Raw genomic sequence first — 72,089 nt, 5'->3', positions numbered from 1 at the left:
AAAGGCAGAAGTGGTCATTTCCTACTTTGGCTCAGTCTTCTCCCAAAAGAGGGTCTGTGACCCTCCTGGGAAATGTGAAGTTGAAGGGGCAGGATTGGAGCTTGAGATTGATAGACAAATGGTCAAGGAATTCCTAATCACTTTGAACGAGTTCAAATCTGCAGGGTCTGACAAACTGCATCCTAGAGTATTGTAGGAACTGGCTGAAGAACTCTTGAAACCACTGTCTATTATCTTTGCAAAATCTTGAAGGATGGGTGAAGTGCCGGATGACTGGAGGAAGGCTAATGTTGCCCAATCTTCAAAATGGGCAAACAAGAGGAACCAGGGAACTACAGACCAGTCAGCCTGCATCAAACCCTGGGAAAATTCTGGACCAGATTATAAAGCGGTCAATCTGTAAGCACCTTGAAAACAATGCAGTGATTACTAGGAGCCAGCATGGATTTATCAAGAACAAATCCTGCCAGACTAATCTTATCTCATTTTTTGATTGGGTAACCTCCCTCATACACTGTGGGAATGCTGTGCGCATAATATATCTCGACTTCAGTAAAGGTTTGACAAAGTGTCCCATAATATTCTGATTAGCAAGCTACCTGAATGTGGGCTGGATGAAACAACTATCAGGTGGATCCACAGTTGGCTCCAGAATCATACTCAAAGAATGCTTTATGAATGGTTCCTGTAATATTTACAAGATTTGAAATGAACTAAAAATACTGGTTAGAAGGAACAAACTTTACTTAACAGTGTGTTGCTGCAGAATCAAGAGCTGTAATGCTCTAACCCAGACAGAGAGCTCTTCTTTCATTTTCCTGCTGGTCCCACCCCAAACTGATTCCCCTATACAACTATTTCTAATTCACTTGAGTTCCTACTCACATTACATCTCCCTTTTTTAAAAAAAGAAAAAGTTAGAAACTACTGTCTGTATCGAATTGGTTTTCTGATCACTCTGCCTCTTGATGTAGTAACAGGTAACTCAGAGTCCAAATTCTTCTCTGGTATATCACTGGCACTTTGTGCTACAGCTGTTCCACTTTTGTTGTCTTGAAACTCTGATAGGTCTACTTCTGATGGAGGTACAGTTGCAGTCTCAGTAGTCTCATCCATTTTTGGTTCACAACTTGGAGTGCTTTGAAGATCTCTTCTGTTCCTTCGGCAGACAGCTAAATCATCAGTCTGAACCAAATATGATCTTGGAGTCATGTTTTGTCCAGTCACTCTCGCTGGTTTCCACACTCCATTTTGCCAAACATTAACAGAATCACCAACCTGCAAAAGTGGTAAAGGCTTTGAACCTTTGTCAAAGTAAAGCTTCTGTTTTTCTTGTCTTCTCTTCAGATGTGTCTGTATGTCACCTTTTACCTGCTGAGGTAGTAACAATGGTGCTGAGGTAGGCAACCTGGTTCTTAAATGTCTCCCCATTAAAAGTTGTGCAGGTGAGGCTGTATCTACTGTAGGCGTATTTCTGTAATCCAATAAACTAAGATAAAGATCTGTGTTATTCAGACTACATTTCTTAAGAATCCTCTTTACTGTCTGGATCGCTTTTTCTGCCATTCCATTTGATTTAGGAAATAGTGGACTGGATGTTGTGTGAACAAAGTCCCAATCTTTGGCAAACATTTTAAAGTGTAGAGCAAAACTGAGGGCCATTATCACTGACAACCTCTTCAGGTATACCATGTCTTGCAAATATAGATTTGCAGTGTAAAATTACTGATCTACTTGTAGTGTCCTCAAGCAAACATATTTCCACATATTTTGAATAATAATCAACCAAAAGTAGATAGTCCTTTCTTTGAAATGTAAACAAGTCTATTCCTAGCTTCTGCCAGGGTCTTCTTGGAATTTCATGAGATAACATTGGTTCTTTTTGGTTTTTATTTCTGAAGGTGTGACATGTGGTACATGACAGTACCAATTCTTCAATTTGGGCACACATACTTGGCCAATATACAGCTTCTCGTCCCTGCTTTTTACATAATTCAACACCCAGATGACTCTCATGTATAATATTCAATATCTCTTTCCTCAGATCTTGTGGTACTATGATTCTGTCACTTTTAAAAATGAGTCCATCATGAACACTTAATTCCTCTCTGTAATTCCAATAAACACGTATACACTCTGGAACTTCTACTCTTCTATCTGGCCACCCCTGCAAAATGGCATTTTTCAGGATTTGCAAAATGCTATCCTTTTCATTAGCCACCTGAAATTCTTTCAGTTTTGATTTGGAGATTGGTAAATGAGATAACATGAGGTTAACAGCAACCTCAGCTTCTTCAGAACTTATTCCTTCACTCTGCTCAAGATATGCCCTGGACAGGGTATCAGCAATTATTAATTCTTTGCCTGGTCTATAGTGCACTTGTAATTGATATTTCTGTAGTGTTAACTGCCATCTTTGGATTCTTGGAGGTGCATTATACAAAGGTTTTCTGAAAATTGCCTCCAATGGCTTGTGGTCTGTTTCCACAGTCACTTTTTTGCCATAGAGAAATTGATGGAATCTTGCGCTTCCAAACACTATTGCCAACATTTCCTTTTCTATTTGAGCATAGTTTTGTTGGGCCGCAGTCATTGCTTTAGAAGCATATGCAACAAGTGCACCTCTTTGCAACAGTACAGCACCTAAGCCTGTAGAACTAGTGTCCACTGACAGAGTTACAGGTTCTTTCACATTATAATATTTCAAAACAGGAGCTTTTGTTAATAGTTCTTTCAACTGTGTGAATGCTGTTTCATGAACTGTCATCCAGCAAAATTCAACATCTTGGGCCAACAGCTGTCTTAAAGGAGTTGTTACTGTTGCCAAATTTGGGAAAAACTTTGCTAGGTAAGTCACCATTCCTAGAAATCTTTGAAGATCAGCTTTGTTACTTGGGCTGGGCATTTCAGTGATGGCCTCTATTTTAGATGAATCAGGTTTTAGTCCTTCTTTGGTTAAGATGTGTCCTAGATATTTTATTTCAGTCATAGCAAATTTGCATTTCACTTTGTTCAAATTCAGATTCCTCTCTCAGCACCTGTCCAGAACTCTCTTCAGTCTCTCATTATGTTTCTGTTTGGTCTTCCCCCACATCAAGATATCATCTATGTAGCATGTGACCCCATCAATACCCTCAAATGTCTGTTGGATCATCCTCTGATAGACCTCAGGAGCTGAAGAGATACCAAATGGCATTCTTGTAAATCGGTACCTGCCAAAAGGTGTATTAAATGTACATAGCCTGGAACTGTTGTCATCTAGCTGAATTTGCCAGAATCCACTAATGGCATCAAGAACAGTAAACAATTCTGCTTCTGCTAGCTTACTGGTAATTTCTTCTACAGTAGGCAATTAAAAATGTTCTCTTAAAATTGCTCTGTTCATATCTCTTGGATCTAAACATATTCTTATCTGGTCCCAGCCTGGCTTGTCTACAACCACAATTGAATTCACCCACTCTGTAGGTTCTTCTACCTTAACTATGACTTTTAATTGCTCCATACGAGTCAGTTCCTTTTGGACTTTATCCCTTAGTGCTACTGGAACCTTCTAAGGTGCATAAATTACAGGTGGAATCTGTGGATTGATTTTGATGGTGTATTTCTCTGGTAAGCAACCTAAGCCTTCAAACACATCTCTGTATTCAACTGCAACATCCCATTGATCTACTGGAGCTCTTTTCATTAAATTAACTCTTTGCACCAAATTTAAATTAGTCACAGCCCGGAAACCGAGTACAGCTTGTGCATCAAAGTCTACTATGTGAAATTCCAACTCAGCTCTTTGATCTTTATATTTGCAATCCAGGTTACATTTACCAGACATGTGTAGTCTTTCTCCAGAGTAGGTTATTAATCTGGTATTTGAATACTGAAGTGGTTCAGCTTGCAAGGCTTTGTATGTTTTTAAAGACATTGCATTAGCCTGTGCTCCTGTGTCAATCTTAAAGGTCACATACTTGTGATCATTTATGAGAAGATCCACACACCATTCATCTTCCAGAGCTGTAGAATTCAATGTGCCAATGAAGAAATCATGAGCATTTTTAGTTGTATCTGCTACTGAGAACATTTGTCTGCCTTGATGTTTTCTATCTCTAGTTTTACACATTTTAGCAAAATGATTAAGTTTGCCACATCTTCTGCATTCCTTCCCATATGCAGCACAAACATTTATGTCATGATGACTGATACCACACTTGTAGCAGGCCTTTGCTGCTTCTACAGGCCTCTGTGGCATTTCCTTTTCTTGGGGGCTGGTAGTAGTGCCAGGGCTCCATTTGCTCTGAGGCTGGCTTACTTTTGGCTTTTCAAAGGTACTTTTGCCCTGTAAGGCATTCATTTGTTTTTCTGTTGCCCCAAAATCTTTCATCTGTTTTGCAGCCACTTCTTCTGCCCTGCATATATTCACTGCACACTCAAGGGTTAAATCACTCTCTCTCAGTAACTTGGCTCTCAATCTGTCTTTCTGAATGCCACACACTATGCGATCCTTAATAAGAGAATCACACAGCTCCCAAATTCACAGGTCTGAGCCAAAAGCTTCAAATCTGTCACATATTGGTCTATACTTTCTCCTTCACTCTGTATTCTAATGAAGAACCTGAGCCTTTCATAAGTAACATTTCTTCTGGGCACACAATATGCTTCAAATTTATTCATCAAAACTTGAGTTTTATATTTATCTGCATCATCATCAAACTGGAAAGTATTAAATACCTCTCTTGCTTCTTCACCTGCCACATGCAGAAATAATGCTGACTGGAGTCTCTCATCTTTCTTATCTGCTCCACTTGCAATGCAGTACAATTCAAACCCTTGCTTCCATCTTCTCCAATTCTCTGCTGCATTTCCTTCAAACACCAACTTTCCTGGAGGCTTCAGCTGGTCCATTTTTCACTGCCTTATGTTTTTAGGTAGTCTTCTGACACCATGTAATATTTACAAGATTTCAAATGAACTACAAATACTGGTTAGAAGGAACAAACTTTACTTAACAGTGTGTTGCTGCAGAATCAAGAGCTGTAATGCTCTAACTCAGACAGAGAGTTCTTCTTTCATTTTCCTGCTGGTCCCACCCCAAACTGATTCCCGCATACAACTATTTCTAATTCACTTGAGTTCCTACTCACATTACAGTTCCTTCTCAAACTGGGGGGAGGTAACAAGTGGGGTCCTGCAGGGCTCAGCCCTGCGTCCATGCTTTTATTAGTAACTTGGATGAGGAGATGCAGGGAATGCTTACCAAATTTGCACATGATACAAAATTGGGAGGGATAGCTAATACCTTGGAGGACAGAAACAAAATTCAAAGTGATCTTGATAGGCTGGGGCATTGGGCTGAAAATAACGGAATTAAATATAACAAGGATAAGTGCAAAATTCTGTACCTAGGAAAAAGAAACCAAATGCACAGTTATAAGATACTTTGCTCAGCAATACTACATGCAAGAAGGATTTGGGAATTGTTGTTGATCACAAGTTGAATATGAATGGCCAGTGTGATGTGGCTGCAAAAAAAGCAAATGCTACTTTAGGTTGCATTAATAGAAGTATAGTTTCCAAATTGTGTGAAGTGTTGATTCCTCTCTATTCTGCCCTGGTTAGGACTCATCTTGAGTTCTGGACACTGCACTTTAAGAAGGATGCAGATAAACTGATTCAGAAAAGGGCAACAAGGACGATCAGGGGACTAGAAACAAAGCCCTATGAGGAGAGACTGAAAGAACTGGGCATGTTGAGCCTTGAGAAGAGAAGACTGAGGGGAGATATCATAGCACTATTCAAGTACTTGACAAGTTGCAACACAGAGGACAGCCAGGATCTCTTCTGGATCGTCCCAGAGAGAAGGACACGGAATAATGGACTCAAGTTGCAGGAAGCCAGATTTTGAATGAACATCAGGAAAAACGTCCTACTTATTAGAGCAGTATAACAATGGAACCAATTACCTAGGGAGGTGGTGGGCTCTCCATCACTGGAGGTATTCAAGAAGCAGCTGGACAGCCACCCGTTGGATATGCTTTAATTTGGATTCCTGCATTGATCAGGGGGTTGGACTTGATGGTCTTATAGGCCCCTTCCAGCTCTACAATTCTCTGATTCTATGTATCCAGTATTGGGCACATGTGGAGTGGTGCACAACCCCTGGAGTGATTCCTCCTCCTACCTGTGCTTGCTCTCATGGGATCACTAGTGATCTCGAGCAGTCCCATGAGACCCTGAGCAGGGCAGAGTCAAGGCCAGGCCTTCGGCCTAGGCCTGCCTAACACCAGCCTCTTCTTTCACCTGCCACCGTTGAAGGGAGGACATTGTTGGAGCGGACTGTCAAAGAGCCACATAAGAGGTCAGTATTTAGTTATTTATTAAATTTATATCCCCCCTTCCTCCTAGAAGAAGTCCAGGGCGGCAAACAAAAACACAGTATCCATTAGGGTCTCTCTGGCAGCCATTCCATGACCTCCTCTGTCCAGAGGCCAGTGCCTGGCATTGAATGTTGTCACTCACCCATCACACCACACTCCTTGATAGCCTCGGATCACTGTGGGCCACCATAGCCAACCCATAGTCATCTGGGGCTATCTGCACCTTACTTGGCTGAGGCCCAAAAGCCTCTGAAGCAGTCCAATTCAGCTTGGGGCTCAGCCAAATGCAGAGCACAGCCCTATTTTAAACCGTGTATTATTTTGATTAGTTGATCATTTTATTAATGGTTGTATAAACTGCTTTGTGACCATCTATGGTGAAAAGTGGCCTACAAATATTGGAAATAAATAAATAAAATAGACACACATTCTTCCCTATTTTCCCAACCTTCATTTCCCTCTCGTTCCTCAGCTGCATCGTTTATGTTGAATTATAGATTGTAAGCCCATTGGGACAAAGAGCTGTCCTCTTGTTCTTTATCAAGTCTGTGCACAAAGATGGTACAGGCGGACCCCGCTTATACAGCAGGTTCCATTCCGGACTGCCGCCGTAAAGCGGAAATCGCCATAAAACAAAACCCATTGAGTATAACGGGGTGCATCATGCGAAAATGACGCAAAAATGACACAAAATGCCGCAAAAGCGCAAAAACGGCTTTGAAACAGGGAATTTCCCCTAATTGAAAGCCGCCGCATTAGCGGAACACCGGAATGCGAAGCACCAATAAGCGGGGCCCTACCGTACTATATAAGTGAATGAGACTGCAATATATGAATGAAGCTGTATTTATTACTACTGTATTTTTTTCAAAAGTGATTTTAAATTGCTGTAAGCTCTCCTGAGAAGCACATACATAAATAAATATAAATATAAGTACACTTTGCTTGGAGCAAGCACCCTTGAATGCAACCAGACATACTTCTGAGTGCACTGGGAATTCATAAATTAATGAACAATAAAAAGGCAAAGGCCCCAATTCTTTATGTAACGTGGATGAAATTTGTTTCTATACCAACAGGTACAAGTGAAGCAATAGTTTTGTGCTTGCCTCCTGCAGTGATAAATGAAAACACCCCATATCTAGCCTGTTTCAGTGTGCTCAAGAAGCTGAATTTCAAGTTGCTTTGGCAGAGCAACCATATTAAGGTAAATAGCTCTTGTGCCTGAAAATGTGCAAATGCTTCCCAATCAGAGGCCAACAAGCCAGGGCATTTTGCAACATATGATCTAATTTAAGCAACTCAAGAGTAAATTAAGTGCACTGCAACCCCCTTATATTTGGATTTTCAGTTTTGAATATTAGCATTAATGATAGTAAAGATAGTCTAATCAAAATATGTCCAAAATATATATGATAGTAGATTTAAAAAAAAAAAAAGTCATTCTGGATGGCACAAATATTTGTTTTGCTTTACATATTTTTTTAAAAATATAATGGATTATTTGCCCATTACATATTTATGGTTCCTCAATATTTATGGTTTGGTTGAATCCATGGCTAAGATCCCCTTTAAAAGCAAGTGCTGACACTCTGACATGTAACCTTTGTCTGATGGCTGCTTCAGGTATTTTCATCTAGCTATAAGGGTATGCAATCGGGCTGTGCTCTGTATTCAGCTGAGGCCCAAGACCTGAGCTGAACTGGGCCTCTTCAGAGGCTTTTGAGCCTTGGCCAATTTGGGTTCTGATAGCCCCGGATCACTACGGGTCGGGTACAGTGGCCCAGCGTGATCTGGGGCTATCAGGGAGCAGGGTGTAGGGGCTGAGCAACAATTTCCATCACCAGGCACCAGCCTCTGGAGGGAAGAGGACATGGAGCAGCTGCTGCAGAGCCCCTATCCAATACAAACCTCTTGTGTGGCTCCTTGACAGGCCCCTCCAACAATGTCCTCCCTTCAAAGCAGGCGCTTTGTTGGGCAGGCCTAGGCCTAAGGCCTATCCTTGATTCCACCCTGCTCAGGCTCTCGCGGGATTTCCTATGATCATTAGTGATCCCGCAAGAGCAAGCATGGGAGGGAGGAGGAATCTCCTTCCCATTGCTCCAGGGGTTGTGTGCCACCTCACAAATGTGCCCCACTCCAGGCACGAAGCAATTCTCATGTGGTGCTGCTTGCACCCACCTGTTCCCGGGGGGGGGGAGAGAAGGAGACCTAGTGTCTCCTTCTTCCCCCTCCCAACCATTTTTTTCTCATTTAAATAAACCCTTAACCCCATTCCCAAATAACATCAGGGATGGGTGGGTGGCCCCATCTTCAGGACAGGGCAGATTGGCCCTCCTTGGGGCTCACAGATTGAGGCCATGGGGTGGTCTACTATGCAGCACAACCAAAGGCAAGTTAATGCCACTTTAGTCAGGTGTGAAGAACCTCCAGCCCTTTCATCATCCCTGACCACTGGTTATGTTGGCCAGGGATGTTGGGAGTTCCAACATCATCAGGAGGGCCACAGATTCCCCACCTTTGTTGTACATGTTGTGGCCACTGCATGAAAAGGCTACCATGTGGCGGCTGTTTTTCACATGGCTGACATAAAGTGTTGATCAGATTTATGAATTATATATGTGCCAGATTCCTTGTTTTCAAACTTGATTTAGCTGCAAAGACATGTTGAAGGTCCATCCTTAATATCCGCATGCAGGTCTTTGCCATGCATATAAGTTGACAACAGCAAACAACGGCCATATATTTAACAAGACAATGAAGACAATGTTTCCGTATTATAAATTACAAGCTTTAGACCCCTGGAAGGAGGAGGAGGAGAGCATATAAAGAAAAAAATGCTTGCTGTCAACTTTACTGCAGTCAAGATAGTACAAATACATTGCTGTAATATGGATGGTTGCAAATCCATTTGATTTACAGCCTGATGCAGTAATAAAACAGTTGTAAATTTGGATGGTAACAATGAAGGATAACTATCAATATCACACACTAACACCATAATTAGCATGAACAGTGATTCTGGCCTTTGCTTTCATGTGTTCAAAAAATAAAATAACAAGCCAAACAGAAAATCCATGAAAGTATACATATTAAATGAACAGTCTATCCCCGCTAGTTGAAAAACACCGTTTTGTCTGTACAAATAAAATCTGTTGAAAATTGTGTGCCTCCATTCTCTGCGGTAGACTGGGTTCCATTCTATTTCTAGCGCACATGAAATAGTGTATAATATGCACATATGTGTATGCAGAATACACTCACCATCAGTAAGTATTGTGCTTAAGGCTGCAATCTTTATATAGGAGCAAACCCCACTCATCCAGACCTATTTCTAAGTCCCCGTGTGTATAGCGTTATGCTGCAAATGTAAAGTGAGACTGGTCATGAAAGAATCCAATCTACTCTTAATCTTCTGAAAGAACAAAACCTATGAGAGAGAAATGTAAGAATTTGTACAAGGTTTGGGTAAGGCGCTCATATATTCTTTTGAGTCCTTCAAATCATATCTTATCCCCACACACACACACCATGAATAAAGGGACCAATGATTCAATGTGCTTCACTGAATTGAACTTGCACACTGCTTCCTCTTGGGTGTTGGTTAGCATTTATGGAACACCACCTGGAGACGAGCTGCTCTTTTTTATTCCATGCTGGCCTATCATTACAGTTCAGCAGCTACATGACACGCTGGAGGAAATCTGGGCTTGAGAGGCACCCCTGCTCAGTGTTCTGAAGAGGCAAAGAAAGGAGGCCTGTCCACTCACAGAGGAGCAGCACTGGATGTCCTGTCCCTTTCTCGCCTCACCCCTTCCCAGCAGACAATGACAGCAATAAAACGGAAACATCCTTTGTGCAATAAATAAATAAATAAATACATTCTTGAGCTTGGGGCCATTTGTGAATATTAGGCTATTCAAAGCTTGCTTCTCTGTTATCAGGCTTCTCACATCAAGACAGTCTGAGAATCCCAGTTTCAGAGGCCAGCAGTGACAGCTCCTTGGACTTCAGAAGAGCTTGTGAATGGGATTGCACGCAGCTGTCCTTTGTGCAGTCCTGAACAGTTAATGCCTACATTGTAGCCCTGCCTGTTTACTATCCTTGTTTGCCGAATGTCTACGTTTAAAAGAGGGGCAATCATCCTTAATCTTACCGCTTACACTTAGATGACACTGGAGCCTTTTGAGTGCCCTAGGAACCTATTTTTCTTCCCAGCTGTTTACCTATGTCTATTGCTGGTGGATTAACTCTTAAGAGAACATGACTCTCAGAAGTGACTTTCCAAATGAAGGCATGGTAGCTTCATGAAGCCATTGGTCACAAAAGGTGAAGGAGTCAGAAAAGAGAAGGAAAAAATGTGAGGGGGCAGGAGTTAAGGTGGATAGCTCTATGGGCAGCAGTGGCCCCTCCAGACTGGTGGATTTTGAAGATGTATTCTGCAACATGTCATTGTCACAATAATAGTGAATGAGCAATGGATTTATACTGGACCATCCCTCCACCATTCTGCTTTATCAGTCATTCTGTAATGCTCCACCAACATTGTCTCATGATTGCCACCTGGAAGGGCTCTCTTGCACGGACAATACACTGCTGCGGTGCTTAAAGGGTGGCACATCATGAAAGCCACTGCATACATCATGCTCAGATCCCTGGGACTGTGGGGTGCTTTCCTCTCCGTCTGACTCACTGCTTGTTTTTACTGGCCTTACATCCTTGCTGATTCACAGGATGAAGGATAGAATTTCCTGAAGCTGCTTCAAAGTGGCAGCTATACTTTCTCCGTGTATTTTATTATTTTATTTGCAGCAGGAGAGCTATGGGCATATCTGGACCAGACGTGACTGGTTTAATTATAATTATTTTTCTACAGGCGACCTCTGGAACTGTAATTCAATGAGGGAAAGCAGGGGTTAGCGATGTCTGGCAGAGCATCTTTACAAAACGCTAGTTCCCAGGATTCTTTGTAGGAAGCCATAAGAGTCTGTTGTATAGATATGCAATACACTGCTCACCACCCTAATTGTAACCTGGCAAGCATTTTACTGTTCAGCATGTGACTGTAGAATCCAGTTCAATGAGTGGGCAATGCAGACACAACTAGCTTTATAGCATCCTGCACACCTGCACATGGAACTCCAGGCAGGGCAGCAGGCACAAAGGCACCATCTCATCAAAGCAGCCAGGGCTGCACACGCCGTTCTTCTCATAAGCACTGACCATTAGCACAAAGTTTCCATGCAAAGTCATGCGTTGCCCACCGCCAGGCTGACATGTGCCTTGCTGGGGGGAAGAGCTGGAGCTGCATATCATCTAACTTAAGTACAGCAGGTTCAGCCTGCAATGCAACATAGAGCTCTGGTTGCTAGCAGGATGGGATGGGGAAACAAGATATGGCACCTTTCCTTTGAGACCCAATCACATGTTCCTGATTTAGATTGGTCCCTTTTTCATACAGCTACTCTGGATCAATGACTTTGTGGCTTGAACCCTCACACAGCCCCAATCATAACTCACTTAAGCCCATGTGCTGTGCCATACTAGATTTGAACTGATCTAGCCCCAGTGATGGCATTGCAAACTGGACACTTGCTTAAATGATCCTTTTGATACATGGAATGATAGCTTAGAAAATGCTTGAGCATGCTGGCTCCCAGTTTATAGCTAGCTGGTCATAGACATTTGCCAGTATATGCAGGATTTGGCTTTAGAGGTGCTATTCAAAATGCTTGAAAAGTGACATTTGTGGTGACCTGCCAAAAACTGACTCCTGTAAATGCACACAGGTAAGTGGGGAACAGTTACCCCAGAGATACTCAAGAGTTTTCTCCACACCTGCGATGCTCTCAACTTTCATATGTACAGGTTTTTAAATGGCTTCATCCCAAGTGATTGGCTTCACTAGGTTGGGATTTGATGGATTACTGAAAACTTTCTGGCTTAACCTGTCCCATAAAAGCAAAGTATTAACATTTGGTTTGTAGAAAGATTTATGGAGGGAAGCCCAATGATACATCTTGCCCTGGCCCAATGCCAGGGCTCAGTTGCCCTGGGTGTTTCCCAAGCACAAAGCATAGGACTTTCTGTAGGAATTCACTGCATGATCAAGTTCCCCATGGGGAACTAGGTCACACAGCACATCTAGCAGGACTAAACTCAGGTCTGAAGCATTTGCAAGAAGACAGTTCCCTGTTTGAAGATGCCATCTGTTTGAAGGATTGCATAGTCTATGTCTTTATTGTTAAAGAACCATAAGAAGAGAAAGCAGGGCCCTTGAAGTTGCCCATCAACAGCACCTGAACAGCAGACCAAGCAAGCACACAAGACTGCTATCGTTAAATGCACTCTATATCTATTTTAGAGTAATCATTTCTAAATTTGCATCAATATGCATAACTTATCATTTGCAAATCTGTTGACATCTTTTTTGGGGTGCTACATTTTCTCTCTTTTGGTGATACGTAAGTAGCCATCCTAGTTTTGGAAGGTTGGGGGACCATCTGTAGCAGCATGAGGGCCGGCAGCAAAGGGTCTATAAGGGAATTGGCAAAACTTACCTCCCTGCTTCTGCCAGCAGGTTTTAGGGTAACATAAAAAGGGAGAAAATTATTATTTATTTTATTTTCTATGATTGCATTTTTATTGCGAGGGGGACACTTTTGAATTATTTATTTATTTATTTATTTGGCTCAGGTGCAAAAATAACGTGGACTAGCCTTGGGCATGATGCAACTGATTGGGAGTAGGCTGTACCGTTTGTTGATCTACCTCAGGCAGCAACATATTTTGGACCAGCCCTGAACCCCTCCAAAGTGTTAGACAACAGTTCAGGCTACCTGTGTCCTGCAAACGCCAGTTGCTGGGTACAAACAGGCATTAGACTGTTTTATTATTATTATTATTAATAATAATAATCTTTACATTTATATCTCACCTTTCCTCCAAGAAGCTCAAGGTGACATACATGATTCTCCCTCGCGTCATTTTATCCTCACAACAACGCTGTCAGGTAGGTCAAGCGGAGAGCCTATGACTGGCCCAAGGTCACCAAGTGACCTTCAAGGCTAAGGTGACAATACTAACCCTACTTATCTGGAAGTAAGTGACACTGAATTAATAGGACATTTCTGAGTAAACATGGTTTTAGGATTGCAGCCTTAGTGGGGATCTGAACCCTGGCCTCCAAGGTGACTCCAGCACTAACTACTACACCACACTGGTTGTCATGAGCTAATGACTAAGCATTTTACAGTTTTTAAAGTACATAAACTTTTAAAGTACATAAACAATTTTCAATCCTGGGGAAAAAGAATTAACAGATATCAGCATTTGTGGAAGTCCCTGATATGCAATTTCGCATGAGCAAAATACAAATAGTAACACAGGGTATCAAACAAACGATTCTCATGGGCCCCTCTGTTTTCCAAATTCAGTATAGACTGAGCTTTAGTAGTAATATAAATGGTTAATAGTGTGGCTTATCTATATATTTCATCTGACACAGCCAGGGGATTTGTCCATCTTTTGGGGAGTCCTACCAATCCGGCTGAAAATGAAAACCTGTCCATGCTGATCAGCAACTAATGGATTTTCAAACTAGAAATGAATGAAAAAGGGGATATTCTTGGACAAGAACAGTCTCTAGATAAATGTAAATTCTACCTTCCCATGCAGTGAACCCAACTCAATCAAGATGTATACAGTCACTAAAATATATTAACAAAATGGCACATGAATGTAAAATATTGAGGCCAATATTGCTATTCTGGTCCTCCTAGGTAACATTCAATGATTATCTTTCTTCAGAAAAATAATTTCTAAATCCAGCCCTTTTGTGGTATGGCAGAGCTTGGAAAAGTTACTTTTTTGAACTACAACTCCCATCAGCCCCAGCCAGCATGGCAACTGGATTGGGCTGATGGGAGTTGTAGTTCAAAAAAGTAACTTTTCCAAGCTCTGGGTATGTGTGTATAGGTGGGGCTACGAAACATACATGTTTCTGTATATCATGGCATGTGACATTACCACCTTGCGGTTGCTATAGAAATGTAAAATGCCACTAAAGATGTGAGTGACATGCTGTGCAATTATCTGCATGTTTAATCCTGCCTATCCTCAATGGGACTTATTCCCAGGTATGTATAAGACTGCAGCCTTAGATTTACATTGGTTTACAGCCAGTTTTTTTGGTCCTGGTTTAGTGTGTATATAGAGAAGGGGTGGAGAGCATCTTCATCCCATAGACTGGATGTAGCCTTTGATTGATCCCCATCCACCTGGCAGGTCCCCCCCTCCCCCAGCTTTTCTGCTGGCTGCAGGTGAAGGGGCTTCTCTTCTTCCCCAGCTAAGAGATTGCTGGGAGATGAAACTGATTGCAGATGCAGAGGGACCCAATCTGGGCCAGGGAATCTAACAGTTTGTTGCATGCAAGATGACCATTTTTGCTCAGAACGGCCATTTCACATGGCTGGTTTGCCACAGACACATCCCATCCATAAGGAAACAAATGTCTGTACAGTGTGAAAATGAAATCCTAAATGTGAATCACTCCCTGCACACTGCTACTGCAAAGCAGCAATTAATTGTCGAAATGCTTTTTCTTTATCCAGTTGGTTTTCTCAGATATAGTGTGGTGTTGCATTTACTCAGAAGCAAATTCTGCTGAGTTCAGTTGGAGTTACTCTCCGGTAAGCATATCTAGAATTGCAGCCATAGCCATATTTGGTACTTCTCTGTCCAGCAGCCAATCCTCAAATATATATGTTTACTGGGTCTACCAATTTCCTGGATCTGGTGGAGACAGTGGGATGGAATTTTAAGTAAGGCAATGGCAGCAGCAACTGAACTGATCCGTTGTTTTTTTTCTACGAATGTACTCATTTGAGGGCCAAATGTGAGGCAAGGACTGAAGCCTACAGACTGTTGTAATGTATTTCAAACAAGGCAATTTGATAATCAGGAACCTATTACCAAATGCCTGGTAGTGATAACCCTCTCTTTGAGCTGAGTTTTTCATCATATAGAGAGCAATCTGAATACAAACTCCCATCTAGCAAAAAAAATATATATTTACCAGCTACCTAAGGCTGCAATCCTATATCCACTTACCTAAGACTAAGCCCCCTTGAGCTCAATGTGTGGTATTCAATGATAGTCCTACTCAGAGTAGACCCACTGAAGTTAATAGACATGACTAACTTAGGTTCATTAATTTCAGTGGGTCTACTCTGAATAGGACCTAGTTGCATACAACCCAATGGGAGTTACTTCTGAGTAGACATGTACAGCATTGCACTGTAAGCAAAGCGTTTAAACTAAAACTGAAAGACATTTGTACAGAATCGTGGATCACGAATAGAGACGGAGCACTGTTAATGCTGATCGTTTCTGATCAGGGTTGCCAAACTTCAGCAGCCTGATTCGCCTCGCCGAATATAGCCCAGCTTTAACAAGCACATTCCATTTGCTTCTGCTTTAACTGACTTACAGCTTTGTGTGCAGTGAAAATGAAAAATTGAATTGGATCTATGCTGACTTATAAAAATCATTAGTAACCAGGTCTTGTAAGTAAGAGCTGAGCTTGGGCCATGCTGACACAACACAATCAGTTTTCTATGCATAAAGTTGCTGTAGCACGACAGAGTAAAATGAGATTCCGGGCCTTATGAGGTTTGTCATGTTGTCCATGTTGTCATCACTGCTTGATAGAGCGTTAGGGAAAATCTCAAGTCTAACGAGTCCCAGAATAGCCTATTGGCCCCAGCTTTTTTCAGGTTTAATGGCACGAGGAAGCAAAAGAAGAGCAGCTTTATCAGTTTTTTCCAGCTAAACAATATTATTGTGTTTACGTGCATGGGTTTAGTACAGCCATTTAATACTTTGCATAGTTTGGATTTTTCACACATCTACAGTTTTGTGCCCAAAATGTCTAGGAGAATGACATTAGGAATGAAGAAACTCCCTTCTTCCAAAGAAAAGGCTAGATAAAGTTGCTTTGCTTTCCTTTGACTTTGCCTGTCTGTCATGTGTGAATTTATTTTTCTTGGATATTCTTCTAAAATATGAGAGACCCACTTGAATCGTTTTGTGTAAGTTTTCATCAAGCTTTAAAGCAAGTGTCTTCTAACAAAGCATCTGGACAAAGCGTTCCCGACCAGTTTAATCACAATTGCTTGTTCCACTTCTCATGATCCCACGTGGCTCAGACCCCACACAGTTAATGAGTAAGAAAAACAAGCTATAAATATAGTGAGATATCCTATAAGGGAAGGGCAGTGGACAGAATGCAGTATTCATGCCAGGAAAGAGGAAGAAATTTGATTAAGTTTGCATATAACGCTGAATCTATCAAAATTGCATTTTCTGAACCACTATGAGAAATGAAACACAGCCATCTAAAATTTGCACTTATCCAAATTTTCCAGTGCAGTTCTCCAACCAACGTTTACAAAAATGCATGTATTAGAAGAATATGTGCATAAAAATAAATGTATTAGTAAAAATAACATACAACAGTGCTTTATATTAGGAGAAATTACTATCAAAAATTATATGTATTAGTCAAAACTGCATGCAAAAATGTGTTAGGACACGCTATTCCTCACACAGAGCTACAGTCCTCATAGTGGTTCAATAGTCAATCCCTCTTCACAGGGAACTGTGGGAATTGTAGCTCTGTGAGGGGAAAAGGGGTCTCCTAACAGCTCTCAGGCTCATTGGAGGTTATGTATAACGCCCAAGGAATGTGCAAAATTCAAGCATTATATTCGCATTCCCCAGTGCCTATTGGGGATTATGCATAATGGCCAAAGAATATACAAAATTCAAGTGATATATGGACATTCTCCAATGTCTGCTGGAGATTATGTACAGTGGCTGGGACATGTGCACAATTCCCTCTCTCTTCACAGAAGCTTAATGCGCATATTCTCCATGAGGCCTGGTGAATGTGCACAATGGCGGGTTATTATACACATTATTCTCTCAGTTTATATTCCCTTTAACATATATATCAGTCAAAAAAGTGTCCATGTGTTCACTGATAATCTTCCAACCATAAGGACAGCAGAAATAGCCTAGTTTGTGGGAAACAGTGCTGTCTTCACTGTGCAAATATTGTTCTGCTTTTGCTTATTGGGAGACAGCTCTTGGTAGCTGAAAGTGAACTGGAAGTGACTCAATAGGAGGTGAGGGTAACAGCAAACCTGTTCTGAAGTGGACAGTCATTAACTCAGAAAATACTTTGGTTAGGCTTTCTAGGAAATGTGCTCTCAGAGTCATTCTCTCTCATCACTGTCGCCAATAATAACTGTAGTTTTCAGTCACCCAGTGCTGATGTGCAGCTGTGAATGCAATGGGCAGAGGAAGATCTGAGCATGCAACAGGGTATGATGGATCCACCCAGATCAGCTCATGCCACAATGAGGATTCTTAATGGAATCTGGAGTGCAGTGTTTTAGATCAGTTAGGCACTCAGTGGGGGTGGGGGAAAGCAATGTCCTCAGTGTTAAATGACAGTGATATCAGCATGAGGTCAGCATGCACAAAACTACCTTAGCTCACGCCGACATGACTGGAAATCAAGATGGGATGGCTGAAAACCATGATGGCTACAGCCTGTAGTGTGATTGAAATCCTCACCATGCCATCAGAGCTTCAGCAAGCCATTATCGAGACTTGGGTAGAGCAATCTTATAGAAGTTGGAGGGCAGGGGGGGGGAGAGGTTGGAGAGTCCATGGTGGAGGAAATGAAACTTCCTAAGTACCTCTGGGCTAATGCCAGCCAGAGGAGAAAGTAGAGATGGCTTTCTCTATCTCTCGGTTTCCTGTGCTTGGTCTTCTTTTTTTAATTTCCCATCCCATTGATTTTGATGGGAAAGAAAATAACTCCATCAGCTTCAGCACTGACATACTTCCCCCACCCCCCTTCCTGGCAGTATTTTGAAGGAACAGAAGGACCTTGGATCCTGTCTTTCCAAACCCTCCTCAAATCCACCCTGAAATACCTGCTCCCAGCTTGCTCTTTTCCATTTCCTACTACAAGGGAACCTCTGGAGGTGGACCTCCTTCTCTGCCTTCTGAGCTCCTGTCGCACCAGTGGAGAGGAAGGGCTGCAACATCCAATGGCCCCTCAGCTGTCCTTTCCAGGAACTTAGGCAGTGGAGGCTGGTGGCTCCGATATCAGTGGGGCAGTGAATCCACTCTACGTTTTACTCTGAACTTTCAAGGAACCGTCCAAGCTAAACGCGCTTTGGACAGCTCCTTGAAAGTTCAGACTAAAACCCAGAGCAAATTCACTGTCCCACTGACATAGGAGCCACCAGCCTTCACTGAGCTTAGGATTGTTCCCTTGTTTACATCATGATGTATTGGTTAAACAACACAACTGCACAGGTTTATTACTGTATCTATCGCTACCTGGTGCTTTCCATGGCACAGATCAATTGCCTACCCCTTGGTAACTGGCATCATGCATGTACAAGGAATGACATTTCCCAGTTGTGGTCTTTCAAGTTTTTTGGCTTTTGAATGGATAGGCTTGCCACAATGCCACACCTTTTTCTGGGGTCTTCCCTATATTCCTGACAGATCTTTGAATGCCTTCTCTGATATTAAGGGAATTAGAGAAATTGCCCAAGTGGTTATTTACCATGACAGCACTGTGTGATTAAATTCTGTATAGTTTTACTGTTCCGTTGACCTTACAAATCTCTTTGTCATTTTAATTTTTGAAAGCTACCCTGAGTATTGTGACTGCAATAGAAGGCCAGAGTATATAAATCATCTTAATGCATATATAAAAAACAAATAGTTCAGAAGTCTTTCCATCCTACATAGAAATTCCAGTATGGGAAAATACTGAAGTCTACAAAAAAGAAACAAACCACACTTGTGGTCTGTAATTAGGAATGGGCGAATCTATCAGTTTTGGTTTCTCATAGTTTCTCATTTTTTCCAGTCTTAAGTTCATTTCTCTACATTTCTACATCAGTTTTTTCTACATCAGCATTTTTTTTTTAAAAAAAGCTCTAATGAAAATTCATAAGATTTTGGTGCAAATTTCTCCTAAAATGCACATTTTGGTATCCAATCTTGCATAATAAATAAATTTTTGCAAAGCAATTTTTGCTAATATAATGCATTTATGTTATTTTCACTAATATATCTATTTTAGGCACACTATACACTAGTATATGCATTTTTATACACATTACTTGCCTGGAGAACTCATTTCAAAATCCAAAGTGTGAATTTTGAGAGATAGCTGCTTTTTGGTTCACAGATTGTTTCGGAATGTACAAATTAGGTTGGTTCTCCTTTAAATGTGAATTGAATTTAATTTCTTCCCCATTCCTATCCATGATATAACTTTAAAAATTGCAGATGTAACCATTCCCCAGTTAGAAGGGTTAGTATGTTGGTTTGGTTGTGGACAAAATTATTAAAGGTTCCTTCCTGGTAATCCAAATGATATGCAAGCTTCTGAGATGCCTGAACATCTTAATAATTCTGAATGATGTTAAGAATGCTGTTCATGTACATGGACTGAAACAATCAAATAAATGATGATGTCTGAACGTGATCCACTTTGGTCATGCAGCATCAAGTTGCAAGCTATTTAATCAATACATGTATGATCATAATATTGGACAGGAGCAATCTGGAGGATGACGATTATTCTCATATGCAGAACAGCCTGCACAGGACTAACACTGTGGCACAGTGACTTTCCTAAGGCCACTGTGTGAGGTCATCAATTAGGAAAAAATTAAACTAGGGACTTCCTGGTTCATAGCTCTCTTAGCTCATTAGTCACCCATTATCAACTCACATAATCCAGTCACACTGTGCTGCAAACAGAGTTCAGATTGCAGTCAGAATCCATAGAACAAACAGTTCTGACTGATTCAAGCAACATGCAAAAGAGAAAGACAATGCCAGTGCCAAGTTTGTGGGGGCCTGGGTAAGGTTGGGCACGGTATCCTGGTGTCTGTTTCCCCAGGTCAGGAAGGCTAAGGCATGGAGCTAATCAGGGAAGTTGCTTCAGCAATGAAGTAACTCAGACTGTGAAGTGGAGGCATCACCTGTTCTTGTCTCCTAGTTAGGCCTGGATCTACACAGGTATTTCCATGGGCTTTCCCCTTCTCCTGAGTAGCCCCATAGGTAACTAGAAGAGTTCAGGTGCATTGCAGTCAGTGCCCACAAAGCAAACAGCTCTGAGTGATTCAAGCAACGTGCCATATGGAAAGAGAACGTTGGGGCCAAGTTCGTGGGAACATGGGCAAGGTTGGCCAAAGTACCCTGGTGTCATTTCCTCAGGTCAGGAAGGCTGGGGAATGAGAGATGTTGCTTCAGCAATGAAACAAATCATATTAGGATCAGGTGTTTCCATGTTTTTCACCTCCTTCTGAGTAGCCTCACAAGCAGTTAGCTGGGCACTTTGGTGGCAGCTCTGAAGTTCCTCCTTGGTTCACCGTCTCCTCTGCACATGTGTCTGAGAGCCAGCTAAGAACTCAGACAGCTGGTGTGAGGATGTCCAGGCCTGGGACATGGATGTCCAAGTCCAATGGCTCCTTGGGATCATTGGCAGGGTGGAGATCTGTTAGAGGGTCCAGCTCCCCTTGATCATCATCAGATGAGTTTTCAGCAGGGCTGTGGAGTCAGAGTCGGGAGCAATTTTGGGTGGAGTCGGAGTCGGTAGAAATGTACCGACTCCGACTCTGACTCCAATTCCGACTCCAACTCCTTCATAAGTGGCAAATGTATATTAACTAGTAATAACAAATTTACTGTAGTAAAATGGTAGCACAGGGCATTTCATCACCACCACGTGAATCCAGAGCTTGGAAAAGTTACTTTTTTAAACTACAACTCCCATCAGCCCCAGGGATTGGGCTCAGTAAATTTTACTACAGTAAATTTGTTATTACTAGTTAATATACATTTGCCATTTATGAAGGAGTCGGAGTCAGACAGTAGAAAAATAGAGGAGTCGGAGTTGAAGGTCTGGTGTACCGACTCCACAGCCCTGGTTTTCAGGCTCACGGTCTGAGTAGGGCTGAACCCTGACACCTGGCAGTCCTACAGTGTTACATCAGTGGGCCAGCACAGTATCATCTTAACAACTGGGGGTGGGGATGGCTACAAGCTTACCAAGCAGTAGTGGTGGTCTACAGCAGCAAACAACACTTGAAAATTTTTTTCACTTTGTTGTTGTTTTTCTGATAGGAAAAGTGCCAAGTTGGCCAGCTGCCCCACCAGTCTTATCCTACAGTGTCTCTGGACCATGTGGTAGCATTGCTACATACAAGGCATGCCAGCATCAGCCTCAGCGGGCCCTGCTGCAGTGTATAAACCCCAGCATTTACCCCACCATGCCAGATGCTACTGCTGGGCCTGGAGGAAGACAAATCTGCCATAAAATGTTGGGGACAGACAGCTGACCTTACCTATCTTTGCCTAATAACCTATAGGGGATCTGTCAAAATATCAGGTAGCTCCAGCAGCCAGTGATTTACTACAATGATTTTTCTGATTTACTAAAGCCTGATCTTTAAAAAAATACAAGCTGTATAAAAAATACGTTGTTACCAGCTAAGCATGCTATAACTTTTTACACAGTTTCTTTTGGCTTTGCAATTCAAATGATCAGCCACCGTAAATCAAGGATCCAGCCCTTTCAAAGTGTGTCTCTGCCTTTGCAAAAATGGCATGGCAAGGGTCCAGATTTATTATCTCATTTATTTCCATATACAATGAGCTCAGTTTGCAAGTAAATTTCTAAACTTCCAGCTGCATAAACTCTGTCTGAGCTTTCGTAGTCACACTGGATTCCTTCCATCTCATGCATCACTCCCTGTAAGAAATATTGTGCAGACCAAATATTGTGCAGTAATGCAATCCAGAGCAATCTGTAGCCATCAATGGATTTCTACTAGTGCGCTCAGTGGGATAGCACAGGTGTAATGAGGGAATTAGTTGGCCTGTGGAGCATTTGTTACTACCCGGTGTGATGTGTAGGATGGAAAGAAATCAGCTTGACTTTAAGAATTCAGACTGAGTATATAAGGTATGCTGAAAGAAAACAGATTATTTAAGAGTGAGAAGTGAAACAAAGATTGTAGTGAATTCACATCTGTATAGTTGTCTTGGCATGATTTGAGCTTTAAGGAAAAGTGAGAGAGGGAGAATAGAAATCAGAACCATCCTGTGTTAAAAACAGATATATTTTATTTAAATATGATCATGACCACAAACGAACAGACAACTAAAAAAAATAGCATTCCAGAATCCTTTGATTGTGATATTTTGAACTGATGCTTACAAATCACCAGTACAGATTACCAAACATGATAAATGCACATTCCTGAAGAGGAGATAACTACACTATACACTATTCTTCTTTGGTAACTCCTTGGCATTGTAAGGTGCAAAGAAATCCCCTTCAGTGATCAGGATAGCACCCCAAAGGGGCTTTTACAATATTTTCAGGCTTCTGACTAAGTCATTAAGTAACACGGGCTTCTGATTAAGTAATTCTGATGGAAAGCTCCATTGGTCCAAATTTTAAAAAGAAAAAAGAAAAGAAACATTTGTGCTGTCATTAGGGTAACTTCCACCAATATACCTGAAAAATCATCTTGCCCCATGTATACCCAGTCAATCACTGTGCTCTGCAGGTATGGCAAATTCAGAAGTGCAGGCTCCCTTCATGATAGTCATGCCACACCCCTTCACAGCCATGCCCCCCTTTCCATTTTCCCACCTCTTCCTGTTATCTCACAAGTTCACACCCCACTACAACAGACGTCCCTAGGAGCCAATCAGCATAAAAGGAGAATCTGTGTGTTGGCTACTGAGAAGAGTCTTCTCAGTGGCAGAGTCACCTCCTTTCACTATGATGGCTCCAATCAGAATTATTTATTTATTATTTATTTATATCCCGCTGTTCCTCCCAGCAGGAGCCCAAGGTGGCAAACAAAAGCACTAAAAACACTTTAAACATCATAGAAACAGACTTTAAAATATATTAAAACAAAAGCTTCTTTAAAAGCTTTCAAGACTTTTTTTTTTAAAAAAAAGGTTAAAAGCTTGTTGAAAGAGTAAGGACTTCAATAGGCGTCGAAAAGATAATAGAGATGGCACCTGCCTAATATTTAAGGAGAGGGAATTCCAAACGGTAGGTGCCACCACACTAAAGGTCTGTTTCCTATGTTGTGCAGAACGAACCTCCTGATAAGATGGTATCTGCAGGAGGCCCTCACCTGCCCAAAGCAGTGATCGACTGGGTATATAAGGGATAAGACGGTCTTTCAGGTATCCTGGTCCCAAGCTGTATAGGGCTTTGTACACCAAAACTAGAACCTTGAACTTGGCCCGGTAGCAAATCGCAACCAGTGCAATTCTTTCAGCAACTGGATGACATGTTGGCGATATGCTGCCCCAATGAGCAGTCTCGCCACCGCATTTTGCACCAGCTGCAACTTCCAGACCAACCTCAAGGGCAGCCCCACATAGAGTGCATTACAGTAATCCAACCTGGAAGTTTCCAGGGCGTAGACAATAGTGGTCAGGCTATCCCAGTCCAGAAACTGCTGCAGCTGTCTTACTAGCCAAAGCTGGTAAAAGGCCTCCTAGTCATGGAGGTCACCTGGGCCTCTAGCTACAAAGATGAATCCAGGAGCACCCCAGACTACGGACCTGCTCTTTCAGAGGGAGTACGACCCCATCCAAAGCAGGCAACTGACCAATTATCCAAACTCGGGAACCACCAACCCACAGTGCCTCCATCTTGCTAGAATTCAGACTCAGTTTATTGGCCCTCATCCAGCCCACCACCAAGTCCAGGCAGCTGTCAAGGGCTTGCACGGCCTCTCCCGATTCAGATGTTACAGAGAAACAGGGCTGGGTATCTTCAGCATATTACTGACACCTCACCTCAAATCTCCCGATGACCACTCCCATGCGCTTCATATAGATGTTAAACAGCATGGGGGACAATATGGCACCCTGCGGCACCCCACAGCACAACTGCAGGGGGCCAAAAGACAGTCACCCAATGATATTCTCTGAGAATGACCTCAGAGATAGGATCAGAACTATTATAAAACAGTGCCTCCAATACCCATCTCACCAAGTTGGTCCAGAAGGATACCATGGTCAATGGTATCAAAAGCCACTGGAAGATTAAGTAAGAGTAACAGGGTCACACTCCCCCTGGCCTTCTCCCGATAAAAGTCATCCATCAGGGCGACCAAGGCCGATTCAGGCCCATAACCAGGTCTCAGCCCAGACTGGGATGGGTCAAGATAATCTGTTTCATCCAAGAGTACTTGCAATTGCTGCACCACAACCCTCTCAATTACCTTCCCTAAAAAAAGGAGTATTTGCGCAGTAGTTGTCACAAACCAATGGGTCCAGGGTGGGCTTTTTCAGAAGTGGTAAGATCACCACCTCTTTCAAGGTGACTGGAACCACTCCCTCCTGCAATGTTTCATTGACCACACCCTGGATCCACTTGGTCAACCTCCCTCGTCAAGCTTTAATAAGCCAAGAAGGGGAAGGGTTGAGACAACACGTTGCTGGCCGCATCAGCGCAAGCACTTTGTCTATGTTATCAGGCCCCATCAGCTGAAACTGTTCCCAAGAAGTTGCACCAGACATTGCACTGGACACATCATTGGGGATTGCAGTAGATGTGGATGGGCCATCAAGACTGCTACAGAGGCAAGCAACTTTACCCTCAAAGTGCCTTGCAAACAATTCACAGTGGGTCTGCTGAAAGTATGAAAGGAAAAGGAAAAAGTTCTCTTTCATGTTGATTGGCTTATACATAGGAACTTGGCTGGGACTCTGCTCCCTAAAATGTAATGGATTTATGACCCCCCACAACCCTGGACAACTACATCCCTGGGTGAGGGTCTTCTGCAGATATTATCTTATCAGGAGGTCCATTCTGCACAGCATAGGAAGCAGACCTTTAATGTAGTGGCACCTAACCCTTTGGAATTCCCTTAAATACCAGACAGGTGCTATCTCTGTATCTTTTCAGTGTCTACTGAAGACCAGGGCCAGTTCTAAAGGGCGGCCAGGTGGGGCACTGGCCCAAGGGCCCGTGGGACTACAGGGGCCCCTCCCTTTCTGCAATCTGCATGCGTGCCATCAACCAAGATGGTGGCAGAGGCTTCAGCCCCTTAGGGAAACCACCATCTTGATTGATGGCAAACCATCTTGATTGATGGCAAACCTGTGCTTGCAGAGCGCGCTCCCGAAAAAACAGTACAGAGAAAGGTAAGTAGAATGGGGGAATGGCAGGCAACTTGGGATCTCCCACCTTGCAATCTTCGGTACCAATCCTGCCATGAATCGCAGAAGGGGAGTGCCGGGGCCCGGGGCAGGCTGATGCCCAAGGGCCCTGGCATGCCTGTGGCCAACCCTGCTAAAGACGTTCCTCTTTCAACAAGCTTTTGAAATAGAGGCCTTATCCCAGTCTGCATCTGTGTTTGAATTGCCTTTTAAGATGTTTTTAAAGTTTTTTAAAAATGATTTTTTAAAGTTTTAAGATGTATATAGTGTTTGGTTTCTTGTTTGCTGCCCTGGGATAGAAATGTTGTTGTTGTTGTTGTTGTTGTTAATGCTAATAATAATGCTAATGCTAACAACAACAACTTAGTCCCAGGTAGGTGGATTAACAGTTACCCTTTAACACAAACAGTAAGCCCTATTGTAAATAACAGCAGCAACAGCAACATCAATACCAAGACAGCATTTGATAGCATTCTGAAGTATTTTTATAATGAATGTTGTTGATGATGTTGTTGAAAAAGATACTGGATATTACAGTGACTGTGCTATCAGTTTGTTTTAATTCGTGTCCCACCTTTTATTGAAGTGTGATTGGTGGTGGCCTTTGGCAAAGTAATAAAGATTTGTAACTTATATCCACCTACCTGGGGGTAAGAAATAAATGGGACTTGTGATTTTATTTTATTGATATAACCCCTTATATTGTTGCAGTCCTGATTGCAGGAGCCTGAAGTTGAGTAGCTTACCTAAGGCCCCTTAATAAGCCTATGGAAGAGGCAAGTTTCAAACTGCAGACTTCCTGATTCATAACTGCAATCCCATGGGATGGGGAACTTCTTGCTTTCCAGGTCTTGTTTGACTCCAACTGCCATGAGCCCCAGCCAGAGTGGACAATGCATGAAGTGGTGATAAGCAATTTACAAGCCCAACGGCGTTCAGAATGCCAGCCACACCATCTATCCAGTCCTCAAAATACTTAGCCAGCAAAGCTCTGCTCACCAGACTGAAACTCTGGACCATGTGCTGGTGGGCTATTTTGAAGACTGAGCTATACCCATATTAGCTTGTAATCCAGAATGATACCCTAGTTTTTCGGTGTTTTCATAGCGTCTCAGGACATATTACAGAGGTGGGGAACCTCAGGCCCTCCAGGTTTCTCTATCGGGCCCTCAGGATCCTTCCCAGGCTATACTCCTCCCCTGGCCACACCCCCTCTCCCGAGACTATGTCCTTCACCCGCACCTTCCTCAAGTGCTTTTGCGTAGCTGGAATGTTTTTTAGAATGGTGATCTTGCTTGCTTGCTTGCTTGCTTGCTTGGAGGGAGGGAGGGAGGGAGGGAGGGGAACCCTCTGGCTTTTGTTTGGCTGAAATGTAGCCTACTGTAGAAAGGTAAAAGGCACATCCACTTTTCCCTCTTGCCCCAGCCACTGGAATGCAGCTCCAGAAAGGTTGTCCATGAGGAAACAAATAAGATTTCCCATCCCTCATATGTTGTCTGCTAATATGTAGCCGGAGTAACTGAAATAGAGGCAATATGTTTTTTGAGTGACTGACACCTATTAGAAAACACTCCCACCATCACTGATAGCAAGACACAATTCCACCCCAACCTCCAGTGAACATGCAGTTTCATATAATGTCAGTACAGTAATACCAGTTAACAAAGTAGATGTGTTCCTGGACATTACTTATTTAATAGAAACTTTTATACTAGAGGTAGGAATAATATGGAAAGAACAGGGATAGGTTCCTCCACCCGCACATAGATGGTGGGGGCAGCTTCAACAAGGGCTTTAAAGGGTGCCTCCCTGGTACCATCCCCCTCCCCTGAATGGTATTGGATCCTTCCCTCCCTAGCCCTGGGAGAAAGCAAGAGATTTCTTTTACACAAAGCAAAGAGTCCTGCCGGTTTCACCCTCGCTCAGCAAAGGCACAGGCTCATCAGTTTATTGATTAAAAAAACAAAGACACAGGTTGGTCAGTTTCACCTCAAAGCAAAGGCACAAGTTTGAAAGTTTACCCAAACTGAAAAAAAGCAAAGCTGGTCAGTTTCACCTTTAAAGAAGCCTTCCTGAAAAGGACCTTAGTTCCTGGAGGAGTCGGTTAACTGAGGTATTATTTATTTATTTATTGCATTTATATACCGCCCCATAGCCAAAGCTCTCTGGGCAGTCTACAATAACTAAAAACATTAAAAACAAATATACAAATTTAAAAACACATCTTTTAAAAACAATTTAAAACACAATTTAAAACGATTTAGAAAGGTTCTAGACTGTCTGCATGTGCTTTGGCTTTGCCTCTTAACCTGATTAAAGCAGCCTGTACTTTTTGTAAATCAAAATTTGGTGAGTCTATTGGTTGGCAATACATATATATATGTAATGGTTTATCCATGCACAGTGCTTCTCAAGCCCCAATGACCTGCTGATCATTGGGCTTGAGAAGCCCAGTGCACAGCAGGTGTAGAGTAGCTGGATATGGTTTGGACAAAATTGCAGTGTAAGCCAAATGGGGAAGCCTGCCAGCCTAATTAGACCAGCAGGGTGGAGGGTCTCCACTACTGTTATATGGAATTGTATTAAGTAACTGCAATGGGCCTCTCAATGATAGAAACTAATCATTTCTATTGTTGCGCTGGAGCACATGTTTGCATGCATTGTCTCAATTGCTAGTACGATGCTGCTTTAATTAGTAACAATCATAATGCATCGCAAAGGTAAAACCACTTAATCCCAATGGGTGGATCCAAAGGTGTCCTTTCACTCCTAGAAAGAGTTGTCTGTTCATGGAAGTGCTTTTTTCCACTGTTCACATTAAGCTACTATATGCAAAAAGTGAAATTAAATGTGAAGATATTCTGATTTTGCCCCGGTGTGTTCAACCCCTTCCACAAGTAGAAGCATGAGAACTGTTGTAACTTTCCCATTATATTCCTGCCTATAATAGCATGAAGTCTTAAGCATTCCTGGTAGTGCTTTGGCAATTTGAAGCAGCGATCCATGGGAGGGCCTTCTCACTGGTGGTGCTGAGATACAGCTGGCACCACTTTTGATAAGATTTGCTGCCAGCTGAACCCACATCATTTGTTCAGGCATTTGCTGAACATTAATGCTGGAATGTGTTGGGACTCACTGTCTTGTGAATAATACATTTTTGTGTTTTATTATAGGTGTTGTATTTTAAAATTGCAATGTACCCTGTTCTGGGATTGTTTGCAACAATAAGGAGCTGGTAACAAAATTTTCAAATGAATAAATAAATAAAATTGTGGAATAGCCTTTGTGATATCATCGAGACTTGTATTTCTGAGCTTGGAAATATGAGCCTCAGCCGCTAGTAACACTTACAAAATGAACATCACAGCTCCTGAATTCTTCTCCAGCTCAGATTTTAATCCAAGAAAAATTCCCCTCCAACCCACCCACCTACACACTCATTCAGACATCAACGAAAAAGTTCTATGTTCATTGAAAACATTGCTTCTTATTATACAGCCACGAGAGTGGCTATATATTATAGTCAGCATGGAGTTTTTGCATTCTGCAATGTTAAATTGAAAATACCCCCATGCCATTCTGATCCTTCCCATAAGCTCATTTCAAAACAAAACCTTACAAAACTTAAAGTCCTGAAGTCAGAAACACTTGCTTAACAACCCTCTAAATTTTCATGGCGATACACAAAACAGTCAGAGAGTGTATAAACAGAGGAAGAAACCCAGACCCCTTTTGGACTTTTTTCTCTCAGAGTTCTCATAATCTGTTGAAATCAATTAAAAATCAGCCATGTTCACAGAGTACCTGTAATCCTATAACTCACATTGCCCCATACTCTGACCTTCATCTTCTGCAGTTTGAAAGTTAAAAAAATGCCTGACTGATTTTAATTAATTTAAGAAAATTAGCATTGAACTCAATGATAAGATCCAGCATGTTCAGTAAGAACGAACTCTCAGTGTTCTAAAAGCCAGACTCACAGCTGCTTGGCTTGCCTAATCAGGGGGCCACAGCCACACCAGACTTTGATTTCACTTGAGACAGTCATGGCTTCCCTCAAAGAATCCTGGGAAGTGTAGTTTGTGAAGGGTGTTTAGAGGAGACTCCTATTCCCCTGAGAGAATGGTTTAACAGTGAGCCACTATGACAGAAGGTCTGTAAGGGGAACAGGGCATCTCCTAGCAACTCTCAGCACTCTTCACAAACTACACTTCCCAGGATTCTTTGGGAGAAGCCATGACTGTCCAAAGTGAAATAAAGGTCTGGTGTAGATGTGGCCAGGGACAGCTTTGGTTTAAATTTGGGTAGGAGGCTACATGTGCCTGTTGTAGAATAAAAAAGTGGGGGGAACCCTGAAAAAGAATGATACTGTTCACAATGTTTTCCTTTTGGAAAGGAAAGGGGCTTCCCCTCTGCCCAGTGCCCACCTACCCAAACTCCTCCCCTCCTCCTCCCCTCCTCCTCCCCCCTCCTCCTCCCCTCCCCCCTCCTCCTCCCCTCCCCTCCTCCTCCCCTCCCCTCCTCCTCCCCTCCCCTTCCTGCCCTCCTCCTCCCCCCTGTCACTCCCCCAGGTCAGTTTCACCTATCCTAAGCATGATTGCACAGGAGTAAATCCCACTGAACTCAAAAAGCATGCAAATGATCAAACCTGCCCTTCCTCCTCCTCCCTCGTATCCCCTCCCTCTTGTCCCTTCCCTCTCCCTTCCTTCATGCCTCCATTCCCCTCACCATCCCACTCCAATCCCCTCCTTCCCTTCCCCTTTCTTCTGTCCTCCCCCTTGCCCTCCCTCATGATCATTTTTACCTATCCTAAGCATGATTGTACCAAAGTAAATCCCATTAATAAGCATGCAAATGATCAAACCTGCCCTCCCCTCCTTCTCCCTCTCATCACCTCCCTTTTGCCCCTTCCCTCCCCCTTCCTTTACCCCTCCCCCTCCCCTTCCAATCCCCTTCTTCCCCCTCCCCCCCTCTGCTCCCCGCTCCCCCCTTCCTCTTTCCCTCTCCTGTCTCATCCCCCTACTCCTCTCCCATGGTCAGTTTTACCTGTCCTACCCATGATTGCATGGGAGTAAATTCCACTGAATTCAATAAGCATGCAAATGATCAGACCTGGCTTTCCCCTCCTTCCCCTTTCCTCTCCCTTCCTCCTCCCTTGCCCACTCCAGGCCTCCCTCCCCGTACTCAGTTTTACCTATCTTAAGCATGATTGCATGGGAGTAAATCTCACTAACCTCAATAAACATGCAAATTATCAAACCTGCCCCCCTCCTCCCCCTCCTGCCTGCTCCCCTCCCCTCCTCATCCATTGTGGTCAGTTTCACCTATCCTAAGCATGATTGCAGGGGAGTAAATCCCATTGAATTCAATAAGCATGCAAATGATCAATCCATTCTCAGCAAACTTGCACAGGATCCCATTTCTTACCTCCCGGATTAAAAGGCAGAGAAATTCACTAATAGATTAAAAAAAACCTTGCAGTTTAAGAATGTACCTATAACCAACAGATATCTCTATCAAACTTTAAGAAGCAGGAAAATTGACACCTGTGTGTGAATTTGTTTTATGTGGAGAGATTGGCACACAACGATCAACACACAATCTTGACAGAAAAATGCTTTGATCCAATGGCATGGATACCACGATGATTGGAAGTCTTTTATCCACTGCGGCCTTCATCCGCCTTCACAGCCATTGCAACATACGCATTGTTATCCTCCGCCTGTTCTGCTGTTGAGGACATTCTTGGATTGTTCTTTGTCTGGTTCCTTTCCTTTGACTTTACTGTCATGGGTGACCCTCCTGGGTGTACATGAGTCCCGAAGACATTGCTCACAGGGTTCAATGGAACACTCAAGCCCACTCACCACTACAAGGTGATGAAATTGGGCAGCTATAGTGAATGCATCAGGGGAACAGGAGACCTGACCTCCTCTCAGAGATAACTGCACTGCCCTACTAATTTGTCAAAATGCAAACACAATTTGGGTTGGTCTTTCACAGTCCAATCCACTTCCTCTGTAGCTTGTAAGAATTTGATAACAAGATTGTGTGTTGATTGTTTTGTGGCGATTTTCCCGCATAAAACAAATTTACGCACAAACTTCAATTTCCCTGCTTTTGAAAGTTTGGTAGAGATATCTGTTGGCTAAAGGTATGTTCTTAAACTGCATTAGTGAATATGCTATATTGATATGTGTGTGAGAGAGAAAGCAGACATTTCATATTTGAAACAGCCACACAAGGTGACCTCAACTTGCTCTCCCACCTAAATAAACATGCGTTTTCACTATCCAGGATACAGCAAAGCTATCATGTAAACAGAGAGAACCAGCCCCATAATACAGCTGCCAATCTGGCCCCCATCATGCAGCTGATTTTGCCCACCTCAAAATTTCCCAGCTCAAGTTGGCTCTGGTCTCTTGGTGGTGTAGCAGTTAGTGTGACAGTGGTATGTAGTGGTTAGAGAATGTTGGGAGACGTGGGGTTCACACACTCCTCAGCCATGAAGCTTATATCTTGGGCAAGTCACTCTCTCAGACTCGCCTATATGACAGGGTTGTTGTGAAGATAAAATGAAGGAGCAGAAACCATGTACTTGACCTCAGAGGAAAGATGAGATATAAAATTAGTAATAAGCAAGTAAATAAATAAAATGATCTTTGTCTCTGCTGAAGAAAATGATCCACGGTCCTGATTCCATCTTCCCCTCCTTTAACCTAACTAGCAATGCTAGACTGATGGCTGGAACTGATGACTTCATCCACATTTCAGTTTTTCATCATGAACTGATGTGCAGCAGAAGTGTGCAAGGAGGGGCGGAGTGATGGCAGCCCCCTCCTGGCAGTGATGCACTCTTTGGGATGGGGATGGGGCAGGCCAAGACAGCAGTGAGGCTGGGGGAGCTGCTGCAAACCCAGAGCTCCTCTGACTTTATTGCCACCTCCCTCCACCTTGCTCCCATCATGGCAAGTGGAAGAGCCACCCCACCACCCGCCGCCACCACTCCCACACATGAGATTGCTGCTGCTCTGCTCCCCTCGTATGCTAATAAAAGCATTGTGTCTAGTAAATAGGTGGATTTGCACAATCAGCTTGTAATTTAAAAGGGGGAAAGGAGAAAGTGAGACAGTTGTCTGGATAATTGCCTTAAATGGTTTGGGTCCGAATTATTGCCTTAAATGGTTTGGGTCCGAATTATTGAAAGGACCACTTACACCCATACATGATTTTGATATTAGCCTCAGAGCCCAGCTCCCAAGACCATCATTATGTGCCATTCTGGCAGGTACTGGCAGGGCTTTTCCAGCAGTGACCAAACAACTATGGAATTTCCTTCGCTGGAGACATGCATTGCCCTCTTGTTGTCACTGGCTTGATCATGTAGCACCTGTTGTTTTAAAATTGTTTTCAATGTTATGGCTTGTTTTAATTGTATCATTTGCTCTTCTGGTTGCAAGCTGCCTTGGGCCTTGAGGCCTTCCTTTATTAAATAGAGTTGCTGCTGCTACTGCTGCTACATTTATATTCCACACCAAGGCACCATACATGGTTCTTCCTCCCCCCTCTATATCCTCACAACAACCCTAAGGGGTTGTTTAGACTGAGAGACTGTGACTGGCCTAATGTCTCCCAATGAGTTTAATAGCTGAATGAGAATTAGAATCCTTCTCTCCCAGGCCCTAGACTGGTACTCTAACCACTGCACCACAGTGACGATTAGATAGATAGATAGATAGATAGATAGATAGATAGATAGATAGATAGATAGATAGATAGATAGATAGATAGATAGATAGATAGATAGATAGATAGATAGATAGATAGATAGATAGATAGATAGATAGATGCCCTGGGACCTTATGATGAAGGGAGGGTAATAATTTAACAATAACAATATAACACTAACAACAACAACAATTGATAAGGCCACAGATCCATGTAGTCCAGGATTCTGCTTTCCACAGCTGCCAGCCAAGTGGCTACTAGAAATCTCAAAAACAGATAAGGATGGTGATGGTCATTCCCTGTGGTTTGGCCACCAACAGCTGGTCCTCAGAGGTGACTCTGATCATGGGGCTGCAGAATGCACGACAAAGGGTCCCAATATCATTTGTCCACAGGAAGATCAGTAATATTGAAATGAGGCATTAATTTCCATGCAAAGAAACCAAGAGATGCTGGCCAGGGATAAGTGAGGACAGAAAACAGAATGAAGCGCACCAGCCCTTCCCCCCCCCCCAGTGTCTGACAGGTTACTCTGAAATGAGCTACTGCAGACACATGCTAAGTTCATAGGCCCATCAAAACTCAACAGTCCAGTACACTCAAACATGGCTATAAATCTACAAGGGAAGGTTGTTAAAGCTGAAGTCTCCCAATCCCATCACGTAAATGTCTGTGTTAATGTTAGTCACCAGCTGTGACCCTTTAACTGATAACACCCTGTTGTCATCACATAAGAACAATTAATAAAAGTGAAACAAATAAACCATATTAGCTTGCAGAGTGACTGTCAAGATGCGGTTCAGCCAATTTTCAAGTTTCCCTATGAACATCAACTTGGAGTGCATTCCTAATGTCATTGTAAATGAATTCAAAGATTTGGTTTCATTAGATTTTTAACTGCATTCAGTATCAAACCAAACGAAAGCATATCGCTGAGTATTTTCTACAGCAAACGTTCCATTACAAGCTTCAGCTTAGAACTTTGTAAATTACAAATGTGAATTAATGCAATGCAAATGTATAAGAACTGTCAAATACCTGAATTCACTCCTCAGGTTGGGAAGGGAGGTGGGAAAAGCCATGTGCGTGTGCGCGCGTGTGCGCGCATGCATGTGTACGCACGCACACAAACACACAGCCTTTCTGAGCCCCCACCATGCTACTCAAGCCCTGATCATTTAACCTGAATGAGCACACCCTTGCCAGCCACTGCCAGGCTTCTCTAGCGATTGCCTTCTGCGACTGTGCCTGGCCTGGCGCTCCACACCCAGGTCAGCACCCTGTCAGACCATGGTGCATCACTGGTAGGTCACTTTCTCCTTAAAGCTACCACACTTCAAACAAAAGAATGGCAGCAGCTGCCAAGCCAAGCACTCCTTGGCTGCCAGCATCTGACTAGGCTGGTGGCAGCTGGAGCACCACCCACGGATGAAGGACTTTAAAAGTCTTGCCCAGCCAAGTTTTGCCAGATGTCACTAAGTCTTGCAAGATTTCACCAATATCTTGCAAAGTCTCATGAGATTTAGCCATGGACTTTGCAAACTCTTTATTTTGGCAAAGCCCCACAATAGTTGAGGCAGCCTCACTATACTACTGTAACACCTACAGTAAGTAGGCGCTGATGGTAGGACAAGATGTGGTGGCAGCAGAGGATGCCAGTGCTGGCAGTACCTGTGGGCTCTGTATCAGGTGGCAAAACGTCTTGGACTGGCCCTGATAATAATAGGTTGTGAAAGCCTTTGGGGGGGGGTAACATTTGTACATGCAGCTGAACAGTTGCATATATTGTGCTATCCTACTGGATTTCTTTCTTTCATTTTTCATTTTGCACTAACAGAAAAAAAATGTTTCATTGCTTGCATTTCTCAGAACAGTGAGTTCACAGCCTCCTGTATGTTTCATAAAGTCTCGGTAGAACAGGTTAAAGATAGAATTGCATAATTAAATTTTTAATTTTGACAAACACCCTGGGTGTCTGCATCATGCCTTGTGGCAGTTATGTTAACCTCTTGCCAGCTTGACAATAACATTATATAATATTGCATAGCAGGCAATTTGTGATCCCAAACTCAATTATGTTTGCATGTTTTTGCTTTAGCAGAGAGCACTTCATGTAAAAATTGTTGTTTATGATTGCAGTCACTGGGGGCTTTCACATTAGTCCTTTTCCCCAAATTGTCATTTTTTACTTACTCATTTTTTTTTTAAGAATCTAGGTGACATTTCTCCCAAATAATTGCATTTCTGCAGCCCCCTTCCCCACACAAAAAGGTATCACCCTGGTTTTTCAATTGCTGATTTTATTGTATCTTTTGAGTTGTTATTGCAGATGTACCACAACCATTTGAGATCTGAAGCGATTTGTTTCACATGGTTTGGAGGTATGGTTTGTGACATAATTGTTGATGGTGTGTCATCCTACCTCTGACCATTTTCTGAGCACTCTTCCACCTTTACTTGTTTTATAATGCAGTCTTTCTGCTAGAGGCAACACTGTAGAAATCCCACTACAGTTAAAGACCAAAATAAAAATAAAAAGGAGGTGGAACTAACATAGTGTGTGTCCTTTTCACTTTTTTCTTTTCTTGCCTTGAAACTGTAGCAAAACTAGCTACAACAGTGAAGGAAGGAAAGTCTTGTCAATGTTCCTTCGTTGCAAAATACTTTCCTCTTTTGAGGAGCAAGTTCTGAGGAGATTTTCTTCCCTGTGGCCCTGCATCCAACTTGACTGGAATTTCAAGGGTGAAAAGATGTGTTGAAATGGACAAACCAGGAACTTCAATTCTAGGAAAAGATTAGGTGGGAGAACTTCCTTCAGCAATTTTAGTTCATGAGAATGTGTATTCTCCCTTGGGCTGGATAAAGTCCTTTCTCCCCACCCAGCTTCATTGTAGCTTTCTTTGAAACAAAAGGGGGGAGACTGCCCCTATTGGTGGCAAAAGAGACACTCTTTACAGGAGGAGAGGAGAAGCCTTTTCAGCCTGAGGGCCATTCCTTCAAGGACAACCTTCCAGGGGCCAGTGGTGACTAGGGGCAGGGGCAAAAGTGGGTGGAGCCAGAGGTAAATGTAGGAAGAGCAAAGGATGTGACTCTTCCCTTTGTACAGTAGGCTATATTCTAGACATACAAAAATGAGAAGTGTACACACACACACTTTCCCATCCTCCATCCAGGCAATCAAGAAGCATTTTCACAGGTAAGGACACATTCCAGCCAGGAAAAAGCCTGGGGACATATAGAGGGTCAGATAGAGAAGCCTGGAGGGCCAAATTTAGAACCAGGTCTTAAGTTCTCCATCCTTGCTTTACAGAGAAAAGGGTGGCTGATTGAAGTTCTCCAATTGTAGCAGATGTGGCTGCTGCCACTGCTCTAGTTAAGGGGAATGGGTGGGTAGTGAACGTTTCCCCAGCTTATCCCTTTGAAGAAAGCGGCCTATTACATGGAAACTACACATTGGACAATTATCATTGAATCAGGCTAGTGCTTGTACACCATTAGTCAAATTTTTGGTGTCTCTGTTAGATGTGTGTGCTGTTTTATTGTTTTAACCTTTATTGTAAACTGCCCAGAGAACCTGGCACAGAAGTACAGAAGTGTGGAAAGACTTGCAATACATAAATGACTGACCACTATGTCATAGCCTGGTGGAGAGGGAGGGGACAAGCACGATGTCCTCACTTCAGGATTCTTTTTTTGTGATACATTCTAGCCTTGGCAAAGAAATCAGCAGATTAATTTTACTAATAAAGACATCTTTGTGTGTGTCCTGATGACTTTTTATATGTTGATATTCTTTATTGTGGCTTTTAACCACATTAACATGTAGTTGTGTCTTATTAGCAGCCTGGAGGGTTTTGTACCCTGAAATGTGAGATGTAAAGAACTGTAATAAAGAAACAGAAAAAAAAAACATATATTCTCTCCACTGGGTTAACCATTATGTATTTCAATAACAACATGCTATTTAGTCACTTGTATTTATTTAGTCACCAAAGATCTATAATCTTAAATGCCCCCCTTTCTTTTTCTTTCTTTCTTTCTTTCTTTCTTTCTTTCTTTCTTTCTTTCTTTCTTTCTTTCTTTCTTTCTTTCTTTCTTTCTTTTCAGAATGGTGCCCCAAAATGAATGCCTATAACATTCTCATTAACATTGCTGTGACATTGGAATTACGTGTTATTGGATGATGGACCTGATGTTGGTTGTGTTTGTGCTAACTAAGGATATATGTGCTGGTGCAGAAAGCTTTAAGATGAGGTCATATATCTTAATTTTCAAGAGTGTCATTATGCCCTGATCCTATAAGGCTGATAGTATAGGCATTTCTGCATTCATGGCACTTAAAGCACCTTTGAGCCTCTCTTGGGCTATTTGTGGAAATGTGCGAACATTGTTCATGCAGAAAAAAGAGAAGAAAATTTAAATTGAATGTACATTGCCATTCACAGTTACATTTTAATCACAAGTGTGGGACATGGAAAGTACAGATTTAAGGATTTACACTTGAAGCATGGTTTGTGGAATTGTGCTGAATTGTGCATGGCACACCTTCTCCTAATCATGTGTTTCTGAACACTGCTGATCCTATCCAAATACCCTTTTTCATACATTAGGAAACCTTAACTTTTGCTTCAGTGCTATTGCATCAGTGTTTGGATACGCGATGGATAATTTTAGTGTTTGGATAGGATTTAATGTTAAGTTTTCATTATAAACGATAAAGCATTCCAGCTTTAGGTTTCTCCCCACCTCTGTTAATCAAGTAAGAGGGTGTTATTGGGAATGATGGGTTAAGGAAATGAAGAACTAAAAGGTAATAATGGGATCTGTTTCCTTGAAAGGGGGTAATGATAAGATAGAAACAGAGTACTGTGGCAAGAAGGAAAGTTTTAATGCCCCACAGGCTATTTCCTAAAGCCTACCCGATAGAGTAGAAACAGTCCCTTTGGCTGGAGAAACAGCCAGTGTTGCTTTCAAACAGGGGGCACAGATATGCCTGTCAAGGAAGGGCTACTAGACTGTTATTCCTTTCTTTCTTTGTAAAAGCAGACGGGAAAGGCAGCGATATAGCTTAGCTGTGGTATCTAGTACGATGGGAGGGGACGGGCGGGGGGGGGCGAGAGGAAGGAAATAAAACAATATGCAATCCGTAGGAAGTATATGATAATTTTTTTCTCGCCAAAATGGAATAAAACGAAATAAAAAGGGTGAATTCATTTCAGAAGCTAGTGGTACCAAAGCGCCACCTACAGCTGCTGGATGATAAAGGAGGCGATGCTCTGAGGACGCGGTTCGACTCCGGCAAGCATGAGCTCACCCAGCATGACACCAGGCAATGTGGGAATAATCTCACCAGATTCACCTCCCCTATCTCACAGGTTCTGGTAAATAATAATAATAATAAATGCTATAAAGGCACTCGCATATAGGAAGCCAAAGGAGAAGAGGGTGAAATCATTAATCCAACTCAGCTTTAATGATCCATACGAGTCATTCTATCCCTCCCTCCACGCTCCCTCCACGCCCCCCCCCCGCCAAGATTAAGCTCCAACCCCCTTTGCACTTCCACTTTATCCCCCCTTCCAAGAGCTGCGGCGAAGGGGGTGTGTACGCATACATGTGGGGGAACTTAATAAAGGCAGAGAGGAGGAGCCAAGGGGAGGAGCTAGAGCCCCGCCATTGGCTGGCCGAGGGAGTGATGTCACCCATATGAAACCCTGATAACTAGTTCGGAGAGAGCCCGCAACTTTTGCAGAAGGGGGAGTGTGATCCAGCGACATCTCTGGGTCCGGGCGGTTGCTGTTGCTGCTGCTGTTGCAGGGGGAGGGGAAAGAGCCGGAGCGAGCCCTGCTTCTGTCGCTGCTGGAGGAGCGACCAGCAGCGAGTGAGGAGCAGGAGGGAGAAGAAAAAGGAGCTTGCAACTTGCACACCGGGCGTCGCCTTGCAACTGCTCGCTTGAGGCAGCCAAGGTGTGCAAGGAGCCGGTGGGAGCAAAGAAAAACAAAACACACACACTTTTTTTTTTCAAAAAAAAAGCAAACAAGCAACAGAAAGGCTACAAAGAAACTCAAGCGAAACAATAAACCCCCACCATGGTCCAGCAAGCGGAAAGTCCAGAAACAGAGAGCAACCTGCCCAGAGAAGCGATGGATACCGAGGAAGGAGAGTTTATGGCTTGCAGCCCAGTAGCACTGGATGAGAGCGATCCGGACTGGTGCAAAACGGCTTCTGGCCACATCAAAAGGCCGATGAACGCGTTCATGGTGTGGTCTAAGATCGAGCGGAGAAAAATCATGGAGCAGTCCCCGGACATGCACAACGCGGAGATCTCCAAGCGCCTGGGCAAACGGTGGAAAATGCTAAAAGACAACGAGAAGATCCCTTTCATCCGGGAGGCTGAGAGGCTGCGCCTGAAACACATGGCCGATTACCCCGATTACAAATACAGGCCGAGGAAAAAGCCCAAAATAGACCCATCAGCCAAGCCCAGTGCCAACCACAGCCCGGAGAAAAACACACCCACCAGTAACAACGGCGGCGGCAGCAGCGGAGGCGGCGGCAGCAGCAAGAGTGCGAAAAGCTCCAGTAAGAAATGTAGCAAAGGGAAATCTTCCTCCTCGTCTCCCCCCAAGTCCGGCACAAAACTGGCCCCCCACCCGGGAGACTACGGGGGAGAGGATTACCACCAGTTCGGGGCGCTGAAAGTGAGCAGCAAAACCGCCAAGTGCGTCTTCATGGACGACGAGGAGGAGGAGGACGAAGACGACGACGATCTGCCACTGAGGATCAAGCAGGAGGAGGACGAGGAGGAGGAGGAGGACGAGAACCACGCGCGGCGGCGGCAGCAGCAGCAGCAGCAGCAACAGCAGCTGAGGCGGTACAACGTAGCCAAAGTCCCGGCCAGTCCCACCTTGAGCTCCTCGGCGGAGTCCACCGAAGGGGCGAGCCTGTACGAAGAGGTGAGGGGCGGCGCTGCCTCGCACGGCGCCAACGCCAGCAGACTCTACTACGGCTTCAAGAGCATGCCCAAGAGCGCCCAGCAGCCCAGCCTGCCCCCGGCTTCCTCCCGGTCCATCTCCACCTCCTCCTCCTCCTCTTCCAGCAGCAGTAGCAGCAGCAGTAGCGGCGAAGAGGCGGACGACTTGATGTTTGATTTGAGCTTGAATTTCTCCCAGCACACTCACGCCGCCTCGGAGCTGGGCGTCAGCTCAGCTTCAGGGAACCTGTCCCTTTCCCTCGTGGACAAGGATTTGGATTCGTTCAGCGAGGGCAGCTTGGGCTCTCACTTCGAATTCCCCGATTACTGCACCCCGGAGCTGAGTGAGATGATCGCAGGCGACTGGCTGGAGGCGAACTTTTCCGACTTGGTTTTCACCTACTGAGAGGAAGAGAAGGAAAGCAGAGGGGGAAAGAGAAGAGGAAGAAGGAGAAAGCAACGGGCAAGCGAACAAGCTGAGAGAGATCAAAAGGACTGTGAAAAAAAGAAAAAAAGAAAAAAATCGGTAAAGGAAAGATGATGCGAGTGATATACGCTTAAAAGTGGTGGAGTTTTGAAGTGAAGTCATGATTTAAAAATGTCTTTGGATTTTTCTTTCTTTTTTAAGTCTTGAAGTTAGTTCCAAACCGAGTCTGGAGTTGTGATTTTGTTTTTCCTTCTGATTTTTTTTTTTAATTGGTGATCACAACAGCAGCAGCAGCAAGGAGAAAAGGCAAACGGGACTGGGGGTTAAAAGATAACAGAAGGCGCTGTTTGAAGCTTGTCGGTCTTGTGGTTGAAGTCTGGAAGATGGTCTGCAAAAAAAAAGAAAAAGTCTTTTGGCAGCACAACTATTACTCAAGGGGGTTTGTGGATTTTTGTTTCTCCTTCAAAGATTTGAAAGGACCGTTCTGATTTTTCTGATATATTTCTTTCTTTTTGTAAAAGGGACCACTGCAACTGTTTTTGTTTGTTTGGAGGGAGAAAACTGATGTCTTCTATGCATCCGATTCTTAACAAAGCTGCAGGGAGCTTGAAAAAAAATGCAGACTGTACAAACGCTTACAAAAAACAAAAACTGTGAACTGACTTAAGATCAGAGTTTACTTTTCAGATCAAATTGTTTATGGTTTTACAAATGTGATTTCTACTTGCCAACTTTTTTTTTGTAACTTGTTCCCTTATACCTCCTTGATTGAATACCAGACAGCCTAGACCTCAGTACACAAAGGTATTGAAACATTTTTGATACATAACAGACCTCAGTCTTTTTTAAAAATTAATATATTTTCAGGCGTATTTTTGTACAGTGAAAGGGAACATTCTTGCTGTGTTTTTTCAGTAAGACTTTTCAGGCACTTCTTCCCTTTTATTTTTGTTTTTTATTTTTTTTCCTTTGTTTTTAGCATGCAAGTTATATGGGTACGTTTATGTCCTGGTTTTAAAAGGATTAAAAAAATCCTTGCATCTAAAGGCCTTGTGGTTTAAAAAGAAAAAAAAAGAAACACTTTTTTGTACAGCTATAGTTCAGATTTGTCCAATATTTGTAGGTAAAGATTTATTGAAAATGGTGATATAGACCTCAGAGCTGTTATCTTAGTTTAAAAGATTGTATATGTACTGTACTATAGTAGGAATTTATGTATCTCATACGCTGTGATATGTGGATGGGGGCCCAGATGGAAGGTATGAAACTGGATTCTCGACTCTTTTTTTTAGCAAAAAAAAATACAATGGGGAAAAGAAAGGCACATATTAAAAGAAAAGTTTCTCATTTTGTGCAATATAATTCTTAAAAGTACAGACCATCTGCGTATTTTGTAGCAAACAATGGCAAAAAAACAGACTTGTGCACTGTCAACATTATTGCCTGTTTTTTTTAAAAAAAATGCTGAAAGTCTGTATCTTGACAATTTTAATAAATCAGCTGGAACTGATAGAAACTCGATTCGCTATTAGTGTCTATAGAAGTGACGCTGGTGGAGATGCCATGTATCCAAACCATCCCTCACCCATGGAGGAGCCTTAGCTAAGACTTTGTGGAGAGCGGGAAGCGAGGAGAAAAGGGGGAGGCTGAAGGTAGCATAGACTTTAAAGGGCTGATCCTGTTCTTTCACACCTCTTTCCTTTCTTTCCCCTTCCAATATGCTCTCCCTTCCCTCCTCCCTCTCTCTCTCCCTCACCCCTCAATTTTTCCTCCTTCAGCTTAGCTGAAGGAGCTGGGAGGGTGGGGGTGATGCAGGAAGGCTAACCCCGAAAAAGGCAATTGGGGGAAGCCATTGAGGTTTTGATTCAGTGCGTGTTTTCGGTGCTGTGTGTTCTTCTGTCTGAGAGGCAGCAGGTACCAAGCTGAGCAAGGATGCTCGCCGTTGGAACTGGGAGGGTTTATAGCAATGAAGGGATTGTGTGGCAGCTTCGGCTAGGGACGGGGGAGCTTCAGGTAGCCGTGCCGTCATGGGGGTGGGTCACCTTCAGGCTCGCTACGTGTGTGTGAGAGAGAGCGCGAGAGCGAGAGCGGCTGAGGCGAGAGGTTTATTATCCAAACATTTCTCAGTCTTCAGGGCTTGGTTTCTTTCTTTTCCTTTTCCTGAGTAGCTATCTTTTCACACCCACCCACCTCTGGCCCCCAACAACCCTTCCCTTGGAAAAGGATGGCTTTATCTCCAGGGGCGCCTTTTTCTCGCCCCCTCCCTCCTTTCTGTGTGTGGGGAGGTGGGGATGTTGTGGCGGTCTCCTTGGCCGTGCGAGGGTGTCTCTCCTGCCTGGGGGCTTCGCTCGCCACCAGGCTCGGTCTGTGCGAAGGGGTGTGTGTCTTGACCATGCGTGGCGGGCTCTGGGTTGGCTCGCAACGCCGTTGCTTTGCTGCCTCGGGGGCGCGCGGCTGAAGGGGCGGCGTGGGGTAGGGGGGAGAAGGAAGCGGTTCAATAAGTATGAAGAAATGTGGTTTGGGGGCGAGGCGCGTCGTTCATTTATTATCCCGGGGAAGGGGGAAGAGCGCGGCAGTGCGTCCTCTGTCCGTTCTCCCCGCAGTAGCCGTCCATTCCATTCCTAGGGCTCTTTCCCTCCTCCATCCTATTTCCAGAAAGGGCCAGGAAAAGCGCGGGTCACACAGGCGCGCGCGCTCGGGAGAAGTGGGTGTGGGTAAGCGCGCGCGCGGATTGGAGAGGGGATGATTCTAGGCTTGGGAAACGGCAGTGAGCATCCATCTCCCCTCCCCCTCTGTGTGAAGGGAGGTTACCTTTCCCCTTCAGCGGGAGGAGGGCTGCTAGTGGCTTTTCTCATTTTTCATACAGGCACCTCTTGTTCCCCTCCTCCTGCTCTCCCCCTCCGCTCCATTTCATCCAGGCCCTACGATTGGTTTTCATTGAAAGAGGATGGTGTGGGTGTGGGTGGGCGTGCGTGCGCGCCCGCGCGTGCGTGCGTTATAGATAGCTTGGATGTAGTTGTTTGCGTCCAGGCACCGTGCCCCCCCCCCCGCTTTTTAAATGTAGTTTTATTGAGCCGGTGGCAGTGGCAGTCATCTCTTAAGCGCGGTTGCTTGTGGCTCTGCTTTCTCTCTTTATTGGCCTGGGCAGGACATCTCGGTAGCTGTAAAAGATGCTCTGGAGAGAGGAGGTTTTGCATCTCATTGCCTTATTACACTATTGCTTAATCAGCGCCAGAGCAGCAGGGGGGCGCTTTTACCAATGAGACATGCTCTGGTTTCCTTTTCTTTACTGAGACCTGGGCCTATACATGTGTCCCAGGCAGGGGAAGGGGCTAGTCTTGTGCTGCAGAGAGAGAGATTTACATGCACATTTTTTTTTAAAAAAAGTGCTATCATATTTCATTCTTACACTTTGGACAAGAAAAGCAGATGTAAGTTCTAGGTAGATTAAACAGCATAATCCTAGACATGTTTTCTCAGAAGTAAGTTGAGTTCAATTGATATAGGATTGTAGCCTTAGGTGCAAGGATTGCTTGTGATACACTAGGGTAGGCCATCCTTTTTTCTTTTTTTTTTAATTTTTACCAATAAATCACTTGCATAATTAGTGCAGCGAAGTGTGTTGGTAAACTTCCATCTAGCCAACCCTAACCGAGTTTACTTAAAAGTAAGTCCAATAAAGTTCAATGGGACTTAGGCATAAACAGATGTGGTTACATTTACTTGAAAGTTAAGTCCTGCTCAAACTATTGGAACTTACTATTTTGTGTAAAACATACTTAGGATTGGGCTGCTGTTAAGTTTACATGGACATTTTACTTTCCTGGCACCCCTGGAAATCACTACTATAGGCTTTCAGCCTGGCTGAAGGTGAAGAATCCTGCCTACAAAGCTGTATGGCAAATAAAACAATTAAAATCTAAATAATGCTTGATCAAAGTATAATCTTTGACATTTGACTGGTGAGAGATCAAGTTTTTAATTAGTTGATTAAACTGCTTAAAATGATCTCTTCATATCAAGATCTGCTATTCTAAAGGGGGGGGGAGGTTGGCCTAAAGGTTTGTTGGGTTAAAAATTTATACCATACCTAGAAACTTATTTATCTTTCATTGTGTAAGTCTTTATGAGTCACTGTGTTTTAGAACAAAGCCTAGCATAATACACAAAAGGACTTTTGGCTATGGATAGCCTTGAGTAAAACAAATATTCTTGAATTTTTTGGACCTTAAATTATTGGTGTGTTAATAACTTTATTTTTTTATTACAATTTATCTTTGAGAGCAAAAGAAGCAGAACACAAACTCTGCACAGCAATTTAGCCATTAATTTTGAAGTTGACCACCACCAAGTACATGGACTGGGCATGATGAAATTCCAGTCTTTACAGAGCCCAAACTGAGCAAAAATGTTTTCATCCTTTGAACTATCATACGTGCATTGGTTGAGATGGCCCCCAGCATCTCTTGCACCCTTGTTTATGAAAATGATAGGCAGTGGGATGGTTGCTGGAATTTGGTAAGCTGTGTATTGACTGCATTAAACATAGGGTGGCCTGGGTTGATAGTAGTAGCTATGTTTCAAGCCTCGTGTCTCTTCATTTACTTGTGTGTGTGTGTGTGTGTGTGTGTGTGTGTGTGTGTGTGTGCATGCGTGCGTGTCTAATTCATCAAGATATGAAATATTCAGACTGAGCAGTACAGCTACATTTGTTGACATGGAGGTGGTTGGAAATAATGTTGAAAATCTGAAATTAATGTTGTGTCGCTTTGGGGAAGGGTCTACACAGTAATACTTAGAATTTGAAGGAATGTGCAATATACAAGGAAGAGGAACTTGCATTTTATCTGGAAAGTTTTTCAGTTTATCCATTTAAGGGGTAGATTTTTCCGTGTTCAGGACAAAAATATAGTCATTCAGTCCTATTAAACTACTTTTACAGATTTTCTCCTGCTAAAATTTATGCCAAAATTCCCACTGACAGTGGGTGCAAAGCAATCGTACTGTCAGTTAAACTTTCATGGGACAGACTACTTTACAGTGCTACTGCTGCAATCTGAAGCACACTTACTAAGGAGTAAGATCCATTCAACACAGTAGGATTTGCTTTTGTTCTGCGTAAACATGCTAAAGATTGCACTGCATGTTTATTATCATCATCATAGTAACATACATGTTCCTAATACTTCCTTGTAAGTGCACATGTGAATTTTTGTAGACTACTCTCCTGTAAGATAAAATTACATATAAACCCTCCACCATCACCACCCTTGGCAGTTGCATTGCTGTCTTTTTGCTGTCTTTTAATAGTTCCTCTGCACTTTTATTCTCTGTGGGTGAGGAGATGCATTGTTGAAGGACATAAAACAAAATGTTTTAATGACTGTTGACTTGATCTATATAGGATAACATTTTTAAAAAGCAACTAAAGATTTTTAAGACACTTTTTGGAAGGTGAAATCCAGTTTGTATCTTTCCTTCTGGCTACTTCCTCTCTAATGTTAGAAGATCTAATTCACAAAATGTTTAATTCTTTAAGGGCAATATATATGACAGATTAAATAGAAAGATTGATTAAAATGTCTTTTAAAATTGTATTTACTCTAAATATAGATGTCCATACATGCAAAGGGTAACTTTTTCCTAGTGTAGTATCTACAAAAAGTGATTCGAACCTATGAGGCCTTAATGGCCACTCACGCCAATGTAAATTGGTTATAAAACTATAGTTAGACCAATCTCTATTGAATGTGAAGTCAGAATCAGACACTACAGACATTTTAGTCTTTGGTAGTCTACTCTGCAGAACTCTCTTTGTTCTATATCTCCACCTTTGTCACACATTCCTGTTCTATGGCCTGCTAAGATCCTCATCCTGCACTTCTTTGAGTCTGATTTGTATTTTTTAAATTTTTGGGCCTTGATTCTCCAATAGGTTGAAACCATAGTCCTTTCTTACAGCCCCACCGTTAATCTTCAGTAGTTACAAGAACTAGAGAGAAATTCCTTACTTTAATCTGTCTTTGTATTTCATCAACCTTTTGACTCCCAACCTCTTTATCTTCCTCCTCTTCCACACACAGTAAGTTGTGGGGATCTCTCTTTCCCTCCCGTTTCCACACACTACCTATAGCAATTAACTGCCTACTTGATTTTTACCCTCCCATCATGGATGCAGTGAATTTTTAAGAGAATTTCACAAGCAAGTAGTTTTTTAGTGAGTTTAAAAGTAAACAGAGTTTTAAAAAGCCTATTTTTATATTCAGTATAAAGCACAAATGTGCAGAAAGTGTAGAATGACTTACAAAAAGGGAAGTAAAAGTCCATAATATTTCATGTATAATAGTAATACCTTGATTGGGTATTGATCCTCCTAAAAAACCCAGTAGTTATGCCGGTGCAAAGCTAGGATTATTGCAACATCTCCTAGGAAGTGATGATGGATAGCAATTTCAAAGGAATGACTTCTATGAATAAAAGCAACCCCTAAATCACTTTGGCCAAGAAGGGGTTGGTGGTTCTCAAGGATGCACAGACAACCTGGAAGTTTGAAAATGGAGTTCCCTGTCTTTATTAAGTCATCACACACCTCTTCGTATTTGTGGGTACTATTTCTCATGCCCATATGTTCACTGATGTAACCTGAAAAGTCATATTCTAATTGGGCTCTCAAGTTAATCTTTCAATAAATCAAGATCTAGGGTTGTTGCCAACTAAGTCCTACTCAGAGTAGACCCACTGAAATTAATGAACCTGTTAGTCATATCTATTCAATTTTATGGGTGTACTTTGAGTAGGACTAGCACTGAATACCACTTCTATTAATTTATAACCCTTACTTGGTAGTACATCTCATTAATTTCAATTGAACGTCTATGTACATCAGTGGGAGAGAAACCACCACTTCCTTTTCAACAAGGTTGGGATTACCTTGTATTTTATCTTCTGGGGAAAAATGTGATGATGTAATAAACACTAACCCAGGAACTCCCATTCTCACAGTTAATTTTTATTTCCATCTTTCTTATTTTCAAACCCAGCTTGTGTCTACTCCTGATTACACCAGGAATGCAAGTTAGCACCATTGTCATTTCATTTGCAATTCCTGGTTTTTGAACATGTATATACATTGGAAGTTTGGAGTCTACATAATGCTATGATCTTTTCTTTTCTTTCTCTTTTCTTTCTCTGGTGGGCTGTTTTAGTTTGGAGGCCTATTGTACCAGTGTGGGAATCTTGATGGTTACAACATTTTATGAGATGTTGCATGATGGCCACAGGTGGAGTAAACTGAATGTCTTTAGAGCAGTTTTTTTCTTCCAGCATGACACTTTTTAAATATGTGATTTCAAAATAAGAAAAAGAATTTTCGAAGACCACATGAAAAATAGTTTTTCATAGCCACTCCAGGTATGGGGAGGAGAGAAAAGCTGAAAAGTACTTTTGTTTAGAAGTCTGAATAATGGTGGGGGGGGAGGACCTTCTTAAAGGTTTTTGCATGCCAGTGCACGGGCCTAATGCTGTGGGAAGGAAAAAAAAAAGAAGAGAGTAAGGTTTGCTTGAGGCAATGCACTGGAGGACAAAAGTGTTTTCTAGCACTAGGAAAAAAGAAAATGCATGGCAGAGTTTCGTCTTCTAGTAGACTATATAGCATGCAGAGTTTAGTATGTGTCAAAACAGTGTATGACATTGCTGTATCAAAGTTGTAAAGTTAAGCATTATTTATTGAAAACTATGTATTTTTTTTTGTAAAAACCTGATCACCTAGAGGATTAATATCATTCACTTGTGCTAGTACTACATTCTTAACCAGCTTCTTTACTACAGTACTTGATATGCAGTGTTAAACGCTCAGGGTTGAAAAACAGTCCACTCCAATGTCTCTTCTCTCTTTTTCTTTTTTTCTCCTTTGGGCAAGAATTTCAAATAAAGCAACAAATTGATATACTTGTTCAAAAAAAAAAAAGAGTCTAATAAAATTGTGTGATCAATCTTTATATGTGTTTTTATGTGGATTTTTTCCCCTCACTCAGTTTTGTACTATATAGAGGGCTCTGCTCTTCATTTTGTAGGGTAACCAAAATTTTCAGTCATCCCAAATACTATGTCTTTCCAAATAAACATGGCTCATAGCCCTGGCCAGGATAGCCTGGGCAAAATGGTATTCTGTGCCCATCTGTCTCAAAGCAAGACAAATGTAATTTCTGTTTCCTGTTTTTAATGCTTTGGGTAAAACCAAAGTATATTTAGGCTCATCATTTCAGGCAATGTTTTAAAGTTGAACATGAAATAAAGAAATAAGAGAAGTTTCTACTCTTGGATTAAATACCAGCAAACTCCATTTCTCTGTATCTTTTTTCTACAGACAATTTACACTGTAAATGTATTTTGACATAGAAATAAATCATTCTGTATTAAGATTCTTGATATGAAAATGTTTTTATGAAAATCTGTAATTGGAACTATAATATGTTTATAAAATGTGTTTATGTGGTGGAAGTTTGTTGTATATTAAATATGGTTTTATATAAATGATTGTGTTATATTGTAGAAATTTCAGAACACACAATTAACACAACCAATTTAAGCTGTTCAGATATTGACTATCTAAAGCATTTTAATTTGGTTTCAGTGTGCATTTCCCCAAGTAGTTCCATGGTCATATAAAACCATGTAAACTTGCCTATTTACCAAAAATGTTTGTATAATCAAAAATTCAAATATTTCTCCCTACTTTCTAACCAATGGAATAATAATAATAAAAACTTTTCACCAACTATTTAAGCCTAGCGTAAGCTAATTCCATCCCTTTTGAATTCAACTAGCTGTCCCCGATTTAACTAGTTTGTAGATGGCTTAGTGTGGTATACATAGCATTGGGAAAATATGTCTTACATTCACAATTCTCATCCCATAAAAATAAGTAGCATACTGCTCTCAAAAGAATCCTTAAAAAAGTAATCCTGAAATGTTGTACCACAGCAGTTCTCAAACGTTTCCCCTCTGGGCCACTAGAAAAATGCTGGGGGTCTTGGTCAACTACTTAATAAAGTTTGTTTTTATTGTTCTACAAATCAAAGCACATATATTTTAATAACTCTAGTCATGCCTTTCTAAATCAGTGGATGTACCTGTTTTTGTGAATAAAGCTCTCGAAAATCAGGTATATTGTTGGTCAGCCATCATCATTGCTAAAGCCAGTGCTGTATGATGAAAATCATGGGCACTAGGCCAGGCTGCTGAGAAGGTCACCTTTAGCTGGTAAATTTTGAGAGGGGAAATTAGTATCAATGGTGTATTTATGGAAATCATGGACCATATGTCAGGGCTCTGACAGCCTGTGCAAAAATCCAGTCCTAGGGAAAACAGCCTAGATCTCAATCATTGGGGAGGGATTAAAGAAAGAATGTACATGGCCAAGTACAGATCCGTAACCTTTCCACAGATTACCTAAATGGAGCTCATGGATCACCAGTAGCCCACAGGCCACAGCTTGAGAACCTATGCTATATTAGTTCTGTGTCATATTTTCTGTTCTTTGGCCAATATGGTGCACAAAGTTGAATGGTATTAAGGTCACTAAGTTCAGTGGGCTCAAACGTACCCAACTCTGTGGTGGATCATGTCGTTTAACAGTAATTCTGCATGCAGAAACGTATAGTTCCTTTAAAGTCCGTGATAAAGTTCTCCATTCCGTGAAAGCAGATGACAAGTAGGCATAAACCCATGTATTTTTATTTGTGCATAATCTACAAAGTGATTACAGTTCAGTGGTGGAGCATAGATAGATACCTTTAGCTTTCAAAGTCCTTACAATAGTGTCTGTTCATTTAATTGGTACAGAATTATTTGGCACTTCTGACAATGTGCTGGACCACAATGAAATGTAGATATTAAACTAGGAGTTGCCACCATTTGTGTTCAGACTGTAGTACTAAACAGCAAGTGTGTTAATGGGTGGGTGGATTAAGGACGTACTTGTAGAAAAAAGTACCAGGTAGCAAGAGGGTGACTTCTACCCATACTGACCATGCTAAGCCATTTGGACTGCAATTCTGAGCACAAGAATTGGTAAAATTCTCATTTGGCTTGTGGGTGTGAGGTGGGTCAATTCTGCACACCTGTCACTTGAAAAGCTTCCATCTGGAAGCAGCAAAAAAGACTGAAGCAAGTACAGACCTTACATTCTGTCATCAGGGAATGAAGCTCCAAACACAAACACATAAATCTCAAATAATCTTTTATACATTTGTAAGCCCACTGGTAAAAAGGATAATGATTCTACTCTGATTATCTTATTTATTGGTGTATGTATGTCATATCCCGCCTTTCAGAACATGCCTTCATGAGGCAGCTTCCAATAATTAAACAAGAATACAATACAATAATAATATATTTTTGAAAAAACATTAAACAAAGCCAATAATAAAATGAATAAAAAACATGGCAGAAAAAAAAATTAGGGTCTGCTTGAAGGCCTCAAGAGAGGGATCCAAACAGAGTCATCATACCTAGTATCTGACAACCTGATCAATCTTAATTCCAGGCTGGAGAGCAGGGTCAATCTTATGGCCCAGGTAGGTTCATACGGGTGTTGGTGCTTTTTCAAATAACCACTGAGGACTTTAAAGGTTAATACCAGCACTTTAAATTTAACCCAGAAAAGCAACAGAATGTTAGTGCTACCAATGTAACATTAGTATATTATGGACAAGCCTGCTACCCACCACCACAAGCATTTTGGCAGCTGAATTCTGCATCACCTAAAATCAGAGCTTGGAAAAGTTACTTTTTTGAACTACAACTCCCATCAGCCCCAGCTAGCATGGCCACTGGATTGGGCTGATGGGAGTTGTAGTTCAAAAAAAGTAACTTTTCCAAGCTCTGCCTAAAATGTCTTATCTTCTTCCGTGAATCAGAAGAGCAGAAGACTTCCCCTGCTCCCCCCCCCCCAGTAACGCCCAAACATAATGCTGGAAACATTACAATTACTCTTCAAAAGTAATAAAATCACTCCTAGTTCTATTACAATCAAAATGTAAAGAAATGACCCACTCATTCCTCAAAAAAGTAATTACAAGTATTACAAAATTACAAGTAATTTTTGTAACTAATTACTTTGAAGCTGTATATGAATGAGGCCAGGTCTACTTTTTCCAGGTAGGGACTCAGTAAAAATAGTAAAAAAGCATCATTCTTTCTTGATTTCAAGATGTGTTGAAGCCTCACCACTAGCCACATGCAAACAGAAGTAATCAAAAACTGTTCCACAGAAAAAGCTGATTTGGAAGGGGGTGAGTTTGTGCAGGTAATTGAAGATATTAAATACTTCTTTCCCCTGCCTTCTACATCTCAAATCCAAATTAACTACATGGGGTTCTCCTCCCCATAGAGTTTCAGATTCACATTTGTCTTTGCAAACACAGCTATAATTCCACAGTTGAGGTAAGAAAACTAAGAGATTTCAAGCAGAGAACAGGTGGAGAAAGGGTTAACCCCTACAGACTGCTTATCCATTCAAAAGCACACTATCCCAGTGACTCTTCAGTGTGCTACTACATTCTCTGAGTTATTCACTTCCCACAAAATGAATTGTTGGAGGCAAATTTGTGCTTGGCAGATGCTGGAACAATGGTGCCTAGATGTTACAAGGAGAAAAATAGGGAAATGAAATAACAGATCAATAGTAATAATAACTTTTGTACCTGACAGTGATGTGATCAGAGACTTTAATCACCAGACAGATACATAGGAGGTGGTTAATGCTTGTGAGGGAATCACACTTTCTGTATTTCTTTCTGTATTTGTAAGGAGCCAGCTTTTCACAAGGTCTTCAATTATGCAAATATTTAACAAAGAGGTACAAAACTATAAAGTACATCATAGTGTTGTATTTATTCTATTATAAATGTTCAAAGAAAGAAAAAGATATATCTGCCTTTAAATCCTGATTCCAGTTCCACTGTATATAACTGAAAAGCAGCACTTTGATCCTCTTAAAATATCCAAGATAAACATTATGATTATTATTCAAGATTAGTATCATGAGAACTTCCAGACAATAGGGTTTCTCCTTTCTAGTTTTGAAGCTGCCTTTGTCTTACTCACAGGAGAACACAGTATTAGATATATTTACATTTTTGATTGCTCCATGACTACATAGTTACCTCTCCAGACTCTGATCAGGGCCAGCCCTGCCATTAGGCAGAGTGAGGCAATTGCTTCAGGCGGCAGATACTGGGAGCAGGGAGCAGTGCCTAATAAATTAGCCTGCTTCTCTCAGTTACAATGGAAGACATCACTAGTCTTAAGTAAGGTTCAACTGCCAGTCATGTCAGCTTCTGTACATGGGCTGGGGGAGGGGGCATCTTGTTCTTTGCCTTAAGCAGCAAAATGTCTGGGGCCTCTGACTAGTGTGGTTGCTGGAAAGGATTTTACATCACTGGATGAAAGAAAGAAAAGCCAATTCAGGTTGTTGGAGCAGTGTGTCCCAAAGGTGGACTTTCAAAGACAATTATTCTGGTGCTGATTCATGCAGACATTTTGACAGTGTGATGACATGGTGATGCCACCATGAGTTTTTGCAGTTGGTGGGTTTTCTAGCAAGTCAAACAATCGTGTAAACGTTCTGGAAGACCTTCAAAATGAGAAACATTTGATCCTGGAACAAGGAAATTGTTTCTGTAATCTTTACAAACTGCAGTCTTTACCTCATTTCCAAGACCAGCCACCATGCTGGACAAAAACTCATTTTCAACATGTGGAAAGAGTCATGTGAATTCTCTGTCTCCTGCTGAAATTAGGTTGTCATAGAACTAAAGGGAGTAGTGTTAGGTTAGTCCATTGAATTCAATTTGAATGGATTTGGGTGTCCAGTAATCAAGTCTCCACCAAGCAAGGTAGTTATATGAATTATTAGTATTATTATTGGTATTTTTCTGTAAATTGGAGTGTTCTGTTGGAACCATTAGTACTAACTACCTTGGGAACCGTTCAGAAACTTCTTCCAGAAAGTGAAGTGATGTATATATCACTTTGCACTGGTCATTTTATACTTCATACTTTTAAGGCTGATAAAGCAAGGAGGGTAAGGTTGTAGGGACCCTCCTACTAACAGTGTACTCCTCCACTGTTTCATGCAAAAGCCTCTACGAATGTGCCCTCTCAGTATCTTAAGATGGCCCCAAATGCTTTTCTTGTGGCCCTCTCCCCCTTCATTCCTAATCTTTGCTCTTCTTCCTAGTATTGCTAAAGCACCTTGGAAAGCTCCTTGAAAGTTAAGACTAAAACCTGGAGCGGATTCTACTGCCGCACTGACATTGGAGCCGCTAGCCGCCACTGGCAGGCTTGACCCCAAGCATTGACAGACAGCATGCATGCTACTTTCCCTGTTAATGTTAATTAATGTTAAATTGAAAACAGATATGTCTGTTAAAGCTAAAGATCCCATTCACTTTGCAGTGACTACACTGATACAAGATCACAGCTTGATCAAAATCCAAGAATTCCAGTTTACTTGGTTTGTACTAGGTTTCAGCTTCAGGCTGCATGCCAGAAACCATTTATTCCTGCAAAGTGGCATTGACATCAGTGAAATTACTAAGGCAGGGTGGGGTACTGGATCTAGCTGGAGCACTGGGTCCAGAAGCAGCCCACCCTCTGTAGGCCACTTGTCAGTCACCTGACATGATATGACATCAGGTGATTCCACTTCAAAGGAACAAATGGGAGCTCAAATGGAAGATGGAGTTGCAAAGTTCTCCACTAGGGAGATCTGATCTTATTTTTATTTATTTATTATTAAATTTATTAGTCGCCCATCTGGCTGGTTATCCAGCCACTCTGGGCGACGTACAAAACAAAACGTACAAATACATTAAACATTAAAAATCTGAAGCTCTCAAATAGTACTGGTCACAGTGGGTCTTGTACTCAGTGCTGAGGTATAATATTACAGGTATTACCTCAGCACAGATAATACTGTAGGTATTATACTCTAAAAGTAAACTATAAGTAAGGTCCTTCTTCGTGTGAACGCACAGCACCTGCATGAGAAGAGATCCCCATTTCATCTCTCTATTGAACTCTATGGGGATCCCTTCCTGCACTGAAACTATACCCTGGCATGAGAGTGGATTGAGCTTTACATGCGTACTTTAAAAAAAAATACAGATAAGGAACGTGTCACTGATTGGCATGCATAAGGCAGGAATAGCTTTGCTTTGGTCTTCCATGTTGCTGGACTATAATTATTATCATACCTTACTAATGATCATGCTAGCTGGAGCTGATAGAAGTTGAAATCCAGCAGCTTCTGGAAGGCCACAGGTTCCCCATCCTTAGCATATGGGATCCGAATTAAATTTTTGCCATCTTTGGGGTAAAACAGTGGACCTCTCAAATCCAGTACTGGCACATGTTGATTTTTTTTAAAGTTATTTTAAAAATATTACTCAGTAACAATTTAAAATATGTAGCTGACAGGAATTGCATTTCTTCCTCAAAAAAATAAATAAAATGGGGGATTTCATTAAAACCAATGCTAATAGATTAAGCAAAATTCGCCATCAACGAACATGGCCCACTCTTTCACAGAGAAAATAATTATTTTAATGTGAAAATAGTTATGCATATTTTTTCATGAGAAACTTATTTTAGGACAAAAATTGGGTATAATATCTGTTGAGTCACCTGATATTCAGTGAAGAGATACCCAGCAGCAGTTGGCTTGCCCATTAGCAAATTGCACAAAATGCTAATAAAATATTTATTTAGTTATTGCTTTTCTTGACCTATCAGTTGAGTTCACTAATGGATTCAGCATTCCCAAGCAGAACGTTACACACTCATTTCAGGGTTCACCAAACAATTTTTATCCACACTGTTTGTACCTGGCAAAAATCAAAGTAAAATCTACACAACACATTAAATGACTTGAATTGCAAACAAGATAAATAAATCTCAGCCTATAGGCTTCCTTTTTAACCTCAGAGTGGAGAAGATAAGAAATGGGAATAAACCTTGCCGTGTGCTAGAATGGCAGCAGTAACACTACCTGGTCAGTATGTGGGAGGTCTCAGAGCATACAAGAAGAGGCCTAGAGTGGGACCAGAACACTATTATTTTATTATTATTTCTTAAACTTATTAGTTGCTTGTTATTTAAAAGGTCTCTAAGTGACTTATGTTTAAGAACATATGCATAAATATGTTGTACCATAGGAAAAAAGGCATATAAACATTAACACTTCATACCACATATCCTTCTGGTTCTGCTGATTCCTCAGGTGACTCTGATATAGAGACTATAGTGCGGGGGTAGCCAATGTGGTATCATCAAGATGTTCTGAGCCACAACTTCCATCAGTCCCATTCAGCAAGGCCAGTGGGCAGGAATAATAGCAGCTGTAGTCCACAATATCTGGAGGGCATCATGTTGGCTGTCCCCGTTGCAGTGTGTAACACAACAAGTGATTAAGGTGCATAAACTTAGAGATATCTGTAGTATCGGACACTAAATGTGCTTTTGATCAAATAGAATCTTTCTTTCTGTGATCTAATAGTATCACCAACTTTCATGAATGCTTGTTTAGTCAGGCAAGGCATTCTGAAAAGCCTTTGCCTGCCTGAAATGGGGGAATAACCTTAACAATGAACTTTCTTTTTTCAATACAAAGAAATTTAGTGTATCAACCATTGTACATCAATGCCTTTTCCTGGTATAGAGTGCTTCCCCCAACCACCACCACCACAAAAGATTCCTATCTATTGGGGTAAATGAAATGTATATGTGAGAAATTCAGGTGCTGCACAGTGGCAATGAAAGGGGGTCACTCAAGCATAGCTAAATGTGGCAAGCATGAAAAGAACATCACTGATTTTCCTTCCACCCCAACTCCCTGGAGCATCACATGTGTAATAAATGAGGAGAATGACATCATCTCCAAAAGGGACAGACATGGCATAAATAAATTATTCATTCAACAAAATGAGGAAACAGTAACAGAGGGCAGCTGGAGTTGAGTTCTTAAGCCGATGTATTATTTACCCAATAGTCTCTATCAGCTTCTCCAGAGCCCCTTCAGCCTCTCAGGTAAACACAGGCAGTGGTGCCATCTAGGAAAAAGAAAATGTAGTATGTCAGCGAATGCAATAGTCATACTTGCATTGACACTGAAATAATTTCTATGGCTGCACACAGACGTATCTGCAAATTGGAATGTGTGAAGGTTTTTCTGCTGCTGGCCAGCATCTGCATTCCCCACTTTGGCTCCTCAAAGGATTACCTCATCATCCCTTCCTATTTTTCAGATGTGTTGTCCACTCTCCCCTTCCTGCAAACACCTTACATGTTTTTCTGTTCAAAAACACAAGCTATTCAGAAATTCACCCCCTCCCAAAAAAACACATCCATTTCAACTTTTTTTTAAAAAAAAAAGACACTTGAATGGGGAGATGCTTTCATGATTGACAGAAGGACCAGCTGTCCAGTGCTGTGTGCGGCCCTCCTGGCTCTAGACTAGAAGAACAAGTTTTCCCTGAACAAAAGCCAGAAGAGGAGGTTGAATGTCTGCTCAAATTAACCAGTGCACATCTGCAGGGGGCTCAATGCTAGAATTAGTTAATTAATCAGTGCATTTATATCCCTCCTCCAAGGAGCTCAAGGTGTGTATGTAGTTCTTCTGCTCTCCACACTGTTCTCACAACAGCCCTGTGAGGTAGGTTAGGTTGAGAGATTGTGACTAGCCCAAGGCCACTCAGGGAGCATCATGCCCAAAGTGTTGTTATAAATCACTTTAAAAATATTGCCATGTGTAAATGGAAATTAACTAAGACATTCAGTAAAAATCCTATGCATATCTAACCAGAAACAAGTCCTGCTGAGTTTAAGAAGACTTCCAGGTATGTGAGTATAGGATTGCAGCCTGAATATCCTAAATACGCCAGACCAGCAACATCAGAAGTCTCTATTGTAAAGAATCAAACCCATGACTAATTAAAATCTAACAATATATTTATGAAAGCCATTAACATATTTCCTCCAAGATTAAATTGCTAATGAACTCAGTCAGAAGGAATGTTCAGTGCACTCTTTCCAGTATCTTTTTATAAATCAATTAATTTGCATTGTAATTTTGTTTATTGAAAATCTCTCTCCTGGTATGTGTGTCATTTTGTACAGCAAGACAAATGCCAATTCTCACTGCATACCACTCAATACTATTCCAAATTCTTGTTTCTCAGTGGAGGCTGTTCCATAGGGTGAATACGGCACTGTCCCACTTAGTGCTTTGCATGCAGAACATCCCAGGTTCAATCCCTGCCATCTCCAGTTTGAAGGATCAGAGAGCAAGTAATGTAACAGGCCCTTCTCTGCCTGAGACTCTGGAATGCCAGTACCAATCAGAGTAGACAATACTGGGCTTAACCGACAACAGTATAAGAGAGTTTCCTATATTCCTCAAGAGCAGATCATGTGTTTTGCATGCAAATATAAGTCCCAGGTTCAGTTCTTGGCATCTCCAGATAGTGTAAGTAAAGGGGCTTGTCTGAAAATCTGCAGAGTTGCTGTCAGCAACTGTCAGCAACAATTCTGAGCTAGATGGACCAATAATCTGACTTGATAAAAGGTAAATTCCTAAGTTCAAATATGAACCTCACCCTCAGGATCTTCTTGGTCAATGTTTCACCTGTTGTGTATCAAACAGTGGGATCCTGTTAACAGACACCTTTGCAGAATAGACTGGGAAGGAAATGGGAAGTACAGGGAGGAGACATGAACCTGGGAGAGTGAAGTGTGCACATGATCACACAATAGAGAAACAAGTGTGAAAAGGAATATTGAGCTCGAACACAAACAGGTATAGATCAAACAGCGGACCATCCTCAAGTAACTACAAACAGTAGATCACAAAAAAAAACACCTGCTATTGTGTGCCTATGAATCGAATAGGGATGGGTGAATCTTGTCAGTTTTGGTTTCTATCAGCTTCTCCTTTGACCATTCTTAAGTTCAGTTTCTCACATTTGTGCAACAGTTTGTGATATATATATTTTAAAAGTCGTCATGAAAATTGATCAGCATTTTTGTGCAAATTTATCCTAATATACACATATTTGTGTGCAAGTTTGTCTGATGCACACATTTTTGCAAACAATTTCCCCTAATATAATGTATATTATATGTTATTTTCATGAATGTATGCATTTTTGCACACATCATTTAATTGGAGAAGTGCATCACAATATAGTCACAGAAGTGTGAATTTAGGAGGACAGTGTTGTTTTAATTCGCTTGTTCTTTTGGAAAATGCAAATTAGGTAGATTTGCATTAAAATTTGAACCAAACAAATTTTTCACCACCAGCCTATGTGTGAACACTAGAATTAACTGTCTAATTGTTTACCAGATCATTAAGTTGGACTGCTCTTATACTTAGAAAAGTCCCAGCTTGCTTTTCTTCTTTGGCCACTCCATGTAAGTTCTCTTGGCCATTAGAACTTTTAGCTTGTGATACCCAGCAGGAATTATGTATGCAGGGATTGGTTTGTGCACAATTAGGATCCACCGATTGGTGTTTTCATGGAATAACTTGTGATGGACAAAACAAGAGCTCATAATAACACTATTTGCTCATAATGAAAGGCACAGATAAAATTAAGTTATGTGCTCATCATTATCAAAGTGCCCACCAAAATTAGGTCTCCTCTTTCTTCACCACCATCCCTCCTCCTCCTTTTTCAAAATATTAGATCACACTTTTTTGTACATTGAGCTAATTTCTTTCTTTCCTTCCTTCTTCTTTCCTTCTTTCCAAAAAGGAGAGTTTATTGATTGGCTGTAGCTCTGAAAAGGAGATGGATGAAACTTTCCTCCTCCCGTATACACTAAAGTGAGTTTTTGAGCATGCAGCTGATGCCAGATTTACAGTACCAGAGTCTGTAATACAGCACAGGTACAGCAACAGTACAATTTCCCCATCTGTCATCTTGCCATAAACTAGTGGGAGCGCCAGCAGTTGTAAAACAAGGAGGATATTACTACTAAATTCTTTCTGCTGGTGTGTGTGTGTACTGAATTTAGAACCAGCAACTTTTCCCCTCTCTCTTATAAGCCAGCTAACAATTGATTCTTAGGCTGTGAGCCAGAGCAACGCTTGGAATATTGCGGAACAAACAGTATGAAAACAATGCCAATGATTTCAATCCTTTCTTCTCCCAGTGAGATACTTTGCTTCCAAGCTGGGCAGGCAATGAACCACTGCTGTACAGCTAGGAGCTTCCTGTGCTCATTTGTTGACATTTTTTTTGTGGCATTTTGTGGCATTTTTAAGTGAACCAAATTTAAGAAAATGAAATCTGTGGTTTTTTCCTTAGTGTATTTTATGCTCCTTATTCTTTCACATATTTGTATAGCTCATACTAGCCTAAGTATGCAATCAAGGGTTGCCACCTTGTACCCTGGGCATGCAGCAGAAAAGAAGGGCAGCCCCAGTTCCGCCCACCTTTTATCCCCCATGTCCGATTGTCCATCCTGTCTTACCTGTCACATAGCATGTCTGGATAGAGCTGGTGATGGCAAACAGCAGGCCCAGGACATGTCAAAGAAAGCGCTGTGAAATTTTAAGGACAGCCTCATATGAACATCCAGAGTAAGATGAGATGGACAGCTAAGAGAAATGGACAATGCCAGTGCTATTTATTCATTGTTCTTCCACTGTAAACTTCCTGCAGAACTGCAGTTAAGTTTCCCCACAACTGGAGTCATTGTGCTTTTTGTGTATAAACATTCTCCTTTGTAATTTTGCTATTTTTGCAATTAAAAAAAAGAGAATAGCCTGATGCTATTTGCTGTTTTCATGAGATCAATGTGCCCACTGCTGTAGGATCAAACCTTATATAATGAACAAAATTTATTGCCTTTTAAACCATGCAATATTTTAGCCCTAAAGATCCTTTTTGATAGCATCTTTGCAAATGGAATGGAACAGCTTGCAAAAGTGTCTCATAAAACACAATATATGAAAATTTAACAAAAAGGTGAGCGGGCTCCTGTTTCCCCCCAAATGATAACATCTCAATCAGATGAATATGCATTGCAAAATCACACATGTAAGGAAACTAGTATGCCATAGACCCAAAGCAAACCCACAAGAGAACACTGAGTCACCAAAGCTGAGTATACAATATCGCCAACAGTTTTCTTGACTATTTCTATAGGGAGAGAAATTCCCACCCCCACCCTTGTATGAGAGTCTTTGCCACAAAGCACACATAAGTTCTCTGGAACTTTTCAAGAGATCACCATTGGGGAAAGCCTTGTAAGTGTTTCTATTTACAGATATTGGCCTGTTGAGGCAAAGTGCACTTGGCACCTGACGCAGAGACTCCACTGTGGGGGAAGGACTGCTCTCCTGTCTCCTGATGAGAAGCATGTCCATTCCAGTTCTTATACTGGTCTATTGGACTAGAGGAAATCTTCTGTGAAGAAGAAACAGGGAGTACTTTAGCTGTATGCCTCTAGGACTCTAGAAAAAATACAACCGCAACTGTCCAGCCAGTGGTTTTTCTCTCTCTGTTTTAACACTTCAAGCATTGCTTTCTAGCTAAGAGTCTCAGTGCTCAGAGACACACCAATAGTTCTGCAGATCAACTGATCAAATTAAACCAACATTGCTCGTATGATGTTGGCCGCAGCTATACAGCTGGCCTAGCACACATGGACACAATGATGCCGCCATTTGAGAGCTATGGCATGCGCTGAAATCTTAGCTCAGCTCATGTTGCATTTGGGGAGAGACCTTTATTTTTATTTGTGAGACAGGCAGATGCTGCGCTCATGCTGAGTCATCATTTGACTGTATGCCACATGCATTAGTGCATTTCATATCTCTCCTGGAAATTTAAAGCCAGAGTATTTGTTTCACCCTCACTGTTCCATTCAGTATTGCAGTTTGTGGTCAGGGCACTATTGCTGTTCTAGAATCTGGGGGAAAACTATCATCACAGGATAGGCTATTAATTGTTATGGCAAGTACAGATGATTTTTTATTTGAATGCTTGGATTCCATATTCTTTAATGTTTCTAAAGTGGCTAATGATGATCAATCACCTCTTCTTTCCAAGTGGAAAGTGGGATGATATTTGGAGGACTGGCAAAGTATACCATGCTCTGAGGCAGCAGTGGCACATTATAATTATTTCCTTGGATTTGGGAAAGACTTTATGAGAGAGGTTATCATAAAGATATCCTCCCTTTCCACTGAAAATGTGATAGAATCCGAGAACAATGCAGGATGAGGGATGGTGGGTAAAAGAATGCACAGAAAAATGAAGGCAGAGATACAACTTTTCATGCTGCAACTCAGTAGTAGAGCATTTGCTTTGTGTACAGAAGGTTCCAAGTTCAGTCCTCTGGAACTACAGAAGACCTCTTCAGTACAGTCCGTCACATATGCCTGAAAGACTCATTTGTGCCAGTCTGCCTTTCTTTAACAATGTTTTTTGTGCTGCTAATTCCTGAAAACATAGGAACAAAGGAAGCTGCCTTACACTAAGCCAGACCATTGGTCCATCTAGCTCAGTGTTGCCCTCATGGGCAGCATCTGTCCAGGGTTTCAGGCAGGGAGACTCTCCTAGCCTGACCTGCAGATTGTAGGGATTGAACCTGGGACCTTGTACAGGCAAGGCAGATGTTGTCCTACTGAGCTATGGCCCTTTCCTGCTTGGTGCTTCCAGATTCTTATGTTTTAAACCATTCAAATGTATATCTCATTTGGATCTCCTTTAGTTATATGCCGCCTTGTGAGAATTATGCCCTGAAAGGTAAAATATAATCACTTAAAATAAATGTCTGCCATCTCCAGGGATGGCTGGGGAAGACTCTTGATTGAAACCCCGGAAGCCACTGACAGTGAGTGTCAACAGTTCTGAGATGGATGGATCAAAGATCTCACTTGGTATAAGGCACCCTCTTATTTTCCTAACATGTGCCTAGACATAGGCTAGAATAGAGTCAGCATTGCATAGTGGTTACAGTGTTAGATTACAACCTGGATTCAAGTCCCCACTCAGACATGAAGCTCATTGGATAACCTTCAGAAAGTCATAAGGACATAAGATGGTCTCTGCTGGGTAAGACCAAAGGCCTATCTAGTCCAGGATCCTGTTTCCCACAGTGACCAACCAGTTACCAATTGGAAATGAGTGCAACAGCTCTCTCCCACTGTCTTTCCCGAGCTACTGGTATTCAGAGAAGCATTCAGCTGCTATGGCTGTGGGCACACTAGTCGCTTCAAAAGCAGCCAGAATGGTTTTTCTGGCTGTTTTGAAGTGACTCTGCCTCTGCAGGCCAAGCCTCCCTTCCCCACTGCTGCTTTCACACCTTTCAGGACCACCCACAGAGAAGCATTGGGTCAGTCCCTGTCTCTGCCTGAGCATGCAGCAAAGCATTTCCATTGGCCACACCTGGAAGACAAAGGGATCAATCTACCAATCAGTTATGAAACCTCCCTGAACCTGATTTAAACAAAAAACAAAAAAACAACACACTGGAGCTGATCTGATGAGGTTTTAAGAGGAAAAAGGAGTGAAGTTTGACTAGAGTCGTGTGCCCCTGTTTTGAGAAAAGATAGGTAGAGACACACAAGAATCAGCACCGGAATCTGCAGCACAGTAAGTGTGTCTTTACCCATAATCTTAACTTCCTTCTTAGCACACTTCCCAATCTTTGATTGGAACTCCTGCTGTTTTTCAAAATTTAAATGGCAGTCAAAAGAGGACTGCACTACTGAGGGAAGGTTCTTTTCAATCCTGTCCTTTGTGCTGTTTTATTTTTTTGCGGGGGGGGGGGGAGACACAATGAAAATTGCATGTCCATGTAGCCTTACAGTCTACAGGGCTGAATGCATTTTCGAGAGGCTCTTTTGTACAGCTCTTGAGTATTCTAAATTTTATTTGAGATCTTACAAGTGAGGCCTGCAAAAAAATTTGCAGTGTAGCATACTCTTGTTCAGAGTTCTAGTGAGCTATCTGTTTTCTTAAGGCAGCTGAGACAGGTCTGACTTGTCCAGGTGTTTTATTACAACTGAGGCTGTGAACACACTAGTTGCCAGAGCAAAGCGTTTCCATTAGCCACACCTGGAGGGGGAATGGCTGGAGGGGCAATCAGTTGCAAAATCTCATTGAAGCTGAATTTTTAAAACAAACACTCAAGCTGCTCCTATCAGGTTTTACAGTTAAAAAGGGGCACGATTTGATTTGTGTTGTGTGCCCCTGCTTTCAGAAAATAGAGTCGGCGATGCACTGTAGCTGGCAAAACAGTGTGTTTCTACCCTAAGTGCAGTTCCAGACTATCACTATTTTATTTATTATTTATTTGTTGTTTCCAGTATTTATAGACCACTTTGGTGCCAAAGCATTTTACACATCATCAAAAATAATCCATGAATCAAAATATGTTGTTTAAACAAAAAACTCAAGTTAAAACAAATTCAATAATACAGTATATTTTGTGGGCGGGATGTAATTGCTTAGGGGCAAATTCAGGTTGCATAGTTAAAGTGGATTTAGAATTATTGTGCAAGAAACACAATTCTCCAAAACTGGACTTTTTGTGGTGAGGAAAGTAGTGGGATAATGCACTGGAAAGTGTAGGATAATTAGGGTTGTGAGGTCAGACGCATCCCAAAGCATGAGATTTCAGGGGTGGGCCCTAGTGATGTCACAAGGGTGGGTCCAAGTGATGTCACAGGAGCTGGCCTGAGTGATATCATTAAGCATGACGCATTAAGCATCAACCACAGCTGCTTGGAGCATACAATTCAAACAAAAACATTTCTGATTGGAAATTAAGACATCTTAGCTAAACGATGGAGCCTGTGCAGAGAACAGTTAATCTAGCCTACTTGATTTCACAAGTGCCCTCAGGTCAGGCCAGTAGCCAAAAGGCCACTGTAAGAAGAAAGGAACGTAGTGTCATGGAGGTGTTAGATGGGAGCACTCAAAGAATAAAGATGGATGCCTCTAAAGGCTGCAATTCTAAACACACTAAGCCCCATAGAACTCAATAGGACTTACTTCTGAGTAGATATGGTCAGGTTTGTGCTGTTGGTAAAGCTTGACTAGGGATCCTCTGCAAAGATATCCATATGAAAGCAGGGTTGCCAAACCACTGCCTGGAATGCCCTGCCTGCCTTTTAACATGGCTGCTCCAACCTTCTTTGCAGATTTAACCCTTCACTTCAGAAAAAGGTCTGAGAAATGAATAAGAGTAAGAAGATTCTCTACCCTTTCCTGCCTAGTCTGTGAGCTGCTATAAACTCACTCTGACAGCCAACCCAATTCCAGTGAGTAATAATTGATAGAGAGAAAGCAAACATGGTTTGATCTACCTTCACAGGCAGCAGCTTGGGAACAACAACAATTGCAGCCACACTTCCCAGTACGGTAATTCTCTTTTACCACTATTGGACAAGAAACAAATCATCATGCAACCAATAAGGTGCATCATCAGCAGGTTTAAGGGGGTTGAGCTGAGCGCATGGAAAAACTTGTTGCTCCTGTGGATGTAAGGGAATGAGGTTAAAGGTAAATGAAATGCAAATAGAAAAAGAAAACACAGTGATGATTTCCTAAACACAATACCATACCAACCACAACAAAATTCCTATGGGTAAGGCAGAACACTCAGCATCCAACAACCAGTTAGTTTTCCTAACCAAAAACCAAAACTAAAAAAATACTGGCAGCCAGTCAGCCAAGGTCACAGAAATCCCCATGCAGCACAACCTGACTTGGGGCTGCATTTAGTGCAGAATGCTGTGGCACAATTGCTGTCATGAGTGAGACCCTGTCAGCAGGCAATACCTCTGCTCTGAAATCACCACTGGTTGCCAATTTGCTACCAGGCCAAGTTCAAAGTGTGCCACACAGTACTTGTTCTGCTCTTGTAAGAAATCAGTCCTTTAGTGTGGCATCATCTATGCTTTAGAACTCCCTGTCTATTAACATTAGGCAGACACCTTCATTGTACTCATTTTGGCACCTGCTAAAAACATTACCCAGGCATGTAGAAGCTATTGTGTTTTTTACCTGTTTTTAACTCATTGTTGGTTTTATTATTTTGAATGTTTTTTAAATACCTGTCAAGTGTTTTTGCCAATACTTTTATTGTTTTAATTCCTTTTGTAAACTGCTTTGAGATTTTTTTACAATAAATAAAATATATAAATAAATGTTGGAGTCACTGTGGCCCTTGGATCTCTTTCCACTTTTAGGAACAAAGGAATCTGCCTTATACCTATTGAGGCCATTTAGTACCATCTATTTCAGTACTGATGACATGGACTAGCATTGGTTCTCCATGATTCCAGGCAATAGTCTGTTTCAGAAATTGAATTTTGGACCTTTGCATGCAAAGCATATGCCCTACCACTGAGCTACAGCCCTTCCCCTGTTTAAAAAAGTATCTTTTAAAATCATTCTTTTCAATTCAGTAATGAATGCACACCATACCTAGGCTAGATGCACAGCATTCATTTGTTTCCTGGCAGGGCCAGCCCTAACACTAGGCAGAGTGAGGCAACAGTCTCAGACAGATGATTAGGGGTCTCATAACAGGGCAGCACATGGTGTGGCCAATGGAAACACTTTGCCGCGGAGACAGTGATTGGCCCAGCACTTTGCTGTGGGCCATCCTGAAAGGTCTGTAGTCAGCAGCGGGGAAGGTAGATGTGGCTAGCAGAGGGCAGCACTGCTTCAAAACACAGCCAGAAAAAACGTTCTGGTGGCATTTCAATATCTAGTGTTCACAGCCCAAGAACCTGTCGCAATAACTTTGTTTAAACTTCAAGATGTCTCCTCTCACATGAACTTGCCCAATGCTGCGATTGACATCAGAGCCCTGCTGTTTCACCCTCAGCTACTGAATGGCAAGCTACACCTGCTGAACCCCTGCAGGAGCCCTGATGTCTTTTTCACTTGGCCACTTAGCCATAGGAGACATGGCAGGAGGGACAGAGGCAAGACTTTCTCTGTTAACGGCACTACAGCTGTGGAAAAGCATGCTGAGGGATGTCCACCAACAGGCGAGATGGAATGCCTTTCCTGGATATTTTTTCTTAATTAATGTTATTTGCTATTTAATTTAATTTTTGTACAATGTATTGCTTGATTGTTGTATTGCTTTATTGATGTATTGCCTTGTTGATGTATTTTTATATTTGTGTTTACTTTTTCTGTAAGCCGCCTTGAGGGCCGTTTGGCCGAAAGGCGGGGTATAAATAAACATTAACATAACATAACATTCATTTAAAGCACATTCAACACACATTTTTTTTCAATTAATTTTTATTCCAATTTTCAAAACCAAAACAATACAAAAAGAAAACAACACAAATCAATAACTAGTACAATACAAAAAGAAATATATATATATAAAAGAAAGAATATTGACTTCCGATTTGTCATAGTTCAGCTATAAATCTATAATATATAACAAACCTATCTCTTAATAGATTATAAAATCACCTTCCTCCAACGGTTATCTTAGTTGGTTTCAAATCTCATTAACATCATATCATTTTAATCTTCCACAAAAAGTCAAAGAGAAGTTTCCAGTCCTTGAGATATATGTCAATCAATTTTTTTTTCTAAATAAACATGCCAATTAATCCAACTCATCAAATCTACTAAGTCCAGTAATTTTAAATCGCTCTTCTGTCATTATCCATCTTGGGTCCATCTTCCATCTTTACGCACCCAAAAATCTTGCTGTCATAGTCATATAATAAAAGTCTGATAGGAATTTCCTCCATCACAGATATTTTCTTGCCATCAAATCCAAACGTATCACTGAAGTATTGTGCAAAGCCGCATCTCTGTTCCTCTTTTCCACATGATACACTAGTACATCTCTTGAAGGTTTTTCCATTGACACAAAACAGGGATTAATTCTGTTAACTTTCTCCATTTCAAGTTCCATCAAATCCTTCCAGTCCAAGAATTTTTTTGAACCGATAATATCTTTATCTCCAATCTCTTCAATTCCTTCAGGGACAGCGCTGAATTCCAAATTGTAATATTTGTCTCCAGGATCCATCACAGCCAGGAAATCCAAATCTTTTTTCATGTCCATAATTAAGCCAATCTCCATAGTTTGAACCTTGCCTTTAATTTCTCTTTCATCCTTTTTTTGTTTTCCAGATCTATCTTTATTCTCCTTTCTCATAGAATCCTGAGTTTCTTTCAGCTCCTGTCTCATTTCGTGAAATTCAGTTCTCCACGCTTGTCTATTATTTCTCAGTTCTTGTTTTATTGAGTTAATCCCATTCATTATTTTCTGAAACATGTCTAGAGATAAAGTCCCTTCTTGTACATCCATGATCTTCTTAATTGTCATTCTTAAAGCCAAAGGAACAAAACTCCTTCAATTTTCAATGTCCCAAAGAGCAGCTTATTTCTTTAACCAGTTACAAAGGAGTTAATCTTTCCAACAAACTAACGTCACACGCTAGACAGCCCTTATTTCTTATCTGCCCGGAAGTGTAAGAACGGTTTTAGTTCACAGCGTCGAAATAGCTAGTAGCAGAGAGAATGAGCAGATTCGTCAAAAAAAAAGTAGATCAGGAAAAATAGTCCCAGCCATAAATCAAAAAGATTTCTTATCTCTTCCAATCAGAAATCTCTCATCCGTTGTAATCTTTAAAATGCTATTTTCCATGTCAGCTTTTTGCAATAAAAAAAAGATAAGCTATTTATATTTTCTTCCCCCTTAGTTCCGTGAATAAAAAAAGGAAAGTCTTACCTCACCTAGGTTATCTCAATTGTTGTTACTTTGACAAATCTCTTTAGCTGTATAGATAAGAAAATGATGAATGTAGACAGGAGGATGTTTGCCTGTTAATCCGTATAAAAAAAAACGGGTCACTTATCCAGCTGAGCTAGCATAATAATCCTCGCTCTGTCTGAGCTGCTGGAAGACAGACAATTCTGACGAATTCCAGACTCCAACAATCAAAACAAAGCTATGTGGGAAATCTCACGTTTCTTCTTTAACCGGAAGAAATTATTCCCAGTCAGAAAAGAGCCTTCTGACTGAATTTAAACTGGATAAGTTTCATCCAAGACGGAGCTCGTCTCAGAGGCTGCACAGGCGTAGGGATCCTCCTGGGAAGTCTCACATTCAACACACATTTGAAGAACATGAATCACATCACAGAATCATGGGAACTATAGTTTTTAAGGGTGGTGGGAACTATAACTGTGAGGGGGAAACTACACTTCCCAGGATTCTTTAGGGGAAGTCATGTGCTTTAAATGAAGAAATATTTATATAAGCATGACTGTCAAAGGTGTTTACAATTTACACAACCTGGAAAGATATTTGTAGTGCAATCCTATGTTTGTTCACTCAGAAGCAAGTCCCAGTGTATTCAATGGGGCTTTCAAACAGGGAAGCGTGCACAGAACTGCAATCTCAAATAATAAGAAACTTCACTCACCCATCCCAAAATTCAGAATCATGCCACTTTAAGCTGTTTTGCAACTGTTTGTACTTTTTTTAATGATTACTGGATTTTAAAGGGATTTATTTCTTGTTGTGAGCTGCCTTAGTTTCCAGTCAGCAACCCTACCTCACAGAGCTGTGGGAAAGACTCCATATATACACACACACTGGAGATGTAAAAATACATAGACCCCATATAATAATTTATTGTCAAAACCAGTTGGTTATTGCAGAACATTTTTTTTTTAAAAACTGAAATCAGTATTAGTTTCCTATATAATAAAAGCAGTGATACCTAAGTAAGCCCTGCCTAATTGCTTTAAAAATAGGATTGGACGGGAAAGAAAGATTTACAACACAAACACAAGTTTTTGCTATGTTCACTCAAAAGTCCCATCAATTTACAGCACAATCCTAACCATGTCTACTCAAAAGTAAGTCCTATTGAATTTAATGGGGTTTACTCTGGGTATGTGGGATTAGCATTGCAGCTTTACTACCAGAAAAGCTAGTATTGGATTAAAGCTTCATATAGGGAAGGCCTTCAAAACCCTGCCTTCTTTAATAGCCCAGGAAATTTAAACTTGTTTGACTTCTGCACACAAGAGAGAAAAAGACTTAAAACTATATACTTACTCAATTTATGAAACAGTTTTCAGGCCTTGCAATGTGGTCTTGGTACTGCCTGGAGGTCAACACTTATTGGCTACAAACCTAAAAGGATGGGGTTTGAGCAGCTTGCTATGAGCTCATTTAACATACGTTGCCAGGGGGGGAGCATATCCCCCCTGTATGTATATCTCAATATGTATATCTTGAGATGTATATCTCAAGAACCAGACCACCTAGAAACATTTTTTTTAAAATGAAAGCTGAGAGGCCAGAGATTAAGGTGATTTACATGGAGATCCGGAGAGGACCCCAAAAATCCAGAGTCTCTGGGCAAAAACTGGACACCTGGCAACCTTAGGGATAATAGTTGTTTGACACAACTTCATATAACTTCCCCATAAACAAATCAGAGCAAATGCTCAATAAACAGCTGGCATGGTATAATCTCTCTGCAAGCTTTTGCAAAAAATCACAATTGCCTGAACTCTGGAAGCAACCTGACTTAAACAGGAAAGTTATTTCCTGATGACATCATCTAGTCAGACAAGTCAACTTAAGCTGCGTACACACCATATATTTAAAGAACATTTAATGAAAATAGCTTGTCAATTGTCTTTCCTCCCAAACAACCAGTGGCTTATGTCAAAGCCAATAAAGAATCCACATGCATTGTCCTTTCTTAAACCAAGTTAGGTGTTTTTAACCCTATAGTTGGTCATAGTAACTATGTATTTGAGGTTTAAAGGAAAAATTTTAGACTATTGAGTAACTGGTTTTTAGGCTTACAGCTGAACCACCAAATATGTATTTGTTTCAATTTTATCTTGCTACTGAAAATCTGCTGGCATGCAGGTGACCAGCTTTGCCACTAAATTACGTGCATAATATCCCATCTCCCTACGACAAACAGATTGTTTACAGTGGAACACCAGGCAGAGTAAAGGATGGCTCCTTGCTGAAGGAAAGCTATTTAATTCAATAGTGGTGATTATAAACGCATTTCCTAAATTAAAGCTACTTCATTCAATTGTGGCTGTTGTGGAGGCATCTTTCAGATGTAGGTGTCAATAGCAGCCTTGGCATTTTACATTTAGTTCAGTGTTTCACTTTATCTTTAAAACAGTTTCCCAACAGTTTCAGTCATCCCAGCTGCAAGTTTATCAGTAGAAAATGATAATTTATGAATGAATTATGTTGTCTGAAGATATGTATTGATTCAGCATGTAGTTGCAGACCCTGCAGCAAAAGTAAGCTTGGGGAAAATGACAAGGATCAGCCTTCCATTAGCCGAGAGTGGTCAACCCACACGGGTTTTTGTTTCTTGGTTTTTCTTAGATCTCACATCACGGGAAGTGGTCACATTAGCTTTCTGGACCAGAAGCTTGTGATCTGCATTCTTCACCATCACAATTAACGCAATGACTCTTTGTTGATTCCTTTCATCCATTCAAAGTGGAATGACATTTGCTCTAGTAGCATTTTAAATGAAGTAATCAATAGCTAGATATTTGCTATGAAGACTGATGAAGAAAGGTCAAGAAGGAGACAAATGAGATTGGCTAATATCTGCTTTTCATGTGTTGTCAAACTCTTTCCTATGTTGTAGAGAAAGTGTTGTTCTTTCTAGGAGCATGTCATTCCAATATACACGCTTAGATTTCCCCCCCACTACATTTGTTTCTTATTCATTTTTTTACCTACAGGAGCAGAAAAAACATCTTGCAACTAATTTTTAGCAATATTGTGTGTGTTCCCTGTGTGTTATGGTGCTATAAAGGGATGGGAGAATGTGCTGAGGATGCAATGTATCAACCTTGGATTTGGCTCTGCCCAGAATGATAAAATCTGGAAGGAGCAGATGGAAATATCCGTCTTGCAAAATACTGAGCTCCTCCCAATGACCACTTTATTGAGCATTCATCCTGATTTCCTTGCACAAAGCGTACGTGGAGGTTAGACTATGTTCCATCTTTATTGAGTGCTCATTCTGATTGGTTTGTGATGAGGTAACACAAGAAGCATTCATTCTGATTTGCTTGCTCCATTGTTATATGCCTTCTTATTAAAGTTCATCCCACAATTTTCATTGCATTTCCCCTTCACAGCTCCACAGCATTTTTTTTTGTAAGTGGATTAGTTGTGCTAGGGCAATACACCACTTTAATTGCAC

At 41.6% G+C, this 72,089-nt stretch overlaps 1 protein-coding gene across 1 annotated transcript; it reads left to right on the top strand.

The window, feature by feature from the left end:
• The first annotated feature begins 39,163 nt into the window (after positions 1-39,163).
• Positions 39,164-43,241, top strand: SOX11 (SRY-box transcription factor 11). The gene has a single exon (XM_061622838.1). It carries the CDS (start codon positions 39,491-39,493, stop codon positions 40,778-40,780), a length of 1,290 nt encoding a protein of 429 aa, XP_061478822.1. The 5' UTR covers positions 39,164-39,490; the 3' UTR covers positions 40,781-43,241.
• Positions 43,242-72,089: the final 28,848 nt, after the last annotated feature.

The sequence above is a fragment of the Rhineura floridana genome, chromosome 4 (genome assembly GCF_030035675.1).
Source record: "Rhineura floridana isolate rRhiFlo1 chromosome 4, rRhiFlo1.hap2, whole genome shotgun sequence".
Taxonomy (NCBI): domain Eukaryota; kingdom Metazoa; phylum Chordata; class Lepidosauria; order Squamata; family Rhineuridae; genus Rhineura; species Rhineura floridana.
This window is presented reverse-complemented; position numbering and strand designations above follow the sequence as displayed.

Coding starts and splice junctions, on each gene's coding strand:
- SOX11 (XM_061622838.1), top strand. CDS start 39,491: ATGGTCCAGCAAGCGGAAAGTCCAGAAACAGAGAGCAACCTGCCCAGA.